Source organism: Garra rufa, chromosome 3 (genome assembly GCF_049309525.1).
Source record: "Garra rufa chromosome 3, GarRuf1.0, whole genome shotgun sequence".
Classification (NCBI taxonomy): domain Eukaryota; kingdom Metazoa; phylum Chordata; class Actinopteri; order Cypriniformes; family Cyprinidae; genus Garra; species Garra rufa.
Window position 1 is genome coordinate 1,813,922 of NC_133363.1, and position 72,089 is coordinate 1,886,010.

Genomic DNA, 72,089 nt, shown 5'->3' on the forward strand with positions numbered 1-72,089 from the left:
CGTCCCACCCTCCTTTTGTCAAACCCAGACAATATCGTGTCCATAACATTGCTAAGCAACAACAACACGAAAACAAGTCGAGAAAACCCTGTTCAGTCGATAGATGTCGAAACTACATCAGTGCACAGGCTTCAGAACAACGTGAATATAAGAGACCAGAGGCACGTCAACTTCAGCCTCTTTCACAGCGATTCCGGTAAATACACGGATAATGTGTCCCATGATTTGTTCCGGAATTGTTTGATTTGGTTCATTCACAGTTGTTTTCCGGAATCTGTGCGTGCTTTACACACAACCCATAAAGACATGTGACGTTTGGATGTGAGATGTAATGCGACGCGTACGTTTCACTAAACTGAAACTAACCTGAACAAACTGTGCTTCAGCGCTGATAGTGAGGAGCTGGCTCTGTCTGATCGCCGCTTCATTCCACTTTGCACGTATCTTTTTGTCGTGAAGAGTCGCATGATAACGTGCATCAATCACTACAACACTGACTTTATGGTTCTGGCTTTTGCTCACACAGCGCTCGTTCCCGTAATTTTCCAGAATCAGCGCGCATTGTGAAAGGGGCTTTACTTAAGCAATAAGGTACGAGCAACAAGTACCTTATTGCTTTTATAAAATGGTTACCACACAATAAAAATATTAATATAAAAAATATATATTAATTTATATATATTAGGTTGTACGTTTTCATAAAGTAAAATCATTAACTGCCTTCCGCTGTAAAAAGTAGTCCCTAACTGCTAAAGCTTTGTTTACGTTGCTAAGGGTGGTTGCTAAGGAGGTTCAATGATACACAGAACGTTGAGTGAAGCGGTCGTAGCCGTGCTGTATCGTGAATAAAACACAGCTGCTGACCAATCAGAATTGAGGAATGGAACTAACCGTTTTATAATAAAGCAACAGTTATGTAGCTTACTGCATTCGGTGTTTGAAAAAGAAAAAACATTAATGATCATTCTGAAATATCCTGTTGAGTATCAGCAGGCTAGGCTCTCTCTATGGCTCTGGGTTCGGCTACAACGATACATGACCGTAGTTAACTGTGGTTGGCCTGGCTGTGCGTCACTCAGAAAACAACAGGCCAATCAGAAGAGAGGCTCATGAATATTAATTAGATGGGCCAAAATCGACCTGTTTTTGACAGAGCTCCTAAAAAAGGAGCTGTAAAAATATATTGAGATGGATTTTGGCACTTATACCGCAAATATATATTCTTAAGGACATCAACAACTAAAATAAACCTCCAGAAATGTGTACAATATGGGACCTTTAAATGGAGGAAAGAAAAAGGTAACACTGCTTCAAGTGTTTTTATGAAAGTCTATTTCCAGCACATATGATTTCTATTTTAATTAATGATACAGAGAACAGAGTCAACATTATGAGACAGTAAACCATAATTTATATAGAACATTGAAAGTGAGAGCGTACATAAAAATTCTGATAATTGTGAGATTAAATTCAAATTTTTAGTGTCATAATTATAACTTTCTCATTTTGACCGTCATGAGGTAAAATCAAAATCATGAGTCTTAACTTTTTTGTTATTTCAACTTTGCCACTGTTTTAACTTTTATCTCATAATTATGACTTGTGTTGTTTAATGTTGACTGTCATAAGTTTTTATCTCATGAGTCATAATGACTTGTTTCATTCAGCGTAGTTGATTTCACGTTAGTATCTCCTAATGTTGACTATTTTTTTCTTTATCTCAATTTCATGATTTCACCTTCTCATAATCATAATCATCCCTTAGTATCTCATAATTTGATTTTCTAATTTATATTTTCTCTTATGACAGTCATAAGTATCACTTTTTCTCAATTTCAGTTTTTCGAATTCGAATTTTGACTCATAGTAATGACTTTACTCTACTTCTCTATCTCAGTTTTGACTTTGTCATTATTAAAGTCAAATGTGTATGCCTTTTATCTCAATTTCAGATTGTCAAGATTTCAACCTATTATCATAATGTGAGTATATTATGAGATACTAAGTCATAGTTATGAGATAAAAAGTTGAAATGACATAAAAAGCAGAAAATAAGTTGAAGTCATAAGTATGTAAGATACATACTTATGACTTTATCTTAATTTCTGCTTTTTGTCATTTCAACTATGATTCATAATTTTAACTTTTCTTCTCATTATGACAATTGATTCTTATGACTTAACTTGTTTAACCTGTTATTTTTTTCTTCTCATTATTAAGTCATACTTATGATTCATCTCAATTTTTTTTACATATTTTCAACTTTGTCATGATTCCCAATTATCATAATTATGATTTAGTATCTCATCATGCCAGTCATATATGTCTTTTCATCTCAAGTTCAGCTTTTTATCTTATTTTAAATAATAGTTGACTTGACTCATTAAAACATTTTATCTCAACCTAGTATCTCAATGTTTTTTTCACAATTTAAATTTATTTTCAACTTTGTCATGAATTCATCTTCCATTATGACTTAGTACACTGCAAAAATATCTTGTTTCCAGCCAAAATACCTAAAAATTCTTAAATCAAGAAGGATTTTCTAGACGAGTAAAAATGATTGCCTTGTTTTCAGAAAGAAAAAAAAAGTCAAAATTAAGTGCGTTTTTGCTTGAAGCAAGCTAAATATTTTGCTAAAGATAATAAAATAGCTAAAGATTTTTTGCTTACCCCACTGGCAGATTATTTTGCCTGTTTTAAGCATAAACTCACTTAATTTTGACTTTTTTTTTCTGAAAACAAGAAAATAATTTTTACTCGTTGGTATATGTGACAACAAAGACTAGAGTAATGGCTGCAGAAAATTCAGCTTTGCATATCAAGAATAAATTACCGTTACTGTTTTCACTGTATTTTTGATGATCAAAGAGATGTCTTTCAAAAACATTGTAAAATTACACTGACCTGAAACTTTTGAATAATAGTGCAGATATGCATTTTTTAAACACTGCACATTTTCTTTAAAAAAATGAACGAGGCATGACGCAGGCCAGATTCGAACCTGCATCTGTGAACACAGCAGCTCTCATAAGGTCATGGTCATTTCCCACTGCTCCATGACAAATGACTCTATTATTGCGGTTAATTGTAATTTCAGATATCACATGTACTTCATAACATGCAGAAGCACTGTCCTCGCTGCATGCATGATCTTCAAGACAAATGGCTGCTTGTCAGCACATAAGTCAGTGTGGGTGACCGACCGCTATTTCTCTCTCTCTCTCTCTCTCTATTTATGATGTGCGCTTCCCCTCGCTCGCCCCATCCCTCCTTAATATGATGTAAAAAGCTAATCGCATGCAAATGTCTGTTGTCCCGGTAACACGGCCGAAAAATCCCTTTGATGTTTCACCCAACTCATTCTCTCCACGTTCTCTTTGTTCGCCCGAGTCTCGCTGCCTCGTCAACACCCCCCCCCCCCTCTCTCTCTCTCTCTCTAATCCTCACACTATCTCTCTCTCTCTCTCTTTCTCCCCCCCCAATTTAAACCCATTCTCTCGCTCTCTTCACATTTCTATCAAGACAAAAAACTTCTCTGCCCTCAGCCATACCTTTCTCACACTCACTGCGTCTGCTGCGCCCCCCTCACTCGTCTGTCTCATTCTTTCGCTCTTGTTCTCCCCTCTCTGTGCCTCTCCGTCTGTCCCTCCTTCATTTCCCATCATACCATCTACTGTCTTTGGCCTCTCTCTCTCTCTCTCTCACTCTTTCTGTCCTGCACGCTCTTTTCATCTCTTTTTTTTGTTACCCCTTTCAAAAATGCGATCCCTTCTGCTGGTCACTGAGTGGCTGCCATTTTCAGCGTGTCAGTAATGTTGTCAAGTGCGTATCCCATAATGCTCTCATATGCACTAAATGTCATCAGGCTCTAAAATGGCTGCGGGGAGGAAAAAAAAGGGGGGGACGACTTGGTTCTGTTCATTTAATATTCTCACAAAGACAACGAAACAGTTGCAAAGTCAAAAAGGAGCATGCAATTGAAAGCGTTCAAAAATGTAAACATTAATACATGATGAGGCTTATAAAGACAGCTTGTTTCTCTGGCACACGTTCCTGTTTACAATCAAAACTATGAATCACGCCAAGGTATTTATGGTTTGGGAGAGAGCTGGATCGCACACACGCCCCGCTGCGCGAGTATTTTTGGCCTGAATGTGGGTTTCGTGCTGTAGATACAGTACATTCCTCCCACACTCGCACAGGTTTGGGGTCGGCCGCGTTTCAGTCCTACACTCCTCTCTAAGTGGTCCGTCTTTCTCGGAAATGGGATTTGTCCTCCGAACGGCCTAAATTATTGAAGAAACTGTGCGCTTACCCATTTTTACTAATGTAGCACATTTCCATCGCTCAGAGGTTGCTCTTTTGCAGTTTTATTTCAGAATATTTCTTTGACAGTGAGTGTGAGACATTATCGAGATCTCTTCTGAAAGTGTTTTATCTTTTAGGAGGATAATCTCTACTTAAATCTTGTTACTTCTATTGAAGGAGTGTTCACAGTACAGGTCAAGGTCAATCGAAAGATTTGTGGCATAATGTTGATTACCACAGAAAACTTCAACAAAAGGTCTCTCTTTTTCTTAAAAATAAAGTGTCTGAAACTTTACATTCAGTTCACACTTAAGTGTTTCTTAATTGCAATTAAATTAAAATGCATTTCAGGTTAAACTTATATGACATGCAGACAGCTGAAGTTTAGAGTGCTTTTTTGACCCACTTAAGTAAAACTTAAGTATACTTAAAAAAATTATTACCTACTTCAATTTAAAAAGTGCACTTTTTTGATTAAGTGCACTTAATGTGGCATTTCATTTCAGTATTATAATTTTATTACTTTTTCACATAATGCCAATTTGTAAACGTTTCAGAATAAAAACGTGTTAACATGATTTTAGTTTACTTTTGTGTAAACCCTAGTAAAAAAGTAAGTATACTTAAAAGGCATTTATTTTATACTAAGTATAGCTCAAGTCTTTTCATGTTTACTGACATATCACTCGAGAGTTACTGTTTTAAAAAATTTAGTTAGGAGTACTACTTGTGCACAATGCATATTTCTTATTATTAGATCTGAAATATGTTTTAATATTTCTATTGATGAAGACTAAATTATCTTTTAATAATATCTGTCTTTAAATGCAAAATATTTAAAGTGTACCTAAGTATACTTGCAGACAGTTGAAGTTTAGAGTGCTTTTCTGACGCACTTAGGTGAAACTTAAGTATACTTTAAAAAAACTATTACCTACTTCAATTTAAAAATTGCACTTTTTTGATTAAGTGCACTTAATGTGGCATTTAATTTCAGTAATATAATCTTAAATATTTATTTCACTACTTTTTTCCACAAGGGACTTACAATGCAAGTAAATGATGCCAATTTGTAAACATTAAAATACTCACTTTCAGAATAAAAATGTGTGTTAACATGATTTTAGTCTGTGAAAACCGCAGTAAAAAAGTAATCCAGTTAAAATGCATTTATTTTATACTAAGTATAGCTCAAGTCTATTTACATATTTACTGACATATCACTGGAGACTTACTGTTACAAAAAAATTCATTAAACATTATTTGAAGTACTACTTGTGCACAATGCATTTTTCTTATTATTAGATCTGAAATATGTTTTAATATTTCTATTGATGAGGACTAAATTATCTTTTAATAATATCTGTCTTTAAATGCAAAATATTTAAAGTGTACCTAAGTATACTTGCAGACAGTTGAAGTTTAGAGTGCTTTTCTGACCCACTTAGGTAAAACTTAAGTATACTTTAAAAAAACTCTTACCTACTTCAATTTAAAAATTGCACTTTTTTTGATTAAGTGCACTTAATGTGGCATTTCATTTCAGTAATATAATTTTAAATATTTATTTCACTACTTTTTCCACAAGGGACTTACAATGGAAGTAAATGAAGCCAATTTGGAAACGTTAAAATACTCACTTTCAGAATAAAAACGTGTGTTAACATGATTTTAGTCTAGTTTTGTGTAAACCCTAGTAAAAAAGTAATTTAAAAGAGTTAAAATGCATTTATTTTATACTAAGCATAGCTCAAGTCTATTTACATATTTGCTGACATATTGCTCAAGACTTTTTAATTAATTTTAATTAAACTTTAATTGGAATACTACTTGCGCACAATGCACATTTCTTATTATTACGGCTAAAATATGTTTTAATATCACTATTGATGAGGATTGAATTATCTTTTAATAATATCTTTAATAATGTCTTTAAATGGATTATTGCAATTTCAAATATACTTAAGTACACCTTAGTTGAACTTAATGCACTTTAATTTGCAGAAGTAGTGCTTAAGCATTAAGCGTTGTTCCAATTTAGCAGAGTTTAAATATACCAGTTTAGTATAATAAAAGTACAACTGCATGCTATTTTATTAAGTGCATGTGTAAATGTATTTGTAGTATATTCGGCATGAAATAAATGCATTTTAAATACATTTTAGTATATTTAGTTTTCACTAGGGAAGTTTACTCAATTGTAGATAGAAGATAATTTCAAAGATATTCATTTAAAATGATTAAAACAACTTTACACTTCAAACTAAGAGCAAGTTTTAACAGCAGCATTAATGTAAGTACTTTTAGAAAATTGCTTTACAGTTTTGCTTTTAAATCCTCCAAGAACAGGCCTCATTCACTTCCAGTAAGCCTCAGTGTAAGTTGTAATCAAATATTACACCACAAATGCTGTTGACTGATCCTAACTTGTACAGAAGCTGGAATACGCCTGTGAAAAAGATCTTATTTTGGATTTTGCTTTTCTGTGGTTGTATCAGCACATCAAGCCGACAGAATAAAACCTCTTCAGCGCAAGGGAAAACATAAAGTTTTGGCTGTCGTTTCATCAGTAGAAGCGCAGAGTTTCCACCATCTGAAATATGCAACAAGACAGATGACTTGAAGTACAAACAGAGCTTATAAAGGATGATTTTCCAGAGTCAGACCTCATAAATTCAAAAGTGGATTACAGTTGCTGGAGTCAGTTTTTACGCGGTTGAACCTTTGAGTAGATTAGCGTTCCAGCATCTAATACTCTTTAAGACTGTGCAGAATCTCGCTAATGGAAAAGCTGAGGGCGGAGTTAAATAATTACATAACTCATAAAGCATAAAACACGCCATCCATAGCAGCTCTCTTTTGAAACGCAGGTCTGGATTTGGCTCTCGGATCGGCCGTGGCAATAAAAGACAGCTGGTGCTTAACTAAACTCAGAGAACGGAGAAGAAAACCTTCCCTTTTCTTCAGTACTCCGAGATGGAGATGGGCCGAAATACCAGATGTGTCCTCAGCCAAAAACAGTCCAAGTTTGATATACAAAATCGGTTAAAGCATTTAACTCATATATCACAAAGTGCCACTTGAAAAAAAGCTGCATTGACAGAAACTTTGCTACTTGTAATATTTGGAGAGTTCGCATTTGGCACAATCTTGCAAAACGTGTCTTTGGTTTGGATTCGATCCACACTTGCGAGACATTTACAATGAAGTTTGAAGCTCCGAGCGACTGCTGTAGCACTTAGCGAGCGAAAGTTCACCCGCACATAAATATTGACCTTAAAGTCAACATGAAATATCAAGTTCACCTTCCAGAGAATCTGCATGTTTCCCAATAGTCCTTTAAACATATTGCTTTATTTCATATTATTGCTCCAGACTTTATATTATTATTTTTCAGTCGGAATGGAAAGTCATTTCAGAGGTGAGGAAAGTTATTACATTCTGATAAAAGATTATGAAGATAAACACTTTTTCTTTGGTATAATGTACATCAAATATTCATGCACAAGTAAAGTGTATTAGAGAATGAAAATTGGATGAAAATGTGCTCACCCTCAGGTCATCCAAGATGACTTTGTTTCTTAAAGGGAACAGATTTGGAGAAAAGTAGAACTATGTCACTTGCTCACCGATGCATGCTCTGCAGTGAATGGGTGCCGTCAGAGTGAGAGTCCAAACAGCTGATCAAAACATCACAATAATCCACAAGTGATCCACACCACTCCAGTCCATGAGTTAACATCTTGAGAAAAAGTGGTTTTAATCAAGAGAGAAATCTGCACAGATCAAGCACCTTTGCCAAGCCAAAACTCTCCAAAACAGCTCTAAACAAATATGAAGGTGAATTCTGATGTGAAAGACAACAAGAGATGAACTTTTTCACTGCTGTAAGCATCAGTTTGAAGTTAAAAATGTCTTAATAATAGATTTGTTTCTCTATTGTCTTCACAAGATGTTAACTGATGGATTAGAGGGGTGTTTTTATCAGCTCTTTGGGCTCTCATTCTGATGGCACCCATTCACTGCAGAGGATCCATTGGTGAGCAAGTGACGTAATGCTACATTTCTCCAAATCTACATCTTGGCTAGCCCTAAAGTGAATACATTTTCAGGAATTTTGATTTCATGTTGACTTCAGGGTCATCTGATTTTAGTTTGTATTGTGTGTGATAGGCCTGAGACGTCGAATCAACTTGGATTCACTACCTGAAGGTCAATTATCAAGAGCAACTGAAACTATAAGAAGCGAGACGGCTGCCGGCACACGACCTCCAGTCTTCTGTAATACTGTATTTACACGGCTGTGTGCGTCTCATGATCCAGTTTGTGTCCAGTTGTCCAGAATTTTTGTGTTGATGACAGAAACAGCACCCGTTGTGTCTGAGGAAGAGACAAAAGCAATGCTGTTATGAGTAGCAAATATGTACCTTTCACAGAAAAGAAAGCGTTTAAAGCTGATATCTAAAATAAGGCTTGCATGTTTTTTTATTGGCTTTTATGGCTCATAGTCTGATATAGTGAGAATATGGCAGAAAACACCTCAATTGTATCCAGAGACTCAAACGGAGCAAAAATATGCCAACTGGTGCAGATGCTGATATTTATATGACCAGACGGTAAGATAAAATTGTGATTCTTGTAATGTAAATCAATGAGATCTTTATAACAGTACAGCAGATACTGGCATAAAATGATATAAATATCAGTGGTCACTGTATATCTCCAATAATATCTTAGTAAGATGAGATTTAAAATGCTTCGTTTGATTACCAAAACATAATGTACTGCAATACAACTATGATTAAGAGATCTTTAAAAGATCCTGATGATCAGATTTGAGACTCATTGATTTTTCTAAAAAAATGATTGATGGAGAATCAAGGAAAGCCAAGCTGCTTCAGTCCAGTGAGTGTTCATCTGGAAACATTACTGAAGCTATTTTTATGTTTACTTGATAACAAAAAGACACATGTTTGTACAATTAGACTAAAAGGCCTTTTACTTGATTAAAAAAAACAAAAAAAACTCTAAACTATCAATGTAGTAGATTGTGTGCGACAGCAAAGTCTGATCATGCTGATCATTTAGAGCCTTAGCAATGTGTGCATCAACTATATACAAGCTTTATAGAGTTAAAAGTGCATTTAATTGGGTATTAATTTGCATTAATTTATTAATTGTTTATTAGTTTTATTCTGCAATTAAAACTGTATATGTAACAGGATCAGTTGCCAGTTGGCGGGTAAAACTTTTACGAAATATAACAATTAGAGGGATTTTCCCAATACCAATAGCTAGGTTGGACCACACTTGCCGATACCGATTAATCGACCGATATTTTTTTTAAAATGGCTATTAAATGTAAAATAAATAATGCTCTACTATTTAAATAAAAAGTAGTCTACTGGACCATATTTTGTAAATGAATAACAATATTAATATTAATTATATATTGATCATTACAGTTAGTTCATAGTTCATTACTGTACAAAAAACAAAAGCAACTAAACAAGGATCAATTCTTCTATTCTACAGCTTTTATCAATGTTAATGTTACAAATGGACTCATTGTGTAAAGTGTTACCATCCCATGAACAGTCAAGCTAAAGATGGCCATCTTTAAATATCTATACAAAGTCCACAGTATTGAAATTACATGCATATAGATATTGTGTACTTTCACAATTTAACTGCTTCTATTCTAGAACATTTGTGAGGCTGCTCTCGTGTATAACAAAGACTATATATTATACTTTGCTGTATAATGAGGACCTTCTCAGCCGCTCTAGCAATGGACCCGACCCGGTAAAACTATTGCATGGATTTTGCCGATAACCGATAGTTCCGCCAATCAACTATCCATGTCGATTAATCGGCAAAACCGATATATCGGTCGACTTCTAATAACAATGCAATGTAGTGAAAACATGTTTAAAGAGATTCGTGGTTTCTGACATAAGCAAATACAATAATCTTTTCCGAAGACAAGATAATTGTAATTAGCTGTTCTTTTACCTGAGAAGATATTGCTGCTTCATTTCTGAAGATAAACTTTTTCCTTCTTTATTCTTTATAATCTGAGAAAGGTTGTGCATACGCTGCTGAGCCACTTCAGACAGCGCAAATGAGCGGTTTTGGCAAAATACCTCCTGAACGAAGTCTTAATTGACTGTAAAGAGTTTGGAGAAAATCCGATATGCATCAAATCCGCGTTGTGTGCATCAGGTTTTAAAGAGACCGCGCTGCTTTTAAAGTGAAACCTGCTGAAGTCTGTCATTGATGGAAATCAAAGAACAAAAGAAAAAAAAAGAAATCATCATTCTACCTGCTATAGTCGCTGATTAACTTTTGTAGCTTGACTAAAGGTTAATCTGTATCATTTTTGCATATACAATTTATAGTTTATGTGAAGATTGTTTTAAAATCACATACATTTAAAGTTGCTATATATATCAGAGCCTAAAAATAAGAAATAATAGCTTTCAATTATACTGCAACGTTGAATGGCTATAACTGATAGGTAAAATCAGACACCAGTAGCAGGACAAATTAAAAACACTGTAAATATGTTTAGTCATTGTGGTAGTAATAACTAGGGTTGAAATGTGGAAAATAATGTGGAACATTTCCAGTAAATTTTGGTAACATTCCAGAAATTTTGGAAACTTTCCAGGATTTTTTGGAATCTTCCTGGGATTTTCGGAAATGTTCCAGACATTTTCCACCCCTTTGCAACCTTATAACTGCCTGTTTTTGCAAAAAGAGCTTCATGGTCTGTAAAAAAAAAAAAGGCCATTAAATTTCATCACGTCACCGATCATTGGCAGGTGTGGCAAAAAAGTTACTTTTAGGCCCTGTGGGGAAGTATTCATGTGTTTTGAAAAAAGAACATTTCTTGAAAGTAATTAGTAAACCACACACTACATTTAAAATACAGTACTTACATTATTTTAAGACTTGCATTATGAGTTGAAATGATTCACACAGAGGTGGAGGGTGAAGAGCTCTGTGAAATACAAATATCATCATCATCATCATCATCATCATCATCATCTTGACTCACTGCACGTGTTTGTGTGTGTTTGTGTGTGTGTGTGTGTGTGTGTGTGTGTGTGTGTGTGTGTGTGTGTGTGTGTGACTCACCTGAGTGTGACCTGTTTGCTCGCCATTTCTCTTTGAAACTCTTGCAGAGGCGGGTGAGTCGCCCTCTTTCATGCTGCCCACAGAAGACGAATCTGAACAACTGCTCTGAACTGAACAGAGACAATAAGAAAGAGATATCTCCCAATTATATTTGGAAAATTAGTGGTAGCCCACACACACACACACACACACACACACACACACTTCTCATTACCATACTACACACCATAAATGCCGTAAATTTTAATTAATATACTAAAAAGTGTAAATATTAAAAGTCATAGTAATTCTTGTACTGCCTATAGTTTGTAATGATTTTAATTCAATTTTAATAACTTAGTGTTTTTTTTTTTACTTTAATACAGTAGACTATGTACAATATTATGCTAAAAAGAATATAACACAATTCTTCACTGAGAATAATAAAAACAACACATTCAAAAGTAAAGGCCAGTAATGTTGTGGTCACGAACATTTTAGGGCTTTTATATATATATATATATATATATATATATATATATTTTTTTTTTTTTTTTTTTTTTCCAGCCTATGAACACGTATGTGCTGAGGGATAAAGTGACATCTGGTGGATAACAATGAGTATCACATGCATTGAAGAAGAACAGGAGGTTGTGCGTGTGTGTGTTTGTACCTCTGTCATTGAGGCTGAAGCTGGAGTCCAGTTCTGAAGCTTGAGCTCCCGTCAAATCCAGTAGAAGCTTACTGGAAACTCCCATACACAGAGACTCCTTCAGACACAACTCTACACACACACACACACACACACACACACACACACACACATGCTTCATTCAGTAACACTGGCCTCAATAATATCTGGACACTTAAGTCACACTGGAAATGTTCTACATCATGTCTGAAGTTTCTGTGTTTAAATCTGTGTTTTGGTGCTTTTTAGCGAATGAATGAAGTCAGTTCTGGTGAAGAATAAAATAACAACCACAAGCAAACACAGTGCTGGTGAACTGTATGTCTTTTTGTCAAATTTGTGCTTGAAAAGCATACTGAGCGATTTTTTTCTTATAATAAATGACTTCTTTATCATTTACCCTTCCACAGTATAGAAACGCCACTAAACATGGTTAATTAAGAAAACAGAATAAAATGTGTAGTAACGAGTGTCATTTAAAAGTCTCATTTGCATAAAGAAAAGACAAAAGTGCAAATGCAAATCAATGCCTGACACAGTTTCATTTCGCATTATTAATTAATAAGTTAATCACAGATTGGTCTTTTCCAAAAGAAATGCCCCTAGACAAGATCCTGCAGAAAACACACAGACATAAGATGTCTAATTAAACTGCCTTTTAGTGTTGTCTTAATTAGACATAAATAACTGGGTCAATAACGGCAAAGTATTTGTATTTAAGAGCTCATTAATTAGGGAGGACGGGCACTTACTTAATTAAGCAGAACTTTGCAGTATTTAACTAATGGATTTTTTGACAGTAAACTCTAAAGCTCAAGATGTTGTGAAAAAAAAATCTAAAATCCTAGTGCTCTGCCTACTTAGACATCCTCAGCATGCATCGCAAGTCCTATTCAGACTTTTACATGGTGATGCTTGGTAATTTTAGCATTTACAGGCAGTAGTGGTCCGATCCGCATCCAAAATGTGTTTTTCTCTAAACGCCACAGAGAAAATTCCTGGCAGAATAACTTTGTGTTTCTGACAAACACCAGGCTTGTGTGGTTATTTATTCTGTCTCAATCTGCATCTCTGAGTTTATAGGAGGAACAAAACTGTTGCTACTTCTGAAATCATGCTGGTTGACAATAATAACAACAGGAACATCATGGCTCTAAACAAGAAATATAGAGACTGGCAATTTAACTGTGGCTACTGGCTATTTTGACCAAAGTAATACAATGGCAACCAGTGCTCCTTGTAAGTATAAGTATTCTTAATTATTCAGAATGTGCACTTGAAGTGCTCTTCAAATCTTGAGAGTGTGTTATAAAAATAAATAAATAAAATAAATAAAATAAAATAAATAAATAAATGTATAAATAAAATACTGTACTTACTGATAATATTAAGAAAATATTAATTAAATAAAAGGCCACTAACGTCCCTTAGAAAGAGACACCTTCACGACTGTTTCTTAACACATTTAAGTACACTTTTAAGTGCACTTTGTAATTATGAAAGTGTTTTTCTTTAAGTCACTTTAAGTTGCCTTTTATTTCATCAGTTATCTCATATTAAAGATTTGAAGTACACTACAGGCAATCCATTAGTACAATTTCACAACTGTTTCTTAACACATTTAAGTACACTTTTAAGTGCACTTTGTAATTATGAAAGAGTTTCTCTTTAAGTCACTTAAATTGTCTTTTATTTTATCAGTTATCTCATATTAAAGATTTGAAGTACACTAAATGTAAACATTCAGTACAATTTCACAACTGTTTCTTAACGCATTTCAGTACACTTTTAAGTGCACTTTGTAATTATGAAAGTGTTTTTCTTTAAGTCACTTTAAGTTGCCTTTTATTTAATCAGTTATCTCATATTAAAGATTTGAAGTACACTACAAGTAAATCTTTAGTACAATTTCACAACTGTTACTTAACACATTTAAGTACACTTTTAAGTGCACTTTGTAATTATGAAAGTGTTTCTCTTTAAGTCACTTACTGTAAGTTGTTTTTTATTTAATCAGTTATCTCATATTAAAGATTTGAAGTACACTACAAGTAAACCTTTAGAACAATTTCACAACTGTTTCTTAACACATTTAAGTACACTTTTAAGTGCACTTTGTAATTATGAGTGTTTCTCTTTAAGTCACTTAAGTTGCCTTTTATTTCATCAGTTATCTCATATTAAAGATTTGAAGTACACTACAAGTAAACCTTTGGAACAATTTCACGACTGTTTCTTAACACATTTAAGTACACTTTTAAGTGTACTTTGTAATTATGAAAGTGCTTCTCTTTAAGTCACTTAAGTTGCCTTTTATTTCACTAGTTATCTCATATTAAAGATTTGAAGTACCCTACAAGTAAATCTTTAGTACAATTTTACAACTGTTACTTAACACATTTAAGTACACTTTTAAGTACACTTTATGTGCACTTTGTAATTATGAAAGTGTTTTTCTTTAAGTCTCTTTAAGTTGCCTTTTATTTCATCAGTTATCTCATATTAAAGATTTGAAGTACACTACAAGTAAATCTTTAGTACAATTTCACAACTGTTACTTAACACATTTAAGTACACTTTTAAGTGTACTTTGAAATTATGAAAGTGTTTCTCTTTAAGTCACTTACTGTAAGTTGTTTTTTATTTCATCAGTTATCTCATATTAAATATTTGAAATACACTACAAGTAAACCTTTGGAACAATTTCACGACTGTTTCTTAACACATTTAAGTACACTTTTAAGTGCACTTTGTAATTATGAAAGTGCTTCTCTTTAAGTCACTTTAAGTTGCCTTTTATTTAATCAGTTATCTCATATTAAAGATTTGAAGTACACTACAAGTAAACCTTTAGAACAATTTCACAACTGTTTCTTAACATATTTAAGTACACTATTAAGTGCACTTTGTAATTAGGAGTGTTTCTCTTTAAGTCACTTAAGTTGCCTTTTATTTCATCAGTTATCTCATATTAAAGATTTGAAGTACACTACAAGTAAATCTTTAGTACAATTTCACAACTGTTACTTAACACATTTAAGTACACTTTTAAGTACACTTTATGTGCACTTTGTAATTATGAAAGTGTTTCTCTTTAAGTCACTTAAGTTGCCTTTTATTTCACTAGTTATCTCATATTAAAGATTTGAAGTACACTACAAGCAAACCTTTAGTACAATTTCACGACTGTCTTTTAACACACTTAAGTACACTTTTAATGCACTTTGTAATAATGTCAAATTAAAAGTTCTTTAAAGTACATTTAAATCACTGTTTTAATAATATTTTGTCATGTTTTTTTTACTTAATTATTTTAATTCTAGTGTAATACTCAATATTACATTTAAAGTTAATATAATTGTAACTTTATCCTTACAAATTAAATACAAATTTTAAATAGAAATTATATTAAAGTATATTTTATATTATTTTAAGGAATATTATTTCCATAATAAGTCTTCTTTTAAAAAGTATGCTAAAGTGTAACAGGGGTCAGAGGTGTTGTAATTAGGGTTGCATCGATCCGATACTCTGGATCGGTATTGACGCCGATCCAAGCTTTTTGAATGGATCGGATATCAGTGATGCGTGACCGATCCAAATTCGATACCGTTACCAGAGTTTGATTAAATAAATATCAAGAAATAATGGTCTACTGTAAAAACTAACAATTCATATAAGAACACAATTATTTTAAAACATTGCCTTAAAAATAAAATGCATTTAAAATATGTTGCGCTGCTTACACAAGCATATGTGACGTGAGTGTGAGAGGCGAGTTCAGAGGGAACTTTTACATGCAAAGTCTACCTCAGCGCGGTAAACATGTCCCTGATTTGGAAATATTTTACTCTTGATACAGCAGCTAGTAGGACTGCAAATTGTAATATTTGCAAAGCCAAAGTTTCAAGAGGTGGAAGCAGTGTTTCGAATTACAACACCACAAATTTAATCAAGCATCTTCAAAAGCATCACGCAAAAGAACACAAGGACTTTGCGCAAATCAAATTGAAAAAGGATGAGTCAAAGCGACTGACCTTGACAGATGTGTTTCAGTGACAAGAGAAACTTTCAAATCAGAACCCTAAGCTGTAAAAGAACAAAAAAACAGGGCCCTACAGTGCGACCGAAAATTAGTATGTGCGACTATGAAAAAATATTTAGGAGCACCATGTGCGACTGACCCGATCAGCATATTTGTTTTTGCGCTCAGGGGAACTTCAAAGGTTTCTATGTTTTTTTGCAATGTTGAATAAAGTATCACAGACATATCTCACCTATCCTTTCATAAACAAAGTGTAGAGAGAGTGTATAAGAGACTGACGGTGCAGTATTGAGAGCTTTGTTGATTATAATAGAGCTTTTTGATATTGCGAACCGAGTGACAGCTTGTAATACTTTCTAAGTTTGTGAATGAAATATTGTTTAATACAGCAGTTACATAAATAAGAAGTTATTATTAAATGACTTGCATTGTCTGACTATAACACTTTTGTCTGATTTTGCTCTATTTCGTCGTCAAAAGTAGTCTGAAACAAGTCACAACTGAGCCGCTGCGCATCTCCATTCAAACACAGCGGTGTTTGGTTTATGAATGAACGTGTGCTTTTAAACCAATCTAGTGAAATGATTCAATTTCCCATTCAAACAGAGAGTCACTTGCTTTGGTCCTGAATGTACCAGCTGTTCAAACTAATCAAATGAATGAAATGGATTCAGTGATTAATTCAGTGTCTTGTTAAAATAAGTGTTCAGTTATTTTATATCTGTAATATTTCTGTTTTCAAAATGCTATTTTTAAAACATTAATCTTAATATGAATTTATGAATTTGATTGCACTCATGCATTTATCTCTTTTTTCCCCCCTTTTTCATCCAACAATGTGCAAGCAGATTTGGTATTTCTTTCTTTACCTAAAACAAATAAATCTTAATGACAAAGTGAATTGTATACATTCTTTAGTTTTAACTCCCTGAGGTCGGCTGTATCACCGGCGATACCAGCTCATTTTTTTTAAGATCAGTGCAAAAGACACTAAAAATACAAATTAAAGCTATACATCATTGGAAGCTGTTAAGTGTGTACTTTTATTTGTGCACACTCACAAGAGCAAAAGAACGTTGTGTTTTTTTTTAGAATAAAGAAAACAAACAGGGTTATTTCTGTTTTCTCTCTCTCCGCGAACTGCTTTTAGAAATGCGTCACTTAAATCGTTCAAACTCGGTGAATACTCGGCACACAAACAGAAAAGTGGTATCTACAGAAAGCTTGAGATTTATGCTTTTAAACGAAGTAAGTTTTATCGAAAACAAATATTCTGTGATAAAGTAATCTATATGAAACCATTAGGTTAAAATACCCCCACTGATATCGGCCTGATATCGGTATCGGCCGATACTCAGAATTCTTGGTATCGGATCAAATCGGTTTTGAAGAAATGGTATCGTTGCATCCCTAGTTGTAATGGTGTGAAGCCAAAGGTTAGTTTCTGACCCGTGTTGTGGATAGCGTGCGTCCAGAGCAGCTGTGCGATATCGTGGCTCCAGACTTGTTTCTCCTGCACACTGGAGGCCTGGAGAGTGAGACAGTCCCTGGTCTTGGACGCCTGTCTCACCCACACCTCAAACCTCAGTCCGTCCTCGCCGACGCTCTGAGTGAGACCCATCTCACCGGTCTGAGGGAACAAAGGCATTCAGACGCTCTTAGATCAAATGTGTTCACCATACTAACATTCAACTCATGCTGTTTTCAGTAAGTATAATGAGCACAGTGTGTGAACCGTCAGCATGACTGACCACATTGAACATAATATTGCTTCCAACATATTCATGTGCATATTAAAGGACAAAATATCCAAATAATCATGGCATTAGTGAACTAAATGTAATGTTTTTTTGTGATTTCTGTAATTGCAATTAAATGAAAATGTATTATACATAACTTTAGTGTTTTTGAGCCAGTTAAGTAGGACTTAAAGGGATGGTTCGGAGTAGAATTGACTTCATTGCTATGCACTCCGAAGCCCATCTAAATACCCCATCCGAAGTTTTTTTTACCTTAGTCGAACATTTATGGAGATATTAGAGTTTTTCGAATTGCTTGTTACAGGAGTGAATGGTACATGTGATGTATCTCATAAATTGCACCACTAAACGTGCAAGTAATCTTACCAAACTTGTACAGTAGTGTAAATAGGTTATGTACTCACAAAACGCTGCATCAGAACATTTGTAAGTCCACCATGAGTGTTTTAAAAACACGTTTTAGCCGAGAACTACTAGTCTCAAAAACTACAAGTCGACGTCACTTCCCTGGTTTGAAAAAAGCACGTAAAAGTCCTCCTACTACATCTGTGTGCATGTCAACTTGTAGGAGGACTTTTACGTGCTTTTTTCAAACCAGGGAAGTGACGTCGACGTGTCGCCATTTGTAGTTTTTGAGACTAGTAGGGATCGGCTAAAACGTGTTTTTAAAACACTCATGGTGGACTTACAAATGTTCTGATGCAGCGTTTTGTGAGTACATAACCTATTTACACTACTGTACAAGTTTGGTAAGATTACTTGCACGTTTAGTGGTGCAATTTACGAGATACATCACATGTACCATTCACTCCTGTAACAAGCAATTCGAAAAACTCTAATATCTCCATAAATGTTTGACTAAGGTAAAAAAAAACTTCGGATGGGGTATTTACATGGGCTTTGGAGTGCATAGCAATGAAGTCAATTCTACTCCGAACCATCCCTTTAAGTACATCTTCATATGTGATTTCATAATTATGTCTATCGTCTTTGAAATATGGTTAACAACATACTGCCGAATGTACTGACAAGAATTATATGTCATGTATTTAGATTTATTTGTAATTAAATATTTTCTAATGATGTATTTAGGATGCATTTAGTTCAAACTAGATAAAAAAGTCTGTCAAGACTAACCTGACCAGAAAGTGTGAAAAAGTTTAAAAGTTTTAGAAATTGCAGAAATTAGGTTTTCAGTCCAAAAAAAGATTGAAGTTTAACATAGTTTTAAAGCTTAAAGCTTGAATGTTTTGAAGGCAATAGAGTCTGTCAGATGGATGGATAAATGGATAGATAGCATGTTGCTAGCATGATTAGAATGTAACTAACATGACTCTAGTTGCTATGGATGGATGGATGGATCTATCCTCTAGGAGGAGTAGCATTTTTGTCTCAGAAAGAATAATAACTGTAAGTTCAAATAGCATTCCAGTAAGTTGGCTTTCTCAAGCCAACTTAATTATAATCAAGTGCTTTACATTTGCTTTACTTTGATAGTTAACACATCAATATAAGTGTACTTCTTTAAAGCCTGACAAAAGATGATTAAAACATAATAATTTAAATGTACATTCAAGTAAAGCTTTTAATTTAACATTATTACAAAGGTCAGTTTTTAAAAGTGCACTTAAGTTAAGAAACAGTCGTAAAAGTGTCTCTCTTAGTTGGCTTTTATTTTCTTAATAGTATATAATCTCATATTTGAAGTAGACTACAGGTGAACATTCAGAACAATTAATCTCACATGTTTTCCACGAGGGAGTCAGTTGTGGAACAAAAATTCATTTTACTTATCATATATGTGACCCTGGACCACAAAACCAGTCTTAAGTCGCTGGGGTATATTTGTAGCAATAGCCAAAAATACATTGTAAGGGTCAAAATTATAGATTTTTCTTTTATGTCAAAAATCATTAGGAAATTAAGTAAAGATCATGTTACATTAAGATTTTTTTGTAAAATTCCTACTGTAAACCTATCAAAATGTAATTTTTGATTAGTAATATGCATTGTTAAGAACTTAATTTGGACAACTTTAAAGGTGATTTTCTCAGTATTTAGATTTTTTTGCACCCTCAGATTCCAGCTTTTCAAATAGATGTATCTCGGCCAAATATTGTCATATCCTAACAAACCATACACCAATAGAAAGCTTATTTATTGAGCTTTCATATGATGTATATATCTCAGTTTTGTAAAATTTAACCTTATGACTGGTTTTGTGGTCCAGGGTCACATATGCTTATGAAACACTGTGTAAGTTTCTGCTTCATCTAAACCTGCCCTGAAGAGGTCACGAGGTAAAGGTATCAGAGCCCCAAAACATAAAGATTTGAGTCTTGGGAATATGATATAGTAGGATGTATTTCCCTGTTTCCTTACTATGTGTGGAAAGTTACAGGCTGTTAGGAGATGTAACCTTGAAGACTAGGGAAGAGATATAAAAGTGGAGGAAACCTGTGTTTCCGTATGACTGTCTGACCTTCTTTGCAAAGAATAAACCCTTACAAAAGACAACTGACTGAGTTTGTCTCTTATGCGGTGAGAGTCAATTCATTTTTGCCACGACACAGTGCAACATAAACAAAGCACCTTTACAAAGCATCTCATAATGCATACTGTTTTAGAAAATAGCAGGCAGTATACAGTATTATGCAGTATGTTAGTATTCCCTTCGTTTAGTGTGTGTACCTTAATGCTGTGTTTGAAGCTGTACACACTGCATCCTGGGTTGGGTGTTTTGTGTTTGGTGAAGATGACAAAGTTCTGATAAAGGAAGACGTGTCTGATTCCCGTTTTCTTTCGTCGGCCTCCACCGCAAACACACAGCTCACCCTGACGCACCAGCTCTCCACGCTCCGCCACAGGGATCTGACACACACACAGAGTAGAGCATCATGTCAACATCTCTTTTTTGTTTTGTCGATTCAATATGATATGAAATACGCATCAATATTTAAGTTTTAATGTTATTTAAGATAACAACTTTAGCTCCATTTGATTTAATCAAGTAAGACTGGATATTAATTTCCCTTGTTTTACTCTTAAATTAAATTATTTTAAAGGTTAACTTTTCAAACTCTAAAGAGTGGAATAAACAGTTCCTTCAAAATACAGCTGTCACTTGTTATAGATTGCATTAACACTATCGATTTCTAATCAACCTTACGATTTTTAAAAGTTTTTTTTAAAATGCTTTTATTTATTATTATTATTTTAAATGTTTTACATGTAATTTTTACCACCATCATTTATCGCAGAATGCTATTTGACATCATTTCAGACTGAGGACAAATAAAAAAAAATGGATGCATTAAAAAAATAATAAGTGCATGAAAAGTGTGTTTTATTTTCTATAAGTTAACCTGGAAATGCTTCTATTTTATTCAATTTTATTTTCCAGCACGGTTTGATGTTCAAAGGGCATCTTGCACTTACATGAAAATCTCATAATTACATTAATATGTATAAAATTAATTATTATAGTTAAATTAATGTAGTGGTAGTTACTTAATAGCTATGATATAATGTAAACAGCAGTGAAATTTCACTATTTCTTATAATGAAATCCAACTGCTGCCCCAATAAATTTAAAGGTGTTCTCTATCTCTATCTAAAGGTGAAGTGTGTAATTTCTGTGACTTTAGAGGTATTACACAGAACTGGACCTGTAATAAGCTTAGTTTAAATCACTGAGGATAAACCAGTCTGCTAAAAAACAAAATCTGAATAATCTGGGTCATAAAACCACATTTTTAGCACGTTAACAGATATGTATGTGTTGCACATTATTAAAACAGTGATATCACACTGTTATTTGTGCATTTGAATTCATGCATTTGGCAAATGCTTTCATCCAGAGCGACTGACAGTGCTTTCATGGCACACATGTTTGCCAGTATATGTGTTGAAAATCTAAAACCTGCGACCAAGGCGTTACTGGCAGCATTTAGAGCTAAAGGAACAGCCTTGCTTTAGTATTATTTATATACTATTTCATTAATATCTTGAATTAGCTTTTAACTTTTTTTTTTTAAACAATATATTGAAGAAAGCTTACAGATGTATTTCATAGGAACACTATATTTTTATTTCTTTGGTTTCATAATTACAGACCAACTTCTTCAAGCAATTCTAAAATGTTTATTCGTCGCATGTATAATTTATCAAAACATACTTTATTTAATGATGGTTGCCAGTATTGTGCTGATGTGATCTTGACTCTTTAAATGGCATAAAGCTCAATCTGTTATGTTCTTTCTGGCCACCAGGTGGCAGCACTGCGGGCTCATGTGACGTCACAAAGACATACTGTAGACTGAGTGAATGTGTTATTTGAATTCATACCGGACACCCTGTGATGAGATCACTGGCTCGCAGATCCTCGCCGTGCCGCTGGGCGTGTTTCAGGATGGAGAGGGCGGAGTCAGAGGTGGGATTGAGGCCACCCAGTTCCTCCAGTGTCTGGCAGTACTGCTCCAGTCTCTGAATGGGAGTGGAGAGACACTGAGGAAACGGAGGAGCAGGAACAAGAGAGGAAGACAGCTTTGACTGGAGAGAGAGTGAGAGAGAGAAAGAGAGAGAGAGATACATTAAATAAACAGCTCATTATTTCTCACATATAAAAAAAAAATGGCACAGATATCAAAAACACATTTGCCACCCTGTGGGCAAAGGCAGTGTTGCAACATAAACTGTTCTACAGTACATAGAGCCAAGCATGAACAGATCAGCTTACAGCCAGTTCTTACAGACAATTCTGACCGCACCGGCCCACCCCCCTTTAATATAATACTAAATCTTTTTTTTTTTTTTTTTTTTTATCTGGATGAAGACCCAGAATATGTTATGTTTCTTTTTGTTTCTTTGTGTCTACACATTTTGGAAGGACTTACCGGATATATGAACCCTGACCACTAGAATTCAAGAACAAACAAACAAATCAAACTGTTTTTGTTTTTTTTTGTTTTTTTTTGTGACCATGAATGTTTTGCAGGATAAGCTAACAATGACAAAGATATAGAGAGTGAGCAACTGATATAAATATTGGTTGGACGTTTAGGGGGAGTATGTGGGAGTATTTGGCCACTATTCGCGGAGAATTTAGTAACATCAATGATTCTAATAAGCTCAGGCTCAATTTGTGATCCGCTGTGTAAATCCTTCGGCCGGCAGACCGGGAAAAGTCAACAACACAATGTCAGTTTTGAAAATAAAAGCCACTAAAGTGACTTAATGAGAGACATTTTCTTTTTTTAAGCATGCTTTTGTAGTAAAAACTATTAGATTTGTGTGGAAAAGCACAGAAAGCAGGTAATGCTGAATGCATTGATGCCCTGTTGTTTCATACTCTATTTGTAAAATATGGTGTACGGACACAGCTATATCTCTCCTGCATGTCCACCGATGACATATTAATCAATTAAATGATGAATTATTGGTTCCTCACCCTGAAGAAGTCAGCAGCCTGACTGATGAGCAGAGCGTCCGGCTCAAGTCTCATCCGGATGTAGTGGGAATACAGAAGAAATTGATCCTTCTGTGAAGCAGAGAGAGCAAAAAGATATCAGAAAATACTCGATTCATATGGATATATATCAACATATTGCTATGATCTCAGATGACAGTTAAACTTGACAGTATTGTGGTGTTTTTCAGCTTTAGCCACATTTATGTTTTTTTTTTTTTTTTATAATTTTTTAATCAAATTACTTATCATATGAAGGTCATATTAAAAAGGCTTGATTCTTTATGTATTTTTAACATGTTGTCAGGTACAATGAAACTGTAATTTTGCCACATTATGGAAAAGGTGTTGGAAATGTGAGCTGTTACTCACATATTTGCTGAAACAGTCAGTCTGCTGCAGTGTCTGGGAGAGAGCGCCCTCCATAGCAGGGAGGAGTGACTGCGAATGGAAGGCAAAGAGGCTTTTCCAGTTACAGAAAAGTGACTCTGTCTTTCCTCTCAGTGCAGACGGGACATCTGGAGACTCCAGAAGGGGCAGATAGTTTTCCTCCACACCTTTAAGAACGGCCACATACTGCCTCTCAGTGCTGACCAGCCGACACCACTGTAAGTAAAGCTTGCTGTGATAGAGAAAGAAAACGAGTTGACCCAACAAGAAAATAGTTGACCCAACAAACATGGTTTACTGCTAAGGAAATTTGATCTTGGAATTCTTTAAATTGTCATTGACCTGTTTTTCAAAGTGTTGATTTTGACTAAATTGCATGGAAATGAATATGCTCACAAAGTAATTTGATCATGTGATTTTTAAACACACCTCTGTGCGGTCACTCCTGCTCTCTCCATCACCGTTTCTCTTTCGGTGCGGTTGAGCAACACATGTTGGCGCGTGAAGCCTGTATGATCCGCTACTTCTTTACTGCTGACCTCCACTCCTCTGATCAGCACTCCTCCTGCTCCTGTTCCTCCTCCTCCAGCGGGTTCCTTCCATCCTGGAACTGCTGCTGCCACCCCTGCCGTAAGGATGGGATCCGTCAGCGCCCGGCGACTCAGCCAGGACAGTGGAGAGGACTGGCCCGATGTGGACTCGGCAGGTTTAGACACGGCGACCGAACGTCGCGGGGCCAGTAGAGCCTGGAGGTCAAAACTGGGATGACGCTTACGAGGAGGTTTGGGAGGGAGGGGGGCGTCTGTGGCCTACAGAAGGACAGAGACAACCAGTGACTTAAGCTCAAAATATACTTTGGTTTTTATGTGTACACGAGGACCCGCGTGCTGTACACATGCCACAGATTTCATCACCAGAATAGTATGCGCGCACTGTACATGCACCACCCAATTTTTATAACTTACTTTGTATGTGCAGGTTGCACATGCACACTAAATTTGTTTTGAGCTCATCAATTGTTCCACAAGGTGGCAACACTGGCCCGGACCATTGTTTCACAGTAGAAAATTAAAACTAAAAAGATGGAAAAACCATAGTCTCAGCCTCAGACGTCACATATCGCACACAAAATTGGAAACACTTCAGGGCTGTATCCGAAATCGCCCCCTATACCCTATTCACTATTCCCTACATTAGTCCACTCGTACAGTTCACTTGAAGGAGTGAATGAAAACGAGTGAGTGAATTCGGACACTAAGTGCACCGGAAGGACTGCCACTTTTGCATAGTATTGCTTACTGTTTAACAATCATTTAAAACGGACAGTTCGAGGAGTAAGATTAAAGGATTTATCTTGAGCTAGGTCAAGTAATTTATGTATAAACCCTGGTTAAACAATTTAATAATCAATTTACAATGAATTTGTACCTGTGTTGTACGCCGTATTACGCAGTGGACCAGTTGCGTTGAAAAATGAACGGATGGATGATTCAGCTGCGGGCGCCATCGTCTGGGGAGAAGCGGGAATTCAGTCGGCGCGCGACTCTAGCAGTGCATTATGGGTTATCTCTAGCTGTTGAGCGTACATCGGTTGTACACTCGTTTTTGCGGTGCATTGTGGGATTGAATGAGTGCACTTGCGAACGTCCACTATGGTTTCGAACACCACTTAAAATGGCTGTCCCCTCAAATAGTGCCCTATTTGAGGGTATAGGGGGCGATTTCGGATACAGCCCAGGAGTTTCAAAGTCATCATCGGATTGGTTGAATTACTCAGGATTTCAGGGAGATGTGACTAACTTTACCAATTAGTCATATGGTCTAGGCAGGCCTTGGCCATTCAAAGCAGTCAAGGTTAAGTGAGACTAGAAAAACCACAACAACAGAATTCTGCATCAACAAGTGCTTGTGTGAGAGGGTTATGAGAGAGACACAACTTTTGTGAGGGGGAGGGGGGTTGCATTTATCTTGATAGGACAGTGGAGGTCTGACAGGAAGCGAGTGAGAGGGAGAGAAGGATGGGATCGGGAAAGGTCCACAAGGCTGGATTCGAACTTGGTCACCGAAATGCAACTGCGCCATATGTCGACATGCTGCCCACTAGGTTTCTGGCACCGACAAGAGAGCCACAACTTAAAGGTTGCTTTGGTTGGGTCCCAGGGCCACGTGGTCGCTAACTGTTTTTAGAGTGTTCTGGGTATTTGCTAGGTTGTTGCTACTTGGTTGCTAGGGCATTGTTATGCAGTTTCTAGGGTATTACTAAGCAGTTCTTGGTGGTTTCCAAGGTGGTTTAGATGGTTCCCAAGGTTTAGCTAGTAGGTTTTAGGGTGTTGCCATGTGGTTTCTAGTGTGTTACTAAATTGTTTCTAGTTTGTTCTTGGTGGTTGTTAAGGAATTGGCAGATAGTTGCTAGGGTTTTGGTATGCACTTGTGAAGATGTTAGTAGATTGTTGCTAGGGTGCTGTGGGAGGTTCTCGGAGGCCCCTTTTCCACCAACTGGGTGCTAGTTCAGAGCTAGTTCTAATGCTGGTTCAGAGTTGGTTCAACTGGCGAGCCTTCTGAGAACCGGTTTGCTTTTCCACGGGCTAGAAAGCCAACACAGAGCCAGGTCTTACGTCACTGAATATGTCACATGCCACAATATGACACAAACACACCAGGCTTAATGGAGATGCATCAGCGCTGCACAGACCGACCAGAGCACACACCCAAGCACAGCGAGAGTGATTGGAGAGCAGATGACTCCTTAAGCTTTTGAACTGCTCTTGTGGTATATCGACACCACACTCCAACCGGTTCATGCAGTGCCGATACATCCCAAAAAAGCGTAATATCAACATTGGCTTTTCAGAACCTACATCGGCATTCAAACACATGGCAAAACTAATGTGCTCATGTTCAGCTGCTATTTCAAATAAAGTCTGGTCAAAAGTTTCTGTTTGTTTTTTTGGTCACAGTACACCTGCCCCCAGCCTCTGACGTAAGTGGTTCTTACTTCTAGACCAGCAATGTTTCTGTGCTACTTATGAACCACTTTTCTTGGTTCTGAGGTGGTGCTTTGGGTATTGAAGGACAAAGAACCAATCTGAAACTAGGCTCTAGCTCTGAACCAGCACTTGAACTGCCTTGGTGGAAAAGTGGTAATGGTGTTGCTATGCAGTTTCTAGGGTGTTGCTGAGCAGGTTCTAGTGTGTTCTTGGTGGTTCCTAGGGAATTGCTAGATAGTTGCTAGGGTGTTGCTAAATCATTGCTAAAGTGCCGTGAAAAGTTCCCAGGATGTTGCTGGATGGTTTCTAGAGAGCTATTATGCAGATTCTAGAGTACTCTAGATGTTTGCTGGGGGTTCTGATTAGATCCCGGTGTATTTCTATGCAGTTGTCATGGGGTTCTGGGTGGTTGCTAGGTTGTTGCTATGCAGATGCTAAGGTGTTCCAAAGCAGTTTCTAGTTTGTTCTTGGTGCTTGCTAGGGAGTAGCTATGCAGCTGTAAGAGTTTTTTGGGTGGTTTCAAGGGTGTTGTTAAGTGGTTGCTAGATAGCTGTAAGGGTGTTAGTATGCATTTACTAAGTGATGTTTACAGTGTTTTGTGTTTTTCTCAGTTCACCTTCCAATAACAGGAGTAGCAAAAAGTTCATTTTGGTTGCTGAACTCAAGGCCGTGACTCCCTTGCTCTAAAACATGCACGCTTACATTTTTCTTGGCTGGGTAGAGCAGATTTTGCAGAAACTTCCCCCCTCCTGGATTCACCCCCTCTTTCTTCTTTTCCTCTCCAATCTTGAGCGTTGAGCAGTTTTGTGGCCGGAAGAGGGACGCCAATGAACCCCAGGACTGCAAGCCCCCCTCTCCTCCTCCAGGGCACCAGTCCGGCTCAATCTCCCCCTCTAAATCCCCCAGGCTGGAGGTACTGGGGGCGGGAGTCCTTCCTCGTACCCCGGAGTCCGGCTCCTGACCCAGGGTCGTTGAGGAGCCTCTTTCTGCCTGCAAGATTCGGCTCTTAAACTGAGCCAGTGTTTTCTGATAGCGCTCCAGAGTCTGGGACCAGAGGTCCAGCAAAGCCCCACCACCCAGATCCAGCGCAAGAGCACGAGCATCCTGGAAACGTGATGGAGGGATGGGAGGGAGAGAGGAGAGAGGGGAGGGCGAGGACGAGGAAGGAGAGGAGGACGACACCACGTCACACCACTGAGACGCCTGCAGAGCAAAAAATAGAGAATTAGTCATGATTACTGGCATAAGTGTGTACATGTAGGGTAAGTACTCTAAATGTAAAAGTATTTTTATACTGCAGTCTGGTCCAAATGTTTGAGAATACATAAGAAAATGCATCTACACTACAAAAAATATATATTTTAAGCTACCATCACAGAAATATTTAGGCAAATTGATAATTAAAAATTAAACTGTAATTTATTCCTTTGATGTAAAGCTGAATTTTCAGCTTCATTACTCAAGTCTTCAGTGTTACATGATCATTTAGAAACCATTTGAATATACTGAGTTTCTGTTAAGGCAACATTTTTGATTAATATCAATGTTGAAAAAAGTTTCTGCTTTATACTTTTGTAGAAAATGTGATGCTTTTTCAGAATTTTTGAATATTGAAATCTATAATAATGAAGCTACCGTAAACAACTAAACGCTGTTGCATGCGTATGCTCGTGTTGACATGCTCAGGACACGTCCTCTTTTACGTCCACATCTGCTCTCTGTTTTGTCATTACACCATAGTAATGTAAAGTGGTTCTGTCCAATGCTGGCTGTAGAGTTATATCTATTATGGTATAAACAGTGTGTGGCCTTGTGTGTATATTTGTTTGAGCTTTACTTCAGTGAGTGTAGACAGCAGTCGTTGTGTGTTGTCCAGCTGTGTCCAGCAGTCCGACAGACAGTGAGACATGTCTCTCACTTTTTCCCTTATTGGAGGGAGTTTGTCCAGCACAGCTGTGAGACCAGGCCAGTCCAGCTCAGACCAGCTCTCCACCTCTCCCAGCACTACCAGAGTCTCACTGTGAAGCTCCTGTTAACATGCACAAATGCAAACCCAAGCTGCACATGAGTGGAATAGGTAAGATAGGTAAGATATCAAATAATATGACAGTCCATTTCAGCTGTTTTTGTGAAACAGACTCACCATTGCAGACTCTCTGAAGCTCTTGAACTTGTGCTGTTTGAGTGACAGTCTGCTGAGAGACAGAGGAGGATGTTTATAGTCCTTGAGCTGCTGCTGTACGTGCTCTACATCTCTCTCACACTGGAGCAAAAACACACAAAGCGAGAGAGAGAGAAAAAAAACAAGTCGTCACTTTCGTATTTGATGAGAAACAGCATGATTATGATCAAACTCAAACTGTTTATTATTTCCCTCAGGAAAAGAATAGTTCACTGAAAAATGAAAATTCTCTCATTATTTACTCATGTCATTCCAAACCAGTATTACTTTATTTCTTCCATTGACATTTACATTTAGTCATTTAGCAGATGCTTTTATCCAAAGCGACTAACAAATAAGGACAATGGAAGCAAGTATTTTCACCAGCATAAAAAAAAAGTTTTTTTAGTGAAGCACTATAATTAAACTAAAGGAAAAATATAACTAAATAATACACAAAACACATACTATAAAATACACCAAAATCCATAAGCCAGTGATTTGACTGTGTCAGACCAATTTATAAATAAATCATTTAGACCTGTTCTGCGAATCAGATTAACCAATTTAATAAAAGATTAAGAATTAGACAATGAATCATTGGTGCTTTTTATACTCATGTGAACTACTTTACAATTTCCTTATACAATGTACATTGTCCATGCATGCTATTTTCACAATGAAAACATCCAGAACTGTAAACTATATTCCTGAATTGCTTTATTGCCGTTACATACAGCATCACATCAGTAAACCAACACACTGCCTAAATGGTCAGCATGATTCTAGAGGCTTTAAAAACAAAACAGTCATTCACAGCACGTGAGCGACATGATGCATCAAAACTGGAATGCTCCCATTATAATCAACAAAGCTGCAGCACAGCGTCACGTGACTGTTTGAGTCTGCGGTTTGGCATGAGCTCATTGTCTGCACGCAATTCTGGATTCTCCCGAACATTCCCATTATAATCAGCAAAGTTTACTCTGCAAAATAACTCAACTCCGGGCCTGGAGGGCTACAGCTCTGCAGAGTTCAGTTTCTAATCCTAATCAAACACACCAGAAGCTAATCAAAGTTTTCCGGATTACGGGATAATTGCAGACAGGTGTAAAATCTGATGATCTAAAACAATTCCTAACTAATACCTCAATAATATTCCATTGACAGATCTCACTGCTCTCGTAATCCTCACACATACCTTGTCCAATTTATCCACAAGTGCAGCCAATCTCCCCAGCGCTTCCAGGTCACGACCCCTCTGATTGGACACACGCACCAGCCGGTGAAGCGCATCATCCACACCGTCATACAGGTTAGTGGTCACTGCCAAAGCAGCCCTGAAAGTAGTGCAATACTACAGTCAGACAAGCACATTTTAGACAAACATTATTAAATGTCCACTAAAGTAAACTAATTTAACAGTATTATTATGTTTTCTTTTTTGTATTCGATTCATACTTGCAGTCTGGTGATTTCTGCGCCAACCCTGATGGCCCATTGGCCAGACCTGCCAGCCAAGCCCCGCCCCTCTGCTGCAGCTCTGTCAGCCGTTGGTCAGTGAGGATACTTGTCATTAACTGTCTGTGTTTGTCAACACTGAGGGGAACATTCTACAGGTGAACAGAATTAGAAAGTCTGATGACTAATCAGTTGGCATCTGCAAAATGGCTGCTTAAAAACCACACAAATAAATATGACCTTAAATAGACGTTAAGCAAACAGCAAATCATATTTTACATCAAACACTGCTTAACCTTAATGCAGTCGGGTAGTGGTTGTGTGTCCATGGACTGCAGTGCGTCTCCCAGCAGGGTGAGGGCGCTCTCACAGCGTTCAGTCAGCTGCTCCAAACTCTGTGCAAAACATCAGGAAAGGCATTTTTAATCTTATGCAGATGTTTGGGTCAGGCTTGTGGTAGTTCCTAAAATGTTTATATTTAAGTTTATTGGTGTTTTTCATGGGTGTAGCTTAAATGTATTTTTAAATGCAAACAATGTTTTGTTGTGGGAAATATTCTAAGTATATTTAACCAAAGTGCTAAGTTTACACAGGCCCAAAAAGATTTTTCTTTTCATGTTAATGGACACCCTATATCATGTTAATGTCTGAATAATGTAGCTAGTTTCTCCTAGCCTGGAAAACTGAACACTAAACTATTTCTGTGATTTCATGTTAACAGTAACTTCTTTGATGGTGAATCCTGGCTCACCAGGAACTTGACATTTCAACATTGTGCCGTGTTTACAAGAAACCAGGCTAATACGTTGAGCCCTTTTGAGAAGAACGAATCACTGGATTTGTCAGATAATTGGTATAAAATCATTCAAAGTTTTGTTTAAAACTGTTAAGAGCAATTAAACTAGATACCCACAAGCTGGAGAGTCAGCTGTAATGTGGACCATGCCAAAAGTCTATTTATGCAGGACAACTTGCCAAGTAATTTCTTACCAGTCTAAAAGCGAGCCAGTCCTCATGTGAGTGGTTAAAGTCTCCACCCATGTCTTTGGGCAACTGCTGCTTGTCCACAAACTGCTGAAGGACGCCCGTACCTCGTACTGTATGCACCTGAGAGGAGTGAAATCTCTAATGAGTTTTATCATCTACTCAAATGCTTGAGCGCCAGACTGAACATTATTTTTTTCCCACTGGAACTGAACAAACTCCCTGGGGAACTGGAGGAGCTGACAGAAAGCAAACATGCTGCCAACACTTGTGTTGCAACTCTATGAAATCTTTGCTTTCAATGTGTCTGTGAGATGGTCTCTGTAGCATACATAATGAAGACTTCTGTTTGAGGAGTTTGCATTACACCTATCGTGTTTTATACTGTATGTAGCCCTTCATGGCATAGAAGAGACATTTTCTGCTAAATATAAATGCACTGATAATACAGATACAATCTAGAAATGAGAAAGCTAAACAGAGTTCACAACAGCAACTTAAGAAGGCTGGGTTATTATAAATTCAACATTATGAATGACTTCATGTCTAAATTTCTTTCCTCATTTTCAGCTTCGTAGAGATTTCAGGTACCAGTAGCTACTTCTCTGTTTGTCATGGTGGTTGAGCACAAAAATGATCAAAAGCCTATTTCCTACTCTGTGCTAGGCCAAATTGATTGATAAATATTAGCTGGGTGAATAAACATGCACCTCTATTCCATCCAGACATGGTTGGGTCGATTCATCTTGTTCCTCAGTTAGGATAAGAACCGAGTCGAGCCCTGTTGATGCCTGTCCCTGTTAGAAACAAGCAGACATACACACAGACAAAACAGATTTAGAATCAATGCAAAACACCCACTGTACCACAAACACCATCCGTGCACTGACTCACCTTGAAGAGCTTCAGTGCAGAAAGACAGAGTTCAGACGGGGCAGACTTTCTGCTGTCCACTACGACAGTAAGACCCTTCTCTTTGGCCATAGGTCTGTTATTTCAAAATAAGCACAGCACAGAACACACATTAGCCAAGCACAGTAAAAGGTCATGAGATAATGCCCTCCAGCCTAAAATTCAGCAAAACACTGAGGTTTACCAAGAATGCGAAAATACCCAGCCAGCTCTAACTTTAGCTCACTCAGTATGAATGTTTACTCCAATGCATGTGATATGTGGTGATAGTCATGATGGCCTTTGTTTACATGGGTTGAATAACAGACCTGGTGATGGTGTAATAGCAGGACAACACTTTGATCATTTCATCTGTGTTCCAGCCATTCTCTGGGAGGTGACTTTCTGTGGTAACCAATGCTCGTCCCAGTCGGTCCATAGTACCTACATGAGAAAGGACTTAATGTTAAGGGGAAGAATAAATATTTTGTAAGCCTTAAAAGTGAGAACATCTACCTGTTAATATTAGCTTCCCTGACTGCAGAAGATTGAAATCCAGGTCTCTAAGATGCGGAGGGGGGGCTTTGGATTCTAAGTGAGCAGCAGATTCGGATAATCCCATCTCATTTTGGGAATGGTCAGGAAGGGATGTGCCAGACTGGCTTTCTGTAATACATGTTAAATTTGAACAAACTGAGTACGGAGTGAGCTATAACTTCAGCACTCAATGAGAGGCCACTTACCTCCATCTTTGGCTTTTGACTTTGCATCTGTTTCTGTGTCGGTCGCTGCTATACAGCCATTGCAATCTTTGGATAACTTAGGAGCCTCCTCTGATCGACTAGAATGGCTGATCATTTGAGTGGCTTTGGTCGGGTTCTTTGAGGCAATTTGGTCACCCTTGCCTTTATGTTGGACACGGACATTGGATTTGACCTTCCCTTTGCCTCCTTTAGCTTTCCTTTTCCTCCTGTAGGAAGGTAAATTTATCTTTTTAACACTAAAACCATTTTTATTTGATTATAGTAGGTATGGTATCCCTTGTATTAGTGGGCAATTAAAACAATTACCATCAAATATGCATGGAAATTCAAATTGACTTAACCATACCTGGGTGCTCTAAATCCACCTGTTTTTACTTCTTTTCCTCTGGGACAAACAAAGTTCTCAGACTTTCCAGGACACTTTTCTTCTGTGGAGCTTACAGTACCTGATGGTGGCAAAATTTTATCTGTTTTCTCTTGTTTGGTTCTGCTTTGTGCACAACTAGATGAATAAGATGCACTGTTCAGGGAAGAATCTTGGAGAGACATTGTCCGTGTCCCAGATTCTCCAGCCAATTTCTTGTTTATGTCTTCTGTTTCTCCATGAACAGCCAAAGGGACAGCTCCATTATCTGTAGCGTTGGAGGGATTTGCTAATGTTGCAACCTTATGTCTACCATCTAAAGTGCTGGCCAATATTTTATCATCACAGCCACAGTGCGATCTTTGATTATGGGCCTGTTGTCCCTTTTCCAGACTCACTGCTTTGTTCTTAGCCACGTCATTATCATCTGTGGAACATCGCCTGCTGGAACACTTCTTTCTCTCCTCCCAGGGCAGTGTACCCCCAGTCCCATCTCTCTCTTTTCCTACCCCTGGCCTCCTTTCTTTGTCCATACAATGAGAGCTGTATTCAAGGCCTTCTGGGTCTCTAGCACCTTCATCAGAGTCCTGGAACGAAGGGCAATACGACCTTCTTTGGCGACCCAAATCAATGACACGAGGCAAAGGCCGTGAGGTAGCCAAGTCACTGCAGGAAACTACACCATCTTTACCGTTGTTGTTGCTATCCCTTCGTACCAGACTTCCAGCCCTAGCACCAGGTTCAGTCTTCCCATACCCTCTCCCCTTCCCCTTTCGTATTCGTATTGCTTTACCCCTCCTACACAGGGGCAATGTTCTGGTCTTACATATTCCATGCATCTCCAGATAGCGCTGTTTAGGATCAGCACCACCATCTGGGCCTCCTCTGGGCTCTAGCAGCTCAACATAATCTCCAGCACCATCAGCAACAAGATGGTCATCACTGCTTCTGCGCAGGCATTCTAATGCAGCCTCAATCTCCGCCTCATTCCCATCTGGAGGCAAGTCATCTTCTTCATCCCAGGACCAGGAATCGTGCTCTCCTGAAGAGCTGCTCCAACCAAGGCCCAAACCCCCTGATGACAAGTCAGTTTTGTCAGGTTTGTCTTGGAGAGGATCGGATGGATTGTGGAGGAGTTTGGGATAGACAACCTCTTCCCATGGAATACGGACCACTCCGTCACACGTGCTCACCAGACAAGTGTCCAAACATCCTCCACCTACATGGCAAGAAAGTTTTTGAAGAACATTGCTTTAACCATCATGACACACTATAATCTTCCTAAATTTGCTGAACCTTGTTTCTACCATTGGATGGTATTTCCTTGCCCATGTCCTCCAGTTTTGTCTTACCTTCTCTCTTGCAGCCACGCTCCTTGTTGATGCAGTGTAACCACTCGGAAGTAAACACCAACGGATGCTGTGACTCTGGCACTAAGACCTCCTGTACATTCCTGCCACTAGATGCTAGGCACTTAAGAGCAAGGCGAGGACAACGCGTCGAGAAGGGGACCACCTGTAGGTAGAAGTCAGTACTACGCAGGAGTCTCCAGTCCAAAGTAGAGAGTTGTACTACTACCTTCTCTCCCAAACAGAGTGGCCAACCAGAGTGCAAGAAGAGACAGCCCAGATACTGAGACTAAGAGAAAGAGAGAGAAATAGTTGTTACAAAGATAGTCTAATGTCATAGCAGACCAACAGAGTTGCACTAAAACCACAAATTTATTCCAGTTTGTTGCACAATGCTAAATAGTGCAATACACCCAATGCTTTTTTTAAATTGATCAGTTCTTTTAGTGGACTTTTGGAAAAGTAACTTTGTCCTAACTGGGGCTGACCATTATACAGTATTCATGATAGACTGGTAAGAATTTGACAACCAGTAGAGATTTTAGATTATTATCTCAATTATGGTTATGTTCACATGACATTGCAGTATTGCTTTGTCATAAAAGTTTATCCTTTCAATGCAGTATAAGCCATGCCACTTTGAACTTTCCAGTGACTTCAACAACGTTCAAGCGAAATGAGACACCAGAAAATTTTCAATTAAGCATGATGTTATGACAGACAATTTTCCTGCACAAACACGCGTTTTCGCCGCCTGTTGCGCCTCGCGTTTTTGCGAGCGCCTGAAGTTGAAAAAAAAATCAACTCTGAGCGGAAAAACACCCAACGTCATTAGCGTTATTTTCCATTGTCCAATTGAATGAATGGAGAGGCGGGCCTTCTGTTGTGGTGACGAAAGTTTACCGTTGCTTAAAAAGACCGGAGACTGCAAGAAATGGAGGAGAAACCTTTGGTGTCTGTCGTGGGTAACCCGGAGCTTTATTTTTTTGGGTTTCTGCTAATATGACAGTTTACTTAACAGCAAAAAACTAAGATTTTTGAGCGCTGGCGCTATAATCCTTTGATTTGACTGACAGGACAGCTGTTTTGGCCGTTGCTTAGCAACATAAAACAACGGCAGCACACTGCTCTTTTATTAAAAGTCACCAAAAAAAGGCAGTGCTGTGCGCCTTCAGGATCCTCTTGGCTAGTGCAAAGTTGCTCATTCGCGCAGGTTTGTGAGCATCATTAAATATTGAATTGTGTTTTAAATTACACAATTACACAAATTAATTTCCTCATTTGAAAGTGTTTACTTACCTCACAACCAGAAAATCTTAACGCAGTTTCAAACGTTTTCTCTTCAGGCAGTAGGCCGAATTATCCCATGACATAAATCCCCCTCATCCATGCCCACTCACAGGACCATGATCAAATTATGTTCAGGAATCCACACCCCTCCCCTTATTCATCATCCTCCCTTTTTTCTAAAACCCCATCCTCTGTTTTATGGTATTTAATTTACTGTCATTTAAAAAGATATAAAAGTGTCGCTGGCGCATCTGAAGAACGATTGAGAAGTCATATTCCTTGTTCCTCCAGTGAACAGCCCCTAGTTTTTTCGCTCTGATATTCCCTTTCTACCCGCTTTCTCAATGTGCCCCAGTGTTCGATCTGTTTATCCCTCCCCCATTTCTCAAGCGAACACTCCTCCAGCCTTTCTCAGGCCCTCGGCTCACTCTTTCTCACACACACATATGGTAAGAATTACCGCCATGACTCAGACCAAGGCTCTCGTCCCTGGCAGCTTCTCGTAGCGACAATGAAAACAGAGCCGGCTGAGAATGTGTGTGTGTCATGTATTTATGTAAGTGTGAGTTAGTTTCATAGTGAACACTTTCCGTGTCTGTGTGTGACTTAATGTCGGAAAAGTACTAAATGATATTATTACAGTAACAGGCAGTAAAGGTGGTGCTGTATTGTTTAGAAGATTTTGACAATTTCAAATATGATTTACATCTAAGATGTTTTAGATGGTTGCTGGGTGTTTACTAAAGTATTTTGGATAGTTTTATGGGAAATTGTCTCTTGATATGGCTCAGGTCCTTCCTTCAATTTGGGATTTTAGAAATATTTTCACGCCCAACAGGTAAAATTCCTAATTGGTCACCACTCCTTAACAAACTGAAGTTAAGTTAAGGTTAGGGTTACTTTTATTGTACCCTTCACCTTATTTAACCCTACGTAATAGTAATAGCAGCCGGCACTAAAAAGTAAACACTTACACATGCATGCTGCTGTAATCTGTGCAGAAGGTGTTTGGCAGGAATGAAGAAATCCAGCAGGTATCTCAAGCTGTCGTGCTGATAGGTGGACTCGAGTACGGAGAACACCTACATGACACAAACATGCTCAGTCAAGAAAATGGTACAGACAGATTTTAAATGTTGGCTTGCTGAAGACATGGAGTCAAAAGGTTAGTCCATGCAGTTTTAATAATTTAAGGGAACTGAAATTCAGAGTTTAAATCTTAGAGAGTTTGAAGAGATCTTAAGTTGGGTTGCAATGGAAACAGTGGTTGCTAGGTAAAAGTAATTGTTTGAGTTTTTGAGTTTTTGGTAGATGTAACTTGAAAACTCTAAGAGGATCAACAACCCAATCGGTTACAAAAGACTGAGAAAGGCCATACTGATGTTCTTACCTGAGAGAGGAGAGGAGGAGCGGTGCTTTCAAAAGGAGGGTAGAGGGAAGATAGCGCCCCCTGCACGCAGTCTTCTACCGCCTCTGAACCCTGAAACAGATGATGAGACGATTCACATGTTAGTCATCACAACCGGCAGCTTGCTCTTCTCTTCCTCCCCACAAACACAGCTTCCTGTTCTGTGTTCCAGAGAGCATCTAAAACTTCCTGTGGTCCAAATGGTCATCATGACCTTTTCAACAACTGCACTGGATTCAGAAACTTTGTGTGATGTCTGAAGAACCCACACCAGCGTTGGGGAATATCTAGCTGAAAGAAACACTACTAACTGAAGTTTTCTTTTTTGGTAGAAACTTTACATAAACTGTGATGATACACGTGTATATATGAAGTAGTCAACATTTGAAGTGGATCAAAACCACTTTCATCAAAGTTGTCCTATAACCGAAACAATACCCGTTCTTGTCCTAGGACAACTTTGATGAATTGTTTTGATCCACTTCAAAAGTTGACTACTATATATGTATAGTAATGGCTGTGAAAATGATGGTAAATGTGACATTTTTCTGTCTGACTGTGGTTATCAACCTCCCTGTTTTTTTCCTCTTTCTGAAACTAGCGAAAACACTATTGTTATTTTATTTTTTTATTTTTTTGCTATTTCAGCAAGTGTGGTGCCTGATGGTGCCTAATGTAGTCTCACATTCACTGCTATAGAAGTTTAACTATGAATACTTTCGCTTTTTAGAAACCCAGAAATATGAAAAGGGCCATGGTGTACCATAGTGGTGCAACGGATCACAAAACTCACGGTTCGGATCATATCACGGATTTGGAGTCACGGATCGGATCATTTTTCGGATCAGCAAAAAACAAACAAAACAAAAAAAAAGTTTTTTTTTTTTAATAATTACTGAATGCTAACTTTAAGTACTTCTAATCCACAGCAAAAACTACTAGCTGAACTAATAAAGTCAATTACAAAAATGAAAAGTGTAGATGAATACAAAATAAAGTTACTAATAAAATCAATAACACTAGTATTCAGGTGTAGAAATTTAATATTTAATTGTAAAATAACTAGTTCTTCTCACTGCAGGTATTTATAGGATGCTGTCTCTTTAAGGCCTAATGCACGTCTCTGATACTGGCACGCATCTATCTCAGCTGTTTCGGTTCACTGAAGACATAACCGACTGTGTTTACCAGAATACCAAAACGGGTATTAAACATAACTTTGTATGTATGTTAAGAGAAGTTTTAAAGAGGAATCAATCTGTGAATCACGCAGTCTGAATCGCGTGTCTCTCTCTGTGCGCGTGCTCGCTTCAGGTATGTGCGGCAGCGGTAAAAAAAAAGAAGAAAGAAAGAAACAGCGCGCGTGTTCTCTTTTGCTGCAGCAGTTTAACTAGTTTGAATGGGTAAATTGACAAGACAAAATATATGCAAATCATACCCTTTTACTCTATGATGGTTCAATTTAACAGTTAATCCGCGAACCACATGCGTACCAAACCGTGGGGTCCGGTCCGTACGGATCACGGATCATCTGCGATCCGTTGCACCCCTAGTGTACCAGTAGTATCAGGGCTCGCAAAATTTAAAAATGTCTGGTAGCCCTTCGGGCAGATACTCTTTAGATTTTGGTAGCCCAAAAATTAATTTAACTAGTCCAAATTAAAAAAAATAAATAAATAAAAAAAAAAAAAAAAAAAAAAAATAAATATATATATATATATATATATATATATATATATATATTATTTTTTTTAATATAGGAGTCTAAATGTCAATCAAAAATATGCTCAATACACAAATATCAACAAATATGTTATGTTATGTTTGTCTCTCCGCAATATCGTATTTTTTAATGAATAATAATTTATTATTAATGCCGAGTTCTGTCATGAAACTCTAGATGGCACAGACTGATGGGTTCTTAATGTAACTGATGATATTCACAGCGTTAAATGACTCGGCACAAGCTGATTGGTTTATGTTGCATATGCAGCCAATGAGTTTTTAAATGGCTGGTTAGCATACACTCAAGGTTTTTGCAAAGCACTTTCAGAGTTTCTCTAAAACCCTTCACCTTCCCCAGCTCCACCTGTACAGATCTGCTATGAGACATTTTGTATGCTATTTGTGCAGCAGCAGCATGTCTTAAATACTCAGAGCACTGCATTGCCATATGCATTGGCAGTAGAAAGCTTTTTTCTGTTATTTTAAATTTTAATAATACTTCTCAATATAACAGTTTTACTGTATTTTCCATTAATTAAATGCAGTCTTGCTGAACAGAAGATACTTTTTTTAATTATTCCAAACTTTCATACAAACTTTTATATCTAGGTCCACTACACATCATGTGTTATGCTATAAAGTGCGTAACTTTAGGACAGTGTCATTACTAAAGAAGGAAACACTGCTTGACTTACAAAATATCATAGAATACACAAAAAAAAAAAAAAGAACTTGGCCACGTTCATGTAACTTTTGTCTACTTGTGTTTTATGAATGAGGCCCATTGACACAAGCTTGAAGCCATCCTGAGAAACACGACCTGACCAATAAAGTACATGCATATGAACTCTTATGTTTACTTTACTGCTGTTCTGTCGTCTTAGCAACCCGGAACATTTTCCTCTCGTTTATTTCTTCACTCCTTCTCCATCTCCCCCTTCCCCGCCTGAAAACACTCCGTCTCTCAGGAACTGCTTCTAAATATCATCTGACAACAATTACGCCAAAGCATCTTTACAAAACACATATTATGCTTTCTGAAGTCTCCCACTCAGTAAGCAACGAGCGGAATAAACAAAAGATGAGGGAGAAGAGAGAGCGAAAGTCAGCCAGGAAGGCCGGCATGTTTGGGGTGGTGGGGAGGGTGAGGAAAGAAAAACAAACTGAGAAAGGAAAATGGCAGGAAAGAACGTGAAATGAAAAAGAATGCAAGAAAAACAGAATTAAAAACAAAATGAGGAAGAAAAAAAAGGAAGGTTTTTAGGGCCAGAAGGTGAACAAGTCACATGAGGATAATCGAATGCACATACAGAAATCAGGCTGTAGAAATGCTCGAAATCTTGCTAATCTTCTTGTCCAGTGTAAGAAAAAACACTAGTGTTATATTTCAGTTAGCTAGTTAGATCTATGTTGGAATGCTTCCACTTTTCCATACAGTTTTGCATTTGCATCTGTTCTTTATCTTACAACTTGTGTTCTAACTGAAATACACCACAAGAGAACACATGAATCTTTTATTCTTTTATATAATCTTGTATTTTCTGTTTGTTATTTAAATTTTGGCAAGAAACAGTGATGCACTGATTTTGGAGCTGTAGAATATTTTCAGCAGGTATCAATTTTGTCTCAGATGTTTTTGCTAAACTCCCTAAAAACACAATGAGTCAGTGTTAACAGTAAAACTACTAAGCTACAACAAATGTCACTTAATGTTTCCTTTTAGTGCAGTTTTTTTTTTATAATAAAATTTCGGTTTTGTTAAATAAATGAAGCTTAAAAAAAATATAAATTTAAACATCTGATTAAAGAAAGCTGCTAAGTCTATATTTCAAGTTATCTAAAATAACACAAAAATAAATTCTAAAACTACTAAGTATAAAAATAGAGCTAAATAAATAAAACTAATTTAAAAAAAGTAAATAAAATTACTAAAATGTTAAAATTACAATGAAAACTGAAAATATATAACTAAAAATCAACTCAAAAATTATGTTTTTGAAATCGGGTGCCGTCCACAAAGTAAAAAAATTATATATTTCACGTTCACTGAGGCCATATGATATTTTTCATATTTTTTTCATGGTACTTTCTGTTTGCCCTTACTAAAAAGAAGTATACTTGAAGTTTATTTTATTAAGTATACTTAAGTAAAGTTCAAGTATATTTTATAAAGTATAAATACATAAAGTATATCAAGTATACTTTATGTAGTAAGTGTACAAATATAAGTTTACTAATAGTATACTTTCAAGTGTACTATTTCAATACTCATTGGGATTAAATTGTCAAACTTTCTAGTATATAAAAACTATACTTTAAGTATAACAATAGTAAATTGTGAGAACACAACTAGTTTACATCTATGTTTTCAGCTTGTACTGCAAGACTACTAAAAGTCAACTTACTAATAGTTTACTAATTAAATAATTTTTTTGTGCATTTTAGTACACTTTGAACTATATTGTCTTAGTAAACTACTAGTTTAGCAGTTTTATCCTGCAAGTATACTCATAAGTTTTTTTCTTTAAGTAAACTTTACACTATACTTTAAGTACACTACAATGTCCCTATTTAGGTATTGATTTGTATATATTTTGTTATGAATATCTGAACATACAAACATTAAAAGAAAGAACATGGTATCTCTGATTGCAAACAAAAACATTTTATTCTACCTCAATGCATTCTTTTTTATTAACACTTAAATGTAGTTTCATAAATTAAATAAAAAATAACATTTTGAACAAAAAGCTAAAAAAAAGACTATTCATGGAGTTGATCAACACCCCTAAAGCTTGACAGTCATTATTACCTCTTCATGGGTCGACATTTTATTCCATAATGTTACACAGTTTTCCATATCTATGGTTTTGATGCTGTTAGATTACATGTGGAAGCATCTGTTGTTTCGGTTTCTTCTTCACTTGTGTTTTGGAAATTCTGCACAGACAATGTGTAATAGCGCTCCTAGTGTATAACAATGAAAACACATATTCTCAGAGCACAAGTAGAGCTCAAATAAGACTTTTTTCCAAGTATAAGTCAAGTATACTTAAATGTCATTTTAAGTATATTTCTGAGAAGAATATAAAGCACATTTCTGAGAAGTACATAAAAAGCAGACTGAATACTTTCCTAGATTTAGATTAAAAGAAGTATACTAATAGCACACTTCAATAAACTGCTTTTTTATAAGGGTGTATCACAGCAGTCATAGCTCGCACTCATATGATAAAACACTACCAAAACACATTACGCGTAACTTGTTCTGGTTTGGAACGACAGGTCAGAGACTAAATGTTTTGTGCACGATTTGGTCTAAAAAAATGTTGATCTAAAAATCAAATACGCTCTGTTTTGCTCATTTCAAAACCTACTAGGAATTGTGTCTGACAGATTGAATATTTTTATTCAGCACATCCTTAAGACTGACTAACTGTTTAGACAAACCAAGTAGTCCGTTTAGGAAAATGTAATTTTGCAGATCAGTGTTTCTTAAAAAAAATAGTTGTGTGAATGTTTCACAGGTTGACAGGAGGTTCATTAAAAATACTAATGCAACTGAAACGTTCTTCATCTGTTTTATCAAACTTCTGTAATGACGTATATAAGGACGTACATCCACAGCGCAACCTCAAGCACACTATAACACCAGCGGTATGTCATTGTTCTGCCCAACTTCCTCTTTTTCTTAGCAGCTCCTAATGGAACAGTCGGTCGAGAGAGATGCAGTCAAAGAGAGAGAGAGAGAGAAACTGCTGAAGAGCAGAATGATGAAATCCAGATGCAGGCAGATGAAAGATACAGTGTGAATGGAAGAAGAGAACTAGAAAAAAGGATTGAGAAGGAACTATTTCCTCTTTCTAAGAGGAACTTCACACACCGAAACATCTGATCCAACAGATTCTTATGTCTTAAATCGTGAACTAAGTGCTGTCTGAAGCAGGTTTCTATTTGAAGATCAGGAACTTAAATGTGATCTCATACTAAAGGAAGTCCTAATTTTGGTCAGAAATACTGTTTACACACTTACAAGCAAATACTTGCTCAATAGATTATATCCATCACGCGTGTTCTTGTGTTATTTTATGTACACTGCATTCAAATACACTACAGTTTGATAGTCTGAGGTCGGTTATATTTTGAAAGAAGTTTCTTCTGCTGACCAAGGCTGCATAGATTTGGTCAAAAATATAAAAACATTAAAATTCTGAAACAATATTACAATTAAAAAAATCTGTGTTGCGAATATGTATAAATCTGTAATTGAGTGCTGTGATCAAAGCTGAATTTGTAGCATCATTACAGTTCTTCAGTGTCACATGATCCTTCAGCTTCTGTTGAAAACAATTGTGCTGCTTCACAAAATGTTGAATTCTGACTTTATATTTCAGGATTCTTTATTTGAAACTAAAACCTTTTGCAACATTATAAATGCCCTTTGCTGTCACTTTTGATCAATTCTTTGCACCCTTGATGAATAAAAGTGTTAATTCTTCTTTTAAAAAAATACTGACTTTTGAACATTAGTGCATCTATTAAAACCGATGTGTTACTATTCAAGTAGCTAGATGCATACTGTACAGTAAAAAAAATGGAGAAATGCTCACATTCATGTACTGGTGTTGAGTTTGTTTCAAGCCTTACTGGCCTGTACATTGATTTTACAGTGCTCAACAGATCTGTCCAATAAAAAATGTCTCACTAGGGTGAGATTTTGTGTGTATGTGTGTATCTACAGTGGCCTCAATAATTGTTTGGACACCTAAGCTTGTCTTGGACACAGAAATATCTTAATATCAAAGTAAGAGTCAACTGAAAACAAGACAAACAAGCAAACAACTAAAAAAGTTTCTCAGTTGTGATGCAACTTCTAATGCAAAAACAACAACAACAACAACAACAAAAAAACACCTTTGCATGTGCTGCCAGACACGTTTGAGCATAAACTAAGTAGGGATGCACTGAATGTTCGGCAACCGAAATTAATAAGCAAAAAGCAGAATAAATTGTACCGAACAATGATGTGACACAATCAAATAGAGGTGCGCACTAATGCAGCAAACATCTCGACAATGTGGAAGCATTTAAAACTGTCTGAGAAAGATGCAAAAATCATTCCAAGCACCGACAGCGAGAGACTGTTTAGAAGCGCATCGCATGTCTTCATGAGAAGAGAAAGGTTACTGTATGATGACTGAAATCATCCATTAGTAAATAAATACGTAGCAATTGTATTTATTCTGACAGCGCTGCAGCAGCTCCTTAGCCAGGCCTCTAAGCCCAAAGATGAGAATAATTCATAAATCTGCTGCTGTCAGCAAAAACTAGGACTGAGGTCTTCTTGCCAGATTACGCCAAAATAAAAGTCAACATTCATCAATGTTAGTATTGTCGTTTTACTGTTGTTCTGTAAAATAAAATAAAAAAACTAAGACAAAAATAATGATGACAATCATTACAACAGCTCTACTAATACATTTATTCTAACATTCTCTTTTGCTCAGGGCTACATTTATTTTGTACATTAAAAACACATGCCTGATTCAAGAAAGTGGTCTTAAAAATGGACAAAGAATATTATTTTACTAACTTAATAATTTTAAGTTAAATTGTGCTTTGTTGGTAAGCTTCATTTTTACTAGAATGTAAAAAATGTTGAGTGTTTAGTAAATATTTTTAAACTGTTGTTTTGTAATTCTTCTTCTTTTTTCTTTTTTTTTTTTTTGAAAGGCAAGGCGAAACTGTAAAAAGCATATTTTGGCTATTTAATCTATGCAATGGTGAAAAAACGGGCAAAATACATGGGGGAAAAACTCGAAAAACCATGTTCGATAATCAGCCTTGGACCCAGAGATTAATTTTGTTCGGCTTCGGCCAAGAATTTTAATTTCAGTGCATCCCTAAAAATAAATGTTCAAATATCTATTTTGTTCTGATTTCACTTCTGCTCTAGCTTCTGCACTTATAATATTTAGATTTGTTTTTAAGTCATTGTGCACTATAAATATCATTGGCAGTTTGTGATGTTCTTCATTTGTAAATCACTTTGAATAAAAGTATTGCAGTATTACTAAATGCTAATGTGCATGTGTGTGTGTGTGTGTGTGTGTGTGTGTGTGTGTGTGGGCACTGATGTGTTTTTCCATGCACTCTCACCTCTCCCAACTGAAAATGAATCATCTCCCTCTATTTCAGGTCTTATGTGGAAAATGCAACTTCACCCAAACCACCATCACATCTTTTCATTTCTCTCACAGTAAAACAGTCTCTCTCTCTTTCTCTGTCTCTGTATGTCCAGCCAGACGGCTCCACCCTGTCCCACACACACCAAACACTGGCAGCAGCTGTAGTCACATCAGTATTCGAGGCTCACGTGCCTCGGTTTGTATTTGTATACATGTGTCGAAAGATGGACATTAACACACGTGTTTTACTTCAAAGCACTCTGGTCTATTAGTTGAACTTCCTCCCATCTATTTTAAGTCATTCAGTTGTTCTCATCTATTGGTTTAACTTGCATTAATTCTACTTCATTTATTTTTACTACTCTGTTCTATTATAATTGTTTTCCTTCAAGTTTACTTCTCTTCTGTTTGATTCAAATGTGCAATTCTGTTCTATTCATTACATCTAACCAATTACTTTATTCCATTAGTTCCACTTTAATCCTATTCAACCATGCATCTATTATACATATTTGTTTCTCATCAGACTTTTTCTTGATATTCAGCTACTCAATTTTTCAATTATTCTATTGTGGTTTCGCAACCATTAATTCTATTGCATTTAATTATTTTTTAGCATTTTTAAAACTAGGAAACCACGTAAAAGCCATTAACAAGAAATCACACTTCTTTGGTGCAAAAAAATAATTCGATGCATTTCAGTCAACTCCTATTTTTATTTATGCAATTCTATTCATTTCATACATTTTACTTTATCCAGATATCCTATTCTATTAGTTCCAATTTTCTTCCATTCAACTACGCAATTCTAAAAAGACACAGATGTCTTTGCAGATGTAGGTTGCCACCTCACACATTTATTGTGATGCCATTTCTAATGCAAAAAAACTTCTTTGCATGTGCCGTCAGACATGTTTAAACATGAAATAAGTGTTCACATATTTAATTTATCCCATACTTGTTTCCACTTCTGCTCTAAGTTATGCACTAATAATATTTGGATTTGTTTTTAGCCATTGTGCACTATGAATATTATTGCCTCTTAAGACAAATTGCTTGTGATGTGCTTTATTTGTAAACCACTTCGGATAAAAGTATTGCTGTATTACTAAATGCATTAGAAATCATGTAAAAGGCAAGCCATGCACAAGTAATCACACTTCTTGCTTGGTGGTAAAAAAAAAAACACATTCAATTTGATGCATTGCTTTACTGTTTTAACTATGCATTTCTGTTAATTTAATTAATTTTGTTTTAACCAGCTATTCTATTCTATTCTATTCGTTCCAATTCACTTCTATTCAACTATGCAATTCTAAAAAGACACAGGTGTCTTTACAGATGTAGCTCATCACTTCACTTTACACTTCTCAAAATCTCAAAATCTTCTCAAAATCTATTGTGATGCCATTTCTAATGCAAAAAACTCCTTTTGAATGTGCTGTCCGGCATGTTTTAACATGAAATAAGTGTTTAAATATTTATTTTATTCCAATTTCCACTTCTGCTCTAGGTTATGCACTAATGATATTTAGATTTGTTTGTAGCAATTGTGCACTAAGAATATTATTGCCTCTTAGTTTTACTAAATGCATTAGAAACCATGTAAAAGCCATGCACAAGTGATCACATTGTTGTTTGGTGGTAAAAAATAAAAATAAAAAAGAACAAAAGATTCAATTTGATGCATTGCAAGTTCACACCTATTCTGTTTTAACTATGCATGTCTATTAATTTCATTAATTTTGTTTTAACCAGCTATTCTATTCAATTCGTTTTAATTTACTCATATTTAACTATACAATTCTATTATATTTGTTTCTTATATATGACAGACTTATTCTTATAGTCAGCTATTCCAATTTGTTCATTGACTGAAGGGGTCAATTAATTTTTATCTTCTACTGGCCTAACTACACTAAATTTGTGTGCATTCAACTAATCTTTAGTTTCTTTTTTAGTTTCTACTCAATTTTATTAGTTTTACTTCATCCCTATTCTATTCTATGAATCACACAGTCATAAAGACAGTCCAGAAACCCCAAACAGAGTCTTTTCATAGGAGTCCTCCTCGGTTTGTTCCAGATCGGTGTGTCCTGCAGTTTCCTCATGAGTTTTGAAGAGATGTGGGGAATTCCCTCCTCCAGCTCTTTCCTACTCATAGCTGCTGTGTTCCCATTTACCATAGTAACCATTTTCCTTTCCACCATTATAACCACTGCAATTATTATCACCACTGTAAAACTGTGGCACATTGGGTTCGCTTTCAAACAGCTGCTTTCAGAACCTTTTTGTCATATAATGTCTGTAGTTTGATAACATGGCTAATACAACCCCAGTGTTTCAATAGTAAGAATTACTATAGTAGCAATGGCATTTTTAACTTTCTGCAAGGACCACACATTCCTACTGTCGTTTCAAACAAAGAGAGACCGATTCATTTCAATAGAGCTGAAAGAAGACGCTAAACAGACACTGGACGAAGTAGCATTGATTGAAGCATATTCCGCAGAAAAAAAGTTACAGGCTACTTTTGCAATTTTGTATCAGCTATAGCATCTCTTCTGTTGCTGTCGCTTTCAGATTAAAATATTATTTTGAAATCGTTTCTTCTAAAGCGTGTTCTAAATGAATTGATGTATTATGTAAACACTCCTGTGAGCAGACAGACAGACAGACAGACAGACAGATAGATAGAGCTGGACTTACCATGACTTCTCGCGGCGGTCCGGACTGACTACATCGCTCTTAATTGTGTTTCTGAACATCCACAGAGGCAAACGATCCCTTTGCTCGAGTGAAACCGTCGCTTTAGTGTTTCTCAGTCTGAAGTTTTCTGAAAAGCAGGAGTTTGTTGGTGGAGGAAGAGAGAGAGAGGCATGTCAGTCCCTCCCATCTGCTGAACAAGAGCTGCAGTGAGTCGCAGTCACTCTTTCCACTGGTGCTCCTGCCATCATCTCCATGAAGAAATGCTCAAACCATTCTGAATTACTCGAGTTTTAGAGTTGATTAATATGCTTTTAGTTATGATTTTTCTTAAACTGTCACATACAAGCCACTTAGTGTCAGATAAAATGATCAAACATTAGCCTAATAATCTTATGACACTGTGAAACGTTTGCTTTAGTAAATTCAATATACTTAACTACTTACAATGATTCAGTGAGGCTTATAATACACTACCTTGAAATGTTAAGGTAAGCTCATTTCCCAGACACAGTTCGGACTATTAACAGCACCGTTAGTTCCTAAAAACATGCTAAATGTCTCCATCTGGTGGTCAGCAGTTGAAATACATTACAGAATAATAGAATAAAAGCACATAGGCCTAACCATTCGGTTTGATTCATATATAAACATTGATCAGGAAGATCATACGTCCACTTTTCTTAGTCATATCCTAGCAGTGACTTCTAAATTGCCTAAATGTCAGGGTTTTGGCTTTGTTTTCTATTGTTTTCATCCTTGCTGAAGGTAATTAGTTTGACCAATAGCATGTAGGAATACATACTGACAAATCGTGTCGTGCGCGTGAACGGTTAAAGCGATCAACATTTGTTCTCACTGATGATTAAACGCGCATGCGCGACGTGAGAACAAAGCTCATTGGTTCTCGCAAGTCAGTGGGGTCCCGCTCATTTTCGTTCAACCTTGTATGTGAGGATCAATGTTTATTTCTTAATAAAAAGTTATATTGATTAAGTTCATCATATAAAGTGACTATGTCTACTCAGACTTTAACTGAGCTCGATTCATATGGATTATGCTTGTCTTTATTAACTTTTAAACATTTACCCCAGCTGAAGATTTGAGTTAGTGGATTTTCGATGGAGGGACAGGTATCTCTAAGATTTCAATAAAAGGTCTTCGATATGTTAGAAAATGAAGGAAAATCATTTGGAACAACGGTGAGTAGACCTTAATAGATTTCCGTTTTTAGATGAACTATCCCTGTAAAACTATTCTTAACACGGATAGTTGATGAAAACGTGAAATGTCTCCATCTGGTGGTCAAGTAGACCAAACTGCTAAAACCTGAAAATGAACTATGGATAAAGTTTACACAGTGACGGCTAGATCTTATTTTTTTAAATTAATTCATATTGCAGACATTGGGAAGTGGCGTGTTTTGTATTGGTATTTATATTTTATCAGTTGAACCAACATGATTTCAAAGCATCCAAACACGCCACATGGTTACTGCTGGAAAAAAAAAACATTTAAAAGCAATTACATTTAGGCTCAAACGAATGTAGACAAACCTTTTACTAAACGATTGCAAATATTTTCATGTTTTATATGTAATTTACAAATCATTAAATATCAGTGCCAGTATTCTTTTAGTTAGGGCTAAGAATAAAACAAGACAGAAATATCACTATGACTTTAGAGTTGTTCCAGTGTTTAAGCATTTAAAATTTCCTTTTTTGCACAACTTCTGCTTAAAAAAAAAATACAAAAATAATAATCTGCCATAGATATTGTTACTGACAGACATATACATTTTCTGTTCTACATAATAACCCATGGCCATGACTTATAGTAACATTTGTCAAGGGTTTCACATCAGCCGATTCACAGGGTTTCCTGAAGTGAAACTGACCTGAGATCAGTTAGAACCATATGAGACACAGGTTCATATGTTTGCCATGAAACATTGAAACATGTTGACCACCTAGACTCTTTTTTGAAGCTTTTTTGTCTAGATGGTTCCATAAAGAAGCTTCTTGTTTCACAAAAGGTTATTCAGATTATAAAGAAAGTTAAGAAAAAGATGGTTCTTTAAAAATCCTTTGACTGAATGGTTTTTTGTGGAAACAAAAATGGTTCTTCTATGGCACATTTATTTTTAAGAGTGTAGAGGCGAATCATTGACATTTCAAAATATTGATCATACAAAGTATGACAAGACCAAAATAAATGTCCCAATGTCATTGTTGTGATATTCATGTGAGTTCATTACAGTGATAAAGTAACAGCAGAGGATCAGGTTCACCATAAGGTGGCACTGTGGTGTCAAATGTTAATGTGGCGAAACTGGGGCACTACCCTTTTAAAGGTTGTAGTTTAAATAATTTTAAACAAAGTGTAGCAACTATTTTAATGCAAAGGTGATTACATTTACATTTAAAACTAATAAAGACTGTATTTCATTGTTAAACTATTATATCTTATCCCAAGTTTTCCCAAGTCAAGTAGGCTAAATAATATAATTTCCTGGAGTGAATCAACGGTTTATTTTGTTCACATCACATAATGCATTTTAAAATACACTTTTTAATTTTAATTTCTCTGTTTTATTTTCTCTCTCTCAAAAAAAAAAAAAGTTTCTAATATATAGTTGTGGGTCGTTATCGGCGTTAACGTGAGACTCTTATCGGGCATTAACAAATATCGCCGTTAATCTATTGTCAAAGTTGGGTTGGGAGCTGGGTCTATACAACGCAAACTATGATGACTTTCACCTTGAGAGTTTGAATACCAATACATGGTCGCGCGTTTACGTCTCCTCCGCCAAATACAGACTGAATCTACTATAGCGCGAAATGCCACGTAAATTCGTCGATTTTTGGATTCATAAATCAAATGTTGGTCTGTCACTTAATTCAAATCGCGATATGGACTAGTGCCTGCGAAAACTGAAATGCAAAAAGACCGTTTTAATATGAATGTACCGTTTGCCTCTGTATGGTGGAGACGCGTTTTTACTACACGCATAATGAAGCACGCGTGACGCTCCCGGTAATTTTTGTCATTTGCATCTCACTTGAACAGATAAAATCAATCTCCAAAACTGCTGTGAGTGTCACTTTTACCGTTTCATTTGAGAAAACTAGCATCATATCTAGGGCTGTCGCGATAACCGCAATATCGCAATACCGCGCTATTGACGTGCATAACCGCAGAGGAATGCAACAACCGCAGCAACCGCGATATTTGCCTGTTTTCTTTTTTCCTAAGGATTTGCCCTTCTCACTTAATGCCTGTGTGCTGAATATTAAATTAATAATAAGTTAGTAATGATAACATAATGTGTCTATTATGAGGCTCAGTAGATATGCACTTAACAATCCTAAACAGACAGCGAATGAGAGAGAGATCGACTGAGCTTGTGCGATTACCTGCGTCTGTCTTTCAGACCGAGTCAGGTATGTATGTGAAACTAGCTTATCACGCCAAGGAAAGTGAAATCTCTGTCTTAACATCGATGCTCTGCTGGTCAGCTGAGCCTTTAAAAGTGGCGATTAAAGTTAAAATGATTTCAACTTCGTGTTTCATTACGTCTCTCTTTGAATAAATAAGCGTTTTTGAACGTGTAGTTGAATGAACGGTTTAAAGACTTACTCAAAGATAATAGTCTCTTGCCTCCATCTTGTGGCGTAAAAATGAAACTGCACTCATTGACAGCTCGCCTAAAACACGCAGGTGAAATACTGACAGAAAGTCTCTTGTCCAGTCAGACTCGAGGGTGCGCGCTTACTGTTGTGTGCAGGCCCGGATATAGGCATGGGCAAGGTGGGGCAATGCCCCCCTAAATGCTGTGACTGCCCCCCCAAACGTAAAGGCATGCAAAATTCCGAATTTCATAAAACAAACAAACTAAATTGCCTTATGTTATTCATCCTATTTAGGCGAAGGTATGTCATTTCGGTCTCTACATGATCGCGCGTTTACAATGTCTCCTCTGCGAAAACACGGACGGTATCGCGCACTCCATTCATAAAAACCGACTTTACTATAGCGCGGAATACCACAGAATTCGTCGATTTTTGGATTAATAAATCAAAAGTTGGTCTGTCACTTAATTCAAATCGCGATATGGACTAGTGTCTGTGAAAACTGAAATGCAAAAGGACTGGAAAATAATTTAAAAAGACTGATGATGATGGCAATGTAGAGTTTGAAGACCTCTCTACCGTTTGCAAATATCTACACGGGTATAAGAATGCATTTCCTCAGCTCCATCGCATGTATGTGACCTCCCTTGTGATTGGAATATCATCTGCATCATGCTAAAGCTCTTTCTCCACTTTGTCTCGTGTTCTTACTCCCTTCCGTCGCACTATTGCTACTTGAAAGAAAAAGAAATGTAGTTATTCTGGCTCAGGAGAAGGGCATAACCACAGGCCTAGATATGCATGCATTTGTTAGTCTTTTTGCACAGAAAAGCAGACGACTGATGCTTTAAAAAAAAAAAAAATTGTAAAAAAAATTCACAAAAAAGAAATAAAAAATATATGAATAAAATAAAAAGACAAAAAAATGAAAAGATAGATAGATAGATAGATAGATAGATAGATAGATAGATAGATAGATAGACAGACATTTAAAAAAGTAAAAAAAAAAAAAAAAAAACATAAACGCAGCCTCAAAAGGGCACAAGCCAGTGTCCTATTTGTGCCGGTCCCAAGCCCGGGTAAATGCAGAGGGTAGGGCATCAAACATAAAACCTATAAGACAAATCAAATGGTGATATGATGACAGCATAGTTAGTATAGTTTTCTTTGCATAGATAATTAGAGAAGCTCACCCACACTTGCCCCCCCAATATTCTACATGCACCCCCTAATGGGACTGGCTAAATCCGGCCCTGGTTGTGTGTACGAAGATTTCAGATGCAAAGCCTCTAAATATGTCTGACATTTTTCTTCAAAATTTGCATTTCTTTCTGGCTAGGTTTCTATGTAAGTACTGTTTACTTCACTTCATGTATTAACGCGATTTGGTTTCGGTTTACTTCACTTCATGTATCAACGCGATTTGGTTTCGGTTTATTGATTTCTGAAACAGCCTACACACAATTATATATATACACATACATATGGCGGTAATACCGCATACCGCGCTACTGAGCCACTCAACATTACCGCAAGGGAAATTCCTTAACCGCGACAGCCCTAATCATATCATACTGTACACACAGAAACTTCACGGCAACCTGTCAAAATAAAAGTACGATGTAACATGTAACAGAACATTAGTCCTGTATTACTTTTGTACAGTATAATGTAGGTGTTTATATATTTCTATTTAAATAATTGACATAAAACAATATATATGAAATATATATATATATATATATATAAACCCCTCCCCCCCAAAAGCTGGAAATCTAGAGGAAACACCATATATACGTAGATGTATATTTTTATTACACTGTACAACAATAAAACTTTTTTTTTTTTTTATTACAGTAAGGGCTAAGTTTAGGGTTGGGTAGGTGTAGACGTTAAAAAAACACAATCTAATAGGTAGAAAAAATAATTTTATTGTTAGTTAGTTAGTAAACACAAGTACATCATATTGATCATAATTTATTTTCATCAACAAATTATCATAGAACAGCTTTATCGAGCAGTTTGTGATGCACTTTGGAAACAGGAGATGAACCCCTGGTCTAATGTGCCACCTGGCTTGAGAAACCCATTCTCAAAGACTTACTTTTAGTCATTATTTGGGTAGCACACATATTCTGAAACAAACCCATGTTTACATACTAAACACTGAGTGAATGATGCCCAAAAGTTTTAGATGTCAACACTTTAACTATACTCTCAACAAACAAACAAAAGTAGACAGAAACTGTCAGTACCTTTTCATCCTTAAGTGTGCATAATATTGCCTTAAATGTCCCTAAATACCTAAATTAAAAGAAGATCCCTGATAACTGAGGACAGAGATATCTCATCAGCGTTGGGTTCTGTGTGTGTTTGTGGTGTCTGAACATCTCTGAGATATTCTCTGCAGATCAAAACACACAGAAGAGGATCTGAAATCACTCTCAAACTCATCAGACAGACAGACATCTCACACCAAGATATGTGGACTCCACCCATAAAGAAGGTCACACAGATGAACAACACGAAAGGTAAATACAGCATTACAAAGGTAAAAATGGCAACAGTGAACACTGCATGTGTGTTTTTGCTGACAGGAGTGGAAGAGGCTTTACAGGTGATTGCAAATGTTACAGTCAATAAACACAGAGATGCCAAACTTGTGCCAATATTGAATAACAAACGGTTCATATTTACAAATGGATTTATGAAATAAATGAATGCACTCTGTACAGAAAAGACAAGCAAAAGGATTAAGATTTTGATATAATGGCGGTGTGAGAAAATACGAGCAGAACACACTGTATATTTCAGTCTCAAAACCCCCTCTAGCGCCACCAGCTGATGCAGCTGAAAACCACACCAATGCAACACTGTCCAAAACTGGAAAAGCTCAGGGCACCAGTATAATTGTGTCAGTAGTTGTTTCACTACATATAGACTGAGGGGCAGTTGTATCAGGTCACTGAGGAGGAGGAGGACGATGAAGGCTGAGATTTGACCTCTGATCTTTCTGTGAAGGTGCAGAAGACGAAAAGCCCAAACCAGAGCTGGCAGACCCACACAAACACTAGTGATGAGGAAGATACACAGTCTGATATAAGTTGTGTTAGAGATGTCAGGATCACTTGTCTCCTCCATAGTCACACTAATTTGCTAAAATCGAAAAATAGAAATAAAAGTTAAGTTGCAATGATCGCATTAGCAAAAAACAGTGCAGAGAACTATTTTGATGCGTTGACTAAGCAACATGTCAAAGCACATGTAAAGTACTTGATTTGAATTTTAGTGTGTTATCTGTATTGGGATATTCAATATTAAAGTTAATATATTTAAATCTACTAAATGTGTAAGAACAAATGCATTAAAATATGTAACATTCATGTTGTAATATAATGGACAAAGTAGCCTCTACGCTATTTCAGTTTACCATAAAAGCATGTCAGAACATGCAGCAATTAAACATAGGCTATTCAAACATAAATATTTAAACATTTTATACACAATGTGGGTAAAAGTTTTTTTAATAATTGGCAAGTCTTACAAATATGTCTGAAATGACCAAAGAAAAAGAGATCTACTGTGACAATAAATAATCAAACAAACTTTATTATTGTTGGAAACGCTATTCTGTACACTGTAAGTAAGCAAGCAAACAAGCAAAAAAAATAAATAAATAATAAAAAAATAATAATTATATATATATATATATATATAAGTAAACAAAAAGATAAAAAATAATACATTTTCTATAATGTTGATATGGCAACTTGTAAATTTGATTATCCTAGCGTGTGGAAATATTTGAACCACATGTGTGACAACTAACCCCGCGCTCCCCTATCATTGCATAAAACTTCTCTATTGGTCAGACGGATACAAACAGTTAAACTAAGAATTTTATTGGATTCATGATGTCTTACCCGAATGACACTGACAGCTCTCAAGATTCAGTTATATCATATGTCATATTTTTTGTTATTATTTCTCTCTCTCTCTCTGTTGCATGCTGGGAGTGAGTGTAGTGTGTGGGTAGCATGTGACTGAGTGCAAGGTTTTTTTTTTTCTCAGAGCTTTATTTCTGGTTTTAAACCACAGGGCCCTTTTTTTTCTCTGGGCACCTTTTAGTAAAAGTGCAAGTGTTTTTCTGAATTATTAAGTATAGAATTTGAGGTTTAGCTCTGTACCAAAATCAGGCGCAACAGTTGAAGATGTGCTCCTCCTTTTAAGTGGATTCTGTGATTAAATGATATTTATAGACTTGAGTGAAACTTGTTTTAGATTTTACCATTTTAGGACTTCTTTTTTTTCAGTGCACTGGTCTCTGGTTTTCAGTTTTATCTGGTGGTTTGTGCTCAGTGTGGTTGCAGTTTTCATCTCACAGCTCTGACTGTGGTTTCAGTAATAGACCTTAAATGTCAATGCAGGGCAATGCTTCAGTATGCACGCATTGCATTAGTATCTTTTCTAACTTACTTTTTTACTTCCTTGTAATTTATAAGGCCTTTCAATTTTCTGACTTGTTTAAAATCTTACACTCTTATGCTCCTGTTTTATTTGCAAAAAGTGCACTCAGTCAATAAGTTAAATTATTTAAAACAACAGTATTTTTAATCCCAGTAAAGATGCACATTGCCGTTTTTGAATATGAGTTCGGTTCATAGGTTCACCACGTGGTCATATTATAATTATTGAATTATTTTGCATCTTCCACTTAGTATTTTAGGTTTTGAGGACGTCTCTTATTTAGATATTCAACTGCAGCAAGCCCACTGATCTGCCACTTAACATCATAGTGAGCAAAACCCAACACATCGGTAGGTCTACAATAATATTATTAGCCTAATATCAGATCACACACAGGCTTATCACCATGTTAGTTGTAGTGGGTGACAAGCTACGGTATTAAACAAGCTAGGCTTGATAATCTTATAATCGCTCAAAAAAAAAAAAATACATTGGATAACATCATTTTTTGTCATGACATGAAATTTATTAATGATCCAGTATCATCTGCATTAAAGAGTAAGATAGTACAGAACGTATCGCCGGCTTCAAAGCCCTGCGGACTTCTGCCCATCAGCACAGCCCCGTCGAGTTCCCAGAGCAGTACGCCTCCCCGCACGAAAACGGGCTGGGTGTCTCCTTTGGCGCTCCACAGGAGGAAGAGATGTCTGTAGCAGCATCAGAGGGAGAGTCTGAGAGTGAGGATGCCATCCCGGCGGCGCGGCGCCATTTAAAAAAATAAATAAATAAATAAAATCTCTCGCCCGCTGCCCAGCTTCTCTCCCCTCGCCACCCTTGATGGCGGGGCGGCCAGGGGATGTGAGTCGATGTGAGCCCTCTGTCGCCAGCACGGGAACCAGGAAAGAAGGTAAGCACAGCTTAGTGCAGTTAGACTCTTCTCCAGGACGTACATCCTTCTGGGTTCAGTCTCTTTCCCTGTCTCCCCCTAGGCTGCCCCTCCACGGGCACGTCGGTCAACGTTCCCTTGATACCACTACGGTGGTTGATACGGACGGTACGGCCCGGCTTTGCGCTTCAGCTCTCCAGGCGTCCGCCCAGGCTCGGAGGTACCCTTTATATTTTTCCTCATTCGGGCATGCGTGCCTCTGACCTGCCTGCGGAAGTCGCGATCCTATGGCGAAGGACGATCCACAAGACAGCCCGCCTTACTACCAAGAGCGCGCAGTCAGTGCTGTTTTTTCAGGCACAACTCAGCGGTCCCTCTCAAAACTCAGAGGCTCCCGGGGCACATGACAGCTCTAGCCGCTTCGCCGCTAGGCTTGTTCATGTGTGACCGCTTCAGCATGATCGAGTCCCATGATGGACATGGCATCTTGGCTCACTCCGGACTGGCGTTTTCCCGCAGTATTGCCGACTAGTCAGCCCACGGAGTCTAACGTGGCAGATTTTGCTACTTGCCATTCACATGAAGCCAGGGAAACTCAACCGTGCAGCCTATCGGCTCCCACGGCAGTCCACCCCCCTGCACAATGGCGACTCCACCCCGTGACGTTGCAGCTAGTTCAGAGCTATATCGGCAAGGCCCAGCCACTTCCGCTCGCCCTTCCCGATTCCTCCCATTGCCAGTTGCCTCTTCTCAGAGTGACACTGACACACAGCTGACCTCCGGGGCCCAAGTACGCCTTTTCCCCTGAGAGCCTCCTTGCACAGACACCGTGCAAGTCCAGGGAGGACGAGGAGTAAGTCTTGTTGGTTGCGCCACGGAGTGGCCCACCTGGACTTAGGTCTTAGTAACCATTCCCTCGCAGCAGTCCCTCCCTGCAAGGGCACGGGTTGGCACCGCAGATCTCTCCGGCCTTCCTCAGGCCGTGATAGAACTATCACTCAGTCCCGAGCTCCCTCTACCAGGCAGGCTTACGCACTGAGATGGGGTCTGTTTGCTGACTGGTGTTCCTCTAGGACCCACAGAGATGTACGATTGCGGTAGTGCTTACCTTCCTGCAAGAGATGTTGGAGCGCTGGCTGTCCCCTTCGACTCTCAAAGTGTGTATTGCCGCTATCACAGTATATCACGATGCAGTAGAGGGAAAATCCCTAGGTAAGCACCTACTGGTCGTGAGGTTCCTCAGGTGCCAGGAGGATGAATCCTCCCAGACCGCACCTCATACCCTCAGGGGACCTCTCCGTCGCCCTTCAGGGCATGCGGGACACCCCATTCGAGCCACTCGCCTCAGCCGAGCCAGATATTTCTGTCGATTAAGACAACACTCCTGACGGCCCTGGCTTCCAGAGGGTAGGGGATCTACAAGCTTTCTCTGTCAGCAAAGCGTGCCTAGAATTCGGGCCCGGCGATTCTCACGTACATCCTGAGACCCCGGCCCGACTATGTGCCCAAGGTTCCCACCACGCCTTTCCGCGATCAGGTGGTGAACCTGCAAGCTCTGCCCCTGGAGGAGGCAGACCCAGCTTCTGCGATGTTGTGTCCAGTCCGTGCTTTACGCATATATGTAGACCGCAATTGGCACTTCAGACGCACCGGGCAGCTCTTATTTGCTTCGGAGGTCAGCAGAAAGGAAATGCTGTCTCCAAACAGAGGTTGGCTCACTGGGTGGTAGATGCCATCTCCCTGTCATATTTGTATCAGGGACAGCCATGCCCTTAGGTGTTCGTGCCCACTCCACACGGAGTATTGCCTCATCCTATGCGTTGGCTCATGGCACCTCACTAGCAGATATCTGTAGAGCTGCGGGCTGGGCGACAACGAATACCTTCGCCAGGTTTTATAACCTTCGCGTAGAGGCCGTTTCCTCCCGTGTCCTAACATAAGGACTTCAGGTGAGCAGGAGGCCAGCTGGTGTCGGCTTGCTGCGCCATTCCCACGAGGATCCGTGCACTATTTTCCCAGGATGTAGCCCCCTTGGTGAACCCTGTGTCCTCCATGCCCCGCAGTCAGGGCTAGATGCGGAGTAGTTCCTGACTGTGCTCCTGCCAGGGTCTTCTTCGCCCCGCAGGTTGTGGCAATATTCTCAGTATTTTTCCAGTGGTCAGCCAGAAGGCCGCTGTTTTCCTTGTACATCCCTAAAGACTTATGGATATATTGAATTAACTTTCATTCCACATGTAAAGATCTCATGTGCTCCGCCCCCCCCCAACCCATGCTTCAGTAAAACTGGCATCCCTGTGGGGCCCCCTTTATTGGCCCTCATGGCGTTGGGAAGTTACGTTACAATGACCGCCTGCGGACAAGTCTGGGAAGACCTGCCGGCACGTGGCGTTGTGCGTAACGCGGCATCAGGGTCGTGGCCTTTTCCATGGGTGTAAGTTCCCAATGTAACGTCGAAGTGATTCGACTGAAGGGGAACGTCTAGGTTACCGAGGTAACCCTCGTTCCCTGAAGGAGGGAACGGAGACGTTACATTCCCCTGCCACACCCCTGGCGTCCCGCTGATGCCGGGCTCGATCCGGCTCCTCAGCGAAAACCTGATTGAGTGGTTGTAATGCCGCCCTCTTTATACCCGTATGTACGAGGGAGTTGGTCGGCATGCAAATACCACTCACCAATGTTCATTGGCCCTTTGAATAAGGCTCAGAGATGATTGGTCTCTCAGGCGATTCCCAATGTAACGTCTCCGTTCCCTCCTTCAGGGAACGAGGGCTACCTTCGTAACCTAGACGTTCCGGGTTCCACCTTCCGAAAAACCAAATGTATTGTGATTGGTCAGCAGTCCCACTGTGTTGCGATTTGCAAACAGCGTAGACCGCGTTCCGCCCTGCTGAGCCCCTTACCAAAGCAGCAAACTAGATTAAAGTGATTCTTAAATTTTATATATGAATATATATATATATTTTTTTTTACCAAAACACATCTGATCGCTAAATGAGGCTTTTACCGACTGCCCTGGAGCCATGGTGACACTTTTTTATTATGGATCGACTTATTTGGGGCTGATGGAACACTTGCTCGTGCCCTTCAGTCTATGCTGTTGTATGAAAGCCAGAATTGATTTAATATAACTCCATTCGTCTGAAAGAAGAAAGTCATATACATCATCCGCTTATTCGTCTGAAGCTCACGTCTGAAGCATGGTTAAGGAACTAGAGGACGTAGTGTCTCGTTCCCTTCTCAAGGAACCATGGTTACATACATAACCTGAGACGTTCCCTTCCGAGGGAACTTCAAACTGCGTACTCTAGGGGTCACTTGTGGGGAACGGTATACCCATGCTGCCAAGCTGAGGGGAGTGCATGCCAGAACTAATGCAAGCACGCATTACCAACTCCACTAGGAAAGGGAGCTACCCCAATGACGTCCAAGTGGCTGTCAGTGACCTGTCCCCTACGGCCAAGGGGCCTGAGCTGTGTACCCGAGACTTACCTCTTGGGGTCAGATATCCAGACCCAGGGTAGAGCTCGAAGGCTTGGAATCTAAGAGATTCCTTTAAAGGGATGTGGTCAAGCGTCTAGGAGATAACTAGACCTTGGCCTGTCACTCAGGGGGCTACTGACATTACCACAGGAGCACAACCCAGCAGGTTCTCAGCAGCAACATCCTGCATCAGGGAGCATACGTGGAGTGGGGCCCAAGGTAACTACCGGGGCCTAACCAACTCAGAGAAAGGGAATGAGGCTGTAGCATGTAACCCTTACCATACAGGATTTTTAGAAAGACACAAAACAATAGTGTGCGTGCTTACCACAATGTGGATTTAAGAAGTGCACAGAGACTAGCGTGTGCATTTACCAAAACATGAATTAGAGGAGTATTGTTCCAAGGGTGGCAATCGTAAACACCCCAAATGAGTGCTGCGAGGGTCCTTAAGAGCATATGAACCTCATAAAATCTTAAATATGAGGAGAACAAGCCTGTTTATTATGACTGTAACAGGACGGGCTCCAGAGCATATGCTCATGTAGCGCAGTATCCAGCTATTGGCAGAGAAGGGAAGTCAAACGCTTAGAGGCAGTAAAAACCTGGAGGCAGAAAGGGCCCTCACAGGCCGCTACTGTTGAGCCAGGGAGCTCTAGGGAGCGGAGAATTCAACCCTCACTGCAAGAGGGGGAAACCCTGAGTACTCAAAAGACCCTCCTTTTGTACTGTTGTCATGTCGACAGCGACTCACCGGCAGCGAGTTGCGCCGGCAGTGACATCATAGGCTGTCGCCGGCCAGTACTTTGTAGTTTTTTTATATATGCTTCAGACACTAGTCACGCAGAAGGCGTTTCCACACAGCTCTTTACCACACGCAAGCCTTTATTCCAAGCCTCAAGAGAGAACATGCACTCAGACAAAAAATCAGTTAAGACGTAGAATGTTGTGTTCTACCGGTGCCATTTTATACTGTGGTCGCGCAGTAGTGATGTCATAGGCTGTCGCCAGCCAATTTCATTGTAGTTTTTGTATGTATTCTTTAGGCATTTAAAATGTCCTTTTTTTGCACAACTTCTGCTTAAAATAAATAAATAAATAAATAAATGATCTGGCATAGATATTGATACTGACAGATATATACATTTTCTGTCCTACATAATAACCCATGGCCATGACTTTATAGTAACATTTGTCAAGGGTTTCGCTTCAGCCGATTCACAAGGTTTCTTGAAGTGAAAATACATAAAGCTGACCTGAGAACAGTTAGAACCATATGAGACACATGTTTGCCATAAAACATTGAAACATGTTGACCACCTAGACTCTTTTTTGAAGCTTTTTTGTCTAGATGGCTCCATCTTTCGTCTTTCTGTTTCACAAAAGGTACTTCAGATTATAAAAAAAGTTAAGAAAAAGATGGTTCTTTAAAGATCCTTTGACTGAATGGTTCTTTGTTGAACCAAAAATGGTTCTTCTATGGCACCTTTATTTTTAAGAGTGTAGAGGCGAATCATTGACATTTTAAAATATTTATCATACAAAGTATGACAAGACCAAAATTAATGTCCCAATGTCATTGTTGTGATATTCACATTACATTTATCTCACTGCAACACAAACAGCATATGGTTTGGTGTAGTTCATTACAGTGATAAAGTAACAGCAGAGGATCAGGTTCACCATAAGGTGGCACTGTGGTGTCAAATGTTAATGTGGCGAAACTGGGGCACTACCCTTTTAAAGGTCACAGTTTAAATAATTTTAAATCAAAGTATAGCAACTATTTTAATGCAAAGGTGATTACATTCATATTTAAAACTAATACTTAAAGACTGTATTTCATTGTTAAACTATTATATCTTATCCCAAGTTTTCCCAAGTCAAGTAAATAATATAATTTCCTGGAGTGAATAAACTGTTTATTTTGTTTATTGCATTTTAAAATACACTTTTTAATCTCTTCAATTTCTCTGTTTTATTTTCTCTTTCTAAAAATACCGCTGGTGACTGATGAAACTGACGTCTCATCATTGTTGGGTTCTGTGTGTGTTTGTGGTGTCTGAACATCTCTGAAACATTCTCTGCAGATCAGAACACACAGAAGAGGATCTGAAATCACTCTCAAACTCATCAGACAAACAGACATCTCATACCAAGATATGTGGACTATACCCGTGAAGAAGGTCACACAGATGAACAACAAAAAAGGTAAATACAGAATTACAAAGGTAAAAATGGCAACAGTGAACACTGCATGTGTGTTTTTGCTGACAGGAGTGGAAGAGGCTTTACATGTGATTGTAAATGTTACAGTCAATAAACACAGAGATGCCAAACTTGTGCCAATATTGAACAACAAACTGTTCATATTTACAAATGGATTTATGAAATAAATGAATGCACTCTGTACAGAAAAGACAAGCACAAGGATTAAGATTTTGGTATAATGGTGGTGTGAGAAAATAGGAGCAGAACACACTGTATATTTCAGTCTCAAAACCCCCTCTAGAGCCACCAGCTGATGCAGCTGAAAACCACACCACTGTAACACTGTCCAAAACTGGAAAATCTCAGGGGTCCAGGATAATTGTGTCAGTAGTTGTGTCACTACATATAGATTGAGGGGCAGTTGTATCAGGTCACTGAGGAGGAGGAAGACGATCAAGGCTGAGATTTGACCTCTGATCTTTCTGTGAAGGTGCAGAAGACGAAAAGCCCAAACCAGAGCTGGCAGACCCGCACAAACACTAGTGATGAGGAAGATACACAGTCTGATAAAAGGAAATGGAGAATAATATGACTGATATTGTGTCCCATTTAGATCATAGAAATATATTTCTGTTGTTGTGTTGGAGATTTTAGAATCACTCGTATCCTCCATAGTCACACAAATTTGCTAAAATAGAAAAATAGAAAGAAAAGTTAAGTTGCAATGATCGCATTAGCAAAAAAACTGTGCAGAGAATTATTTAAATGTGTTGACTAAGCAACATGTAAAGTACTTATTTTTAGTGTGGTATCTGTATTGGGATATTCAATATTACATGTAAAGTTTATATATTTAAATCTACTAAATGTGTAATAACAAATGCATTCAAAATATGTAACATTCATGTTTTAATAGAAATGACAAAGTAGCCTCCACGCCATTTTAGTTTACCATAAAAGCTTGTCAGAACATGCAGCAATTAAACATAGGCTACTGAAATATAAATATCCAAACATTTTATACATAATCAGTCCCTCCAGGATTTCGCGGGATTTTTTTGTGATTGTTGCGGCCTAAAATGCCAGATTTTGCGGCAGCTTTTTCAAAAAGTTGCGGGAAAAGTTGCGATTTTTTAAGACAGATTTCACAAACATGTTACGAATTTTTAAAGTGTTCTTTGCATGCTTACTCCCCCAAAGCACAGGAATTCAAAAATTCGGCTTTCTGCACGCTCTGATCACATGCAGATCGGACAGCAGACAATCGCTGCTTCTACAGAAGGCTGCAGCACAGGTTCTGTAGACTGCCCCTTTATAGTTTTGTTAACTGCCCCTTTCAAGTTCGATAGCACTATCACCTTTGACCACGCAAGGCCAGCCTGACATCTGACAAAAGGAAACCACCACAGACCTAGTTTTACAAACGTTTTGAAGTTTTGTTGTTTCAAAAAGTTAGGAGCACCTAAAAAAAAAAAATTACGAGCACCCAATTTCTTTTTAGTTATCTGCCGATCTAGATTCTTCATGCCCGATTCTGATTTTTTTTTACAAGCAAATGGGCTGATTCTGAAAACCTTTTTTATATATTTATTTCATGCAAGGGACAAGAATGAAGGAAAATGAGTACATGAACAAGATGTTTATTTTCCCTATTATAGGTACAGCCATTTAAATTAGAGGCAACCACTGGATTTTTAAACAATTACAGTAGCCTATAAATAACAAAAAACAAACAACACATCTCTTACTTAATCGTGTAGACAATATACTCAGCCATCATCAAAGGCTACTCTTTCAATATTCAAAGTGCAAATAGATATACTAAATATACTAATAACAGCTTAGATATTTTATATAACCTAACTTGAGCGCTTGGGGAGTCGCTCTGCAAACGCAGGGTATCAAAGTTTTTTGAATGTGTGTGCGCGTTTGCCTTTTTGGTTTCGTTTTAACGACCTCACGAAACTCTCGGCGGTGCTGAACGCGCTTTCTAGAGTGCGGATCGGCCGCATTTTTCTGTCTGAACCCGGCCCGCGTCCAACAGAGCAGTAACCGAACCCAACAGGCATTAAGATATTTATGTCCGAGCCCGATCCCAGCCCGACAATTTTTTTCTCATACTAATGACACATGCACTTTTTTGTGAAGAAAGCCCGCTTTTATGAAGCAACTGCAGGAAGGCGTTCGGAAATGTCAACAGATTAGAGCATCAGCGCAACACCGAATATTCGTTCAAACAAATTACTCCCAAATAAGAAATTAGCAGCACAGTGAGTAATTACCTACACCTAAAAGGTAGGCTATTTAAATAAAAGACGAACGAAAAAACTAGCGCGGTATTTATATTTTATATTACATATACATTATATATAGGCTAACGTTTGTGTATATATGTCTATATATAAAATGCATATATTATTTTGAAACCCAAAATAAATGAGTCTCAAACATTATTAACAAACATGTGTGTTTATTTGAACACTTCCGTCAGTGAACAATGCAGCCTACAAAACGCTAAAATAAATCAAATAAATAATAGCCTAGGCTATTAATTATAGGCTATTAAACAAACATTCGTTGCAAAAATGTGTACAACCTCGCCTGGACCTTGTCCGACAGCTCATCAGAATTACTGTCCCGAGGCCGGCTGGACTTTTTTTCTCTTTCCTATTACACAGCTGCTGTTTTTAATAGCAAAGTGATTACATTTATTTTCGTTTATTTAGTTTATAAAGTAAATTTAGAAATATATTTGGAACACTTTTTACTTGTTGAATTCAAGTTTTTGTTTTTTAAAGTAACGACCAAGCGGCAGATTAATTTAGCCGTTTCAAGTAATCACGATTTCAATTAATTTTAGTATATCACAAGTATATCACAATATTAGTTTAATCGTTTAACCTAACTGTGTGCTATATTAGGCGCATATCCAGTCGTTTGTGCAGAGAGTGAATGCTGAAGCTGGCTTTGCAGGACATGGAAGTGCCGGTGTGATGTGAAACTTCATTTCTGCTCATAAAGGTTAGAGTAATATATCATCCGGATCTGTAAATTAATAATTTAAATAATTCAAATCAAAAACAAAAATCTTTCATTATGCCTAATTCATGAAGATGCATTTAGGCATTAAAGGGGGTAAAAATGGTGGTAATTTCGAGCCCTGAATTGCTTTGCGTGGTCTTTCGCAGTGATATTTGCAGGTAATTTGCGGTAAAGTCGCGGTGATTGGATGAAATTGCAAGGCCGCAAATAAATCGCGGGGATTGGCTGAATTTGCGTGAATTGGCGCGATCGCAACATCGCGAATTTCTGGAGGGACTGCATAATGTGGGTGAAAATTTTTAATGTCCAAAATGACTAAAGAAAAAGGCTAAGAGATCTACAGGAACAAAAAAAAAAAAATCAATCAAACAAATTTTATTACTGTTGGAAATGCTATTCTCTACACTGTAAGTAAGCATGCAAACAAGCAAATAAATAAATAAAACATGAACGAATAGAAATTGGTGATTTTTCTGTTGCAACTTTATCCATCAGTTTTACAACATAAGTGGATTAGTGCATGTGAAAAATCTATATAGAAAATGGCTTCATATTATCACACTTACATCGAGTTTCTATTTTACATCGAGTTTCTATTTAGTTTCTGTACAGTTTAGGGGAGCGCAGAGCACAACCTAACACTTTTTGACGTTCTCAGGTTGTGTAAATTCATGTGTGGTTTACAGTATATATTGTTGAGTTTATATACCGCTCTAAACCCTCCAAAACAACCACAACACATTTGAACAACACAGCAAGCTTATTTCATTTTAAAGAAATCAGCCTCACCTGCAATATCGGGTGTGTGTTTAGTTGATCAGGGAATCTTCCAGGCGGTGTCCTCGTCTGCTCAGTCAGATCCGGACCACTCTGAGCTCGATGACAATGTCATAGGGTTCCAGGTTCAGATAATAGGTCATAAAAGTAATCACTCTTGAGTCTTGATTTAAAAGAGGAGTGTTCGAATCACCATCTGAGATGGTTTCGGTTTATTAAAACAAAAACTCATAAGTAATACATAATATAACTTCAACCGATAAAAGTCTTCACCCGAGGAATGGCGAATTATTACATTTTCTCCAAACCAATTTATAGTCTCTAAACCAATATGTCCCCTCCTTACACTCATAGGTTTCAGACACGTCCTCTCTAAAGATAAGCACACACACATTTTACTTCTTATGCAAGCAGGGCCCTCTCGTTATCATATCAACATTGACACAGGAAATGTTCATGCTGCTATGGCATCAGTTTTCTAACAGCCAGCAGAACTAGCTCTTCGTAACTCATCATTTCTATTGTCATAAACTTAAAACATATAATAAATGCAAGTTAAGCAGAATCATTCCACCTTAGAAGTTCCATTCTGTAAACTGGTTACAAAATGCATCTCCTGTTGAGGAAGTACAATGAACCTTTTTGAAACATGACAAACTGCACATACACTTTTTATCTTTACATTTCATATCATCTCCTAAGAGGAACTTAGATCTCCTCTCTTTGATAACATCTAAACAGGTCAAAACTTATCACGGGTAAAAGAAGAAGTTTGTAATCTCAATGTTTCCAAATCAGTTAAGAGTTTAACTCAGAGCAAAAATTATTTAAAGCAATCAATTCCTTCAGCAGCCTCATCATTTTCTTTGCCATTTCTTCTTGTTTTCTAATTAACCTAATTATTTTTCTTAGCTTAAAGAGTGTTGTTTGATGTTCCAAGATTTCTCTCATGAAGTCCATCTTCGTTCCATTTTGGTATTGGTCTGTGGCGACGATCTTTTTATTTTATTTTATTTTTTTATTTGTTTATTTATTTGTTGTGGTCCTTTTGAATTCCTTGGACAAGCAGATCGTCAAAATCAATTTTCAATGTTCCTGAATCATTAAAGTTACCTACACTCTTAAAAATAAAGGTGCTTTAAAAGGTTCCTCACAGCAATGCCATAGAAGAACCATTTTTGCTTCCACAAAGAACCAGTTAGTCAAAGGTTCTTCAAAGAACCATCTCATCATTCTTACTTTTTTATAATCTGAAGAACCTTCTTTCACCACAAAGAACCTTTTGTGAAACAGAAAGTTCCCTTCCGGGAACTCGAACTGCGTCATCAACGCTTTGGGGAACGCCATTGGCGGGCCGCACTCTGAACATGTCTACAACCAATGAAATGACGGGAGTGACGTCACAGGCGTGGTGACGTAAGCGACCAGGAAGTATAAAGCACGTGCGTTTGATGCCGGCGTCAGCTTTTGTCATTCAGCGAGAGCGCTTTGTGTATGTGTCTGTCTTTTGCATATTGCTGTTTTTCTGTGCCAGTTTGCACAAATTTATTTTGAGCAATATGTCAACCAGAAAAGGGGGAAAGAAAGAAAGTTTTAGAGCGGTTGAGCAGCCACATAGGCGGTGTGCTCCCCCATGCCAGCGATTCATCGGCAGGATACACACAACCTATGCGTAGTCTGCTTGGGAGCGGAGCATGCACAGTCAGCCCTTGAGGGGGCTGGCTGCCGGCAGTGTGAACGCCTTCCACTGCTGGTGCTTCATTCCCGGAGAGCCCTCTTCGAGGAGGGGGCTTTCACTAGCGTTCCCCACGGGTCTGGCCCCGCTTCCGCCGAGGCGAAGCGGCAGTGGCACTCGTGGGGTTCGCAATTAGATCTGCTAGTGCGAAAGGAGACGGGCGCTGCCCTATCTCCTTCCTCACCTGGCGGATCTAGCGACCTCCTTCTGGATGTGGAAGCCCGCACTGCGGTTCCTTCTCTCCAGGAGGAGGACGAATCAAGGCTTCTCCTATCTTCCTCCGAGGAGGTGGATGTGGAAAGTCTTGATGCAGTTCAACCGCCCCCCCGTTCGCCTCACTATGAGGAGCTAGTAGAGGTGTTGACTAATGCGGTAGCCAAGTTAAAGATCGATTGGCCCGCTGAACAAAGCCATGAGCCGCACATAAGCCGTTTAGATGAACGCTTCTTGCGGACTAAGTCAACACCTCCTAGACGGAGCCTTCCGTTTTTCCCGGATCTGCATAATGAGATCGCCAGATCCTGGGGAAAACCTTATTCATCCCGCTTATTCTCCTCTGCCACTGATCACTACGGTAATGTGGCGGGGATGAGTGAGCACGGCTATAAGATGATGCCGCAGGTTGAACAGACGCTCGCGGGCTATCTGTCACCTGGGCAGGCATCATCTTTGAAGGCTCCGTCCTTGCCCACCAAGCCGTTAAAAGTTACATCAAGTTTGATAGGCAAGGCATACACGGCAGCAGGTCAGGCTGGGGCTTGCCTTCACACCATGGCAGTCCTTCAAGCCTACCAGGCAGACCTGTTGCAGGAGTTTAATGACGGCGAGGAAGTGAGCGTCACAGAGATGCGACGCACCGCAGATCTTGCTCTCCGGGCCACCGGAGAGGCATCTGTGGCTGACCCTGTCCGTTTACTCCTCTCGGGCTGAACGGGAGCAGCCCCAGCTGTGTGCTAGCTCCTCACATAGAGAGGCTCAAAAAAGGAGTGTTGCAACCCGCGCCCACCTAGAGGGCGGGGTAAGCAACACTCCAAGTTGGGGGCCTCTGGGAAGAGGGCTGACCTGAGGGTCGTCCTCCAGTCCAAGAGGTCCTCGGCTAAGTGGCCCTGACTGCTGCGGCACAGGGCCAGTGAGGGCAGCCCCTCTCGGGGAGGCTGGTGGTTCACCACAGTACATGGTGACCGCCCTTCCTCGGGGCCCTCAGGTGATTCATCAGCTAACCCTGCCAATGTTACAGGGCGCGGCAGTCTCCCGCGAACATCATTCTCTGGTCTCTCCGCCCGGAAACGTAGCGGAACTAGAGAGTTCGCCGCCCACACGGGGGCTTTCAGATCAGCCGATTCAGGTGTTTTCTGCCAGTTCGCTGTTACAGGCCACCGAATCAGTTGCTCAAATAAATCCAGAATCCAGTCTCGAGAGGCTGGTTCCCTTAGTAGATTATCTGGCAGCGTGGAAACTACTGCCGAATGTATCTACATGGGTCCTGCGTACTGTAGAGAAAGGCTATTCTATCCAATTCGGCGCTCCACCGCCACCTTTCAACAGGGTATTTCCCGCCGAGGTGGGCCCCGAGCAGGCTCTGGTAATGGAACAGGAAGTAAACTCCCTTCTGAGGAAGGAGGCCATCGAGGTGGTCCCTCTTCAGCACAGAGAGTCCGGGTTCTACAGCCGGTACTTCATTGTTCCGAAGAAGGATGGTGGGCTGCGGCCCATTTAAGATCTCAGACACTTGAACCGCTCAGTCAAGAAACTGAAGTTCAAGATGTTAATTGTCAAACAGGTCATGTCCCAAATCAGGTCCGAGGACTGGTTTGTCACGATAGATCTAAAAGATGCATACTTTCACGTCTCCATTCTTCCTCAACCCAGGAAGTTCCTGAGGTTTGCTTTCAGGGGCAAAGCTTACCAATACAGGGTTCTTCCGTTCGGCCTAGCTCTCTCACCCCGAACTTTCACGAAGTGTGTGGATGCTGCGCTGGCTCTGTTGCGACTCCAGGGTATCCGCATACTCAACTACATAGACGACTGGCTGATTTTAGCCAGTTCAGAGCAGTTAGCGGTTCAGCATCGAGGTGCTGTTCTCGCCCACATGCAAAAGCTGGGGTTGAGACTCAACGCCAAGAAGAGTGTGCTCTCTCCATTACAGAGGACCACTTATCTAGGTGTCGTATGGGATTCGACCACGATGCAGGCACGGATGTCATCTGCTCGGATCGAGTCGATCCTTACTGCAGTAAATGCGGTCAAGCTAGGCCTGTCACTCACTGTCAAACAGTTCCAAGTACTGTTAGGTCTTATGGCAGCTGCATCCAACGTGATACCTCTTGGACTGCTGCACATGAGACCACTACAGTGGTGGCTCAAAACCAGAGGGTTATCCCTGAGGGGCAACCCGTTCCGCAAGATCAAGGTCACGCGGCGATGCCTACGTGCCTTGAACCTGTGGAAGAAACCCTGGTTTCTTTCTCAAGGCCCGGTGCTGGGAGCTCCTTGTTGCCGCGTCATGCTAGCGACAGATGCGTCCCTCACCGGGTGGGGATCGGTCATGAGTGGCCGCTCAGCCCATGGCCTTTGGAGCGACCACCATCTCTCTTGGCACATAAACTGCCTAGAGATGCTGGCCGTGTTTCGGGCCTTGAAGTCTTTCCTTCCAGACCTAAGAAACCGTCATGTGGTGGTCCAGACAGACAACACCGCGGTAGTCTATTATATCAACCATCAGGGCGGTCTGCGATCACGCCCCTTGTACAAGCTGGCGTACCAGATCTTCCTGTGGTCCCAAGGAAAGCTTCTATCTCTGAGAGCAGTCCATATTCCTGGACGTCTCAATATGGGAGCAGACGTCCTGTCGAGGCAGGGGCCGAGGCCCGGGGAATGGATGCTTCACCCTCAAGTAGTGAAGCAAATTTGGAGAGTGTTTGGCCAGGCTCAAATGGACCTCTTTGCGACTCAAGAGACATCGCAATGTCCTCTCTGGTACTCTCTAGTGCCTCCAGCTTCGCTTGGACTGGACGCCATGGTACAGACGTGGCCGAGGCTTCGTCTGTACGCATTTCCCCCGATCGCTCTGCTCCCGGGAGTTCTGGAAAGAGTACGCCGGTTTGGAGTACGGCTGCTGCTAGTAGCCCCATACTGGCCGGCTCGAGTATGGTTCTCGGACATAATCGCCCTCCTAGAGGGCTCTCCTTGGGAGATTCCCGTCAGGAGGGACCTCCTATCCCAGGCTGGGGGCGCAATATGCCACCCCCACCCGGAGATGTGGAAACTATGGGTGTGGCCCCTGAGGGGGCACATCTCATAGAGGCTGGTCTCTCAACTGAGGTTGTGGAGACTATCCTCCAATCCAGATCTCCCTCTACGAGGAAACTATATAGCCTTAAGTGGAACCTGTTTGTGTCTTGGTGTCATGAACGCTGTTTAGACCCAGTCAACTGCCCAGTTGGTACAGTGCTGGAGTTCTTGCAGACTCGTCTTTCCGCAGGGCTAACCCACTCCACCCTGAAGGTCTACGTGGCGGCGATATCGGCCTACCACGCCCCTTTTGGTGGCCTCTCACGTTTCCTCCGCAGTGTACTCAGGTTGAGACCTCGAGTCAGACCGTGAGTCCCCACGTGGGACTTGGCTGTGGTGTTAGAAGCTCTATGTAAGCCTCCTTTTGAACCCATAGAGAAGATCTCAGATCACATGCTTACTATCAAGACAGCGCTGCTTCTTGCTTTAACTTCTCTTAAGAGAGTCGGGGACCTTCAGGCCCTTTCAGTGGCCCCCTCATATATCGACTTTGCGCCGGGTCTG

The 72,089-nt window shown here is 38.6% G+C and overlaps 1 protein-coding gene across 1 annotated transcript; it reads right to left on the reverse strand.

Moving 5' to 3' along the window:
- Positions 1–3,911: 3,911 nt before the first annotated feature.
- Positions 3,912–47,568, reverse strand: arhgef40 (Rho guanine nucleotide exchange factor (GEF) 40). The gene is made up of 27 exons (XM_073837646.1): positions 47,374–47,568; positions 37,428–37,517; positions 37,012–37,119; positions 34,751–35,036; positions 33,381–34,617; positions 33,014–33,240; positions 32,787–32,936; positions 32,600–32,714; positions 32,274–32,367; positions 32,090–32,176; positions 31,386–31,502; positions 30,692–30,790; positions 30,396–30,547; positions 30,136–30,274; positions 28,917–29,036; positions 28,611–28,802; positions 27,476–27,976; positions 24,216–24,595; positions 23,769–24,018; positions 23,379–23,468; positions 22,277–22,480; positions 20,621–20,800; positions 17,619–17,799; positions 12,107–12,217; positions 11,455–11,564; positions 11,256–11,317; positions 3,912–8,691 (listed from the first exon to the last, which is right to left on the reverse strand). The coding sequence occupies exons 1-26, from the start codon at positions 47,566–47,568 to the stop codon at positions 11,291–11,293; spliced, it is 5,442 nt and encodes a 1,813-aa protein (XP_073693747.1). The 3' UTR covers positions 3,912–8,691; positions 11,256–11,290.
- Positions 47,569–72,089: the final 24,521 nt, after the last annotated feature.

Excerpts from the sequence above, each read along its gene's own strand:
- arhgef40 (XM_073837646.1), bottom strand. The coding sequence starts at position 47,568 with ATGGTGGAAAGGAAAATGGTTACTATGGTAAATGGGAACACAGCAGCT. Across the intron at positions 37,518-47,373 it reads TGGACTGTCTTTATGACTGT|GGTTCAGAGGCGGTAGAAGA; the intron begins GTGATTCATAGA and ends CATCTGTTTCAG. Across the intron at positions 32,937-33,013 it reads GTCAAAAGCCAAAGATGGAG|AAAGCCAGTCTGGCACATCC; the intron begins GTAAGTGGCCTC and ends CATGTATTACAG.